The sequence below is a fragment of the Ovis canadensis genome, chromosome 4, assembly GCF_042477335.2.
Source record: "Ovis canadensis isolate MfBH-ARS-UI-01 breed Bighorn chromosome 4, ARS-UI_OviCan_v2, whole genome shotgun sequence".
In the NCBI taxonomy this organism is placed as follows: domain Eukaryota; kingdom Metazoa; phylum Chordata; class Mammalia; order Artiodactyla; family Bovidae; genus Ovis; species Ovis canadensis.
The window spans coordinates 121686407-121758495 of record NC_091248.1 but is presented as its reverse complement, the minus strand read 5'-3'; the positions used below and the strand labels follow the sequence as shown (position 1 = coordinate 121758495).

The following is a 72089-nucleotide window of genomic DNA, read 5'->3' as shown; positions in this document are numbered from 1 at the left end:
CTCATGGGCATGTCCGGGCCAGTTTCTTATGGGGTCACTGCTCCTTTCTCCTGGGTCTGGTGTACACAAGTTTCTGTTTGTGTCCTCCCAGAGTCTGTTTCCCCAGCCCTGTGTAAGTTCTGGTGGTTCTATGGTGGGGTTAATGGTGACCTCCTCCAAGAGGACTTATGCTACAGCCAGGTCTGCTGCACCCAGAGCCCCTGTGGCAGGCCACTGCTGACCCGTACCTCTATAAGAGACACTCATACACAGTTCTGGCTCAGTCTGTGTGTTGGGCGTGTGTTTCGTGCCCTTCCCAGGTCTGAGCAGCTCAGGTGACCAAATGCTTGGGGATTGACTGTCCCACGTGGGCCGTGCATCTTAATCACCTCCCCGGTCCTGAACATTCGGTTTCCTGGGCGCTCCACAAGAGAATCATTTCAGGTCCCCTGCATGTCTCCTCTGGAGAGCTGGCCTCAGGCTGTGACCCTCCTGGCAGATGTCAACCATCCAGGATCTCAGGAAGATGAGGTTAGCAGCTGGGAGTCTGCTCACAGTTTCGTGGAAGATGCCATTTCTGGGGCTGAGATTGCAGCAGCCCCTTGCCTTCTGGCTCTGGCTGTCACAAGCCTGCCTCTCTGCCTCTGGGTGAGAGGGGAGCTGGCCAGCTCTCCTTTGGTTTTGGCTCAATCTTTTGTTCTGTGAGCAGGCCAGGCTGCACCTTAGGTTGTTAGGTTAGAGCCTTTCATGGGGAAAGTTCCTTTCATGGGGAAAGTTCTCTTTTCTGCAGTTATGGTTAGGCGTGCAGTCTGTGGTTTTGTTTTTTTGTTTTTTGTTTTTGTATTCTGTTGCTTTCTGAGATTCCAAAACCCCATACACCCACCTGTGAGAGGGGTTTCTACTGTGTGAAATCTTCTCTTCCTTCATGACTCCCTCCCCACGACAGGTCTCCATCCCTAACCCTTTTGTCTCTTTATTTTTGTCTTTTATATTTTGTCCTGCCTTCTTTCAAAGAGAATGGGCTGCCTTTCTGGGTGCCTGGTGTCCTTCACCAGTGTTCAGAAGCTGTTTTGTGGAAGTTGTTCAGCATTCAAATGATCTTTTGACGAATTTGAGGGGGAGAAAGTTATCTCCCCATCCTATTCCTCCAGCATCTTGGCATGGAAGAGACACCTGGAGTAACAGGCAAATTTTGCCTTGGAGTACAAAATGAAGCAGGTCAAAAGATAACAGAGTTTTGCCAAGAGAATGTGCTTGTCATACCAAACACCCTCTTCCAATAACACAAGAGAAGACTCTACACATGGACATCACGAGATGGTCAATACCAAAATCAGATTAATTATATTCTTTGCAGCAAATGATGGAGAAGCTCTATACAGTTAGCAAAAATAAGACTGGGAGCTGACTGTGGCTCGGATCGTGAACTCATCATTGCTAAATTCAGACTTCAGTTGAAGAAAGTAGGGAAAACCACTGGACCATTCAGGTATGACCTAAATCAAATCCCTTACAATTATACAGTGGAAGTGACAAGTAGATTCAGGGGATTAGATCTGATAGAGTGCCTGAAGACTATGGATGGAGGTTCATGACATTGTACAGGAGGCAAGGATCAAGACTATCCCCAAGAGAAAGAAATGCAACAAGGCAAAATGATTGTCTGACAAGGCCTTACAAATACCTGAGAAAAGAGAAGTGAAAGGCAAAGGAGAAAAGGAAAGATATACCCATGTGAATGCAGAGTTCCAAAGAATAGCAAGAAGAGATAAGAAAGCCTTCCTCAGTGATTGTTGCAAAGACATAGAGGAAAACAATTGAATGGGAAAGGCTAGAGATCTCTTCAGGAAAGTTAGAGATACCAAGAGAACATTTCATGCAAAGATGAGCACAATAAAGGACAGAATTGCCAACATCCACTGGATCATCGAAAAAGCAAGAGTTCCAGGAAAACATCTACTTTTGCTTTATTGACTACGCCAAAGCCTTTGATTGTGTGGATCACAACAAACTGTTGAAAATTCTGAAACAGATAGGAATTCCAGACCACCTGACCTGCCTCCTGAGAAACCTGTATGCAGGTCAAGAAACAACAGTTAAAACTGGACATGCAACAATAGGATTTGTTCCAAATCAGGAAAGGAGCATGTCAAGGTTGTATATTGTCACCCTGCTAGCTTAACTTATATGCAGGGTACATCATGCAAAATGCTGGGCTGGATGAATCACAAGCTGGAATCAAGATTGCTGGGAGAAACATCAATCTCAGATATATAGATGACAGAAAGCATATATAGATGGCAGAAAGTAAAGAACTAAAGAGCCTCCTGATGAAAGTGAAAGAGGACAGCGAAAAAGTTGGCTTAAAACTCCACATTCAGAAAACTAAGATCATGGCATCTGGTCCCATCACTTCATGGCAAATAGATGGGGAAACAGCGGAAATAGTGTCAGACTTTATTTTGGGGGGCTCCAAAATCACTGCAGATGGTGACTGTAGCCATGATATTAAAAGATGCTTGCTCCTTGGAAGAAAACTTATAATCAACCTAGACAGCATATTCAAAAGCAGAGACATTACTTTACCAACAAAGGTCCATCTAGTCAAAGTTATGGTGTTTCCAGTAGTCATGTATGGATATGAGAGTTGGTTATAAAGAAAGCTGAGCACTGAAGAATTGATGCTTTTGAACTGCAGTGTTAGAGAAGACTCTTGAGAGTCCCTTGGACTGCAAGGAGATCCAACCAGTCCATCATAAAGGAGATCAGTCCTGAATATTCATTGGAAGGAGTGATGCTGAAGCTGAAGCTCCAATATTTTGGCAACCTGATATGAAGAACTGACTCACTGGAAAAGACCCTGATGCTGGGAAAGATTGAAGGTGAGAGGAGAAGGGGACGACAGAGGATGAGACGGTTGGATGGCATCACTGATGCAATGGACATGAGTTTGAGTAGGCTCTAGGAGTGATGGATAGGGAAGCCTGGCATGCTGCAGTCCATGGGGTCACAGAGTCAGACACGACTGAGCGACTGAATTGAACTGAAGAAGAAATAGGAGCAGGGGGCAAGGAGAAGGTTTTCAGGATCAAATAAGGCAGCGATGACAGTTAAATGAAGAACTGGAGGAGATAAAGAAGTGCATACCTGAGAAAGAGACATTCCATGCAAACAGTATGTTAAAAGAAAACCTGTGTTCATTGTTTTAAACCTGGGTTTTACCTGAATAAGTGCAAGGTTGAAAGAGGAAGGACATGATTTATGTTTTATTTATTTTTAATATACATTTATTTGTTTTAGTTGGAGGCTAATTACTTTACAATATTGTATTGGTTTTGCCATACATTGACATGAATCTGCCACAGGTGTACACGTGTTCCCCATCCTGAACCCTCCTCCCACCTCCCTCCCCATACCATTCCTCTGAGTCATCCCAGTGCACCAGCCCCAAGCATCCTGTATCATGCACTGAACCTGGACTGGTGATTCGTTTCACATATGATAATATACATATTTCAATGCCATTCTCCCAAATCATCCCACCCTCTCCCTCTCCCACAGAGTCCAAAAAACTGTTCTATACATTGTGTCTCTTTTGCTGTCTTGCATACAGGGTTATCGTTACTATCTTTCTAAACTTCATATATATGTGTTAGTATACTGTATTGGTGTTTTTCTTTCTGGCTTACTTCACTCTGTATAATAGGCTCCAGTTTCATCCACCTCATTAGAACTGATTCAAATGTATTCTTTTTAATGGCTGAGTAATATTCCTTTGTGTATATGTACCACAGCTTTCTTATCCATTCGTCTGCCAATGGACATCTAGGTTGCTTCCATGTCCTGGCTATTATAAACAGTGCTGCAATGAACATTGGGGTATATGTGTCTCTTTCAATTATGTTTTAAATGGATCACTCTGAATCCTGGGATATAAGAAGAGAAGGAGGAGAATTTGATATAAGCAACTGCAGTAACTTGTATGGGAGGAAGGGTGGCTCACACTGGGATGTGTGAGATGTGATGTTGAGATGTGATCATATTATGTATATATTTTGAGAACAGAAACAACAGGCTACGCTTGCCCATTTAAAGCAGATATGAGAAAAAGACAGAAATATCCTAATCACTGCAATGATGGAGTTATCATGAACTGAGTTGGGGAAGGCATGAATACAATGGGGTGGGGTGAAGGTAGATGAAATCAGAAGGTCAGCATGTGAAGACATGTTCATATTGATTAATTATAAGAATAATGCAAAATAAAACAAATTTATACCTTCTAGGCTAGAAAAACTTTAAAACAAGCAGGCTGTGGATAGATAAGAACCCTCACACACTGAAGTAACAGTGTAGATAAAGCCAATCTGGAGAGCATTATCCATTACCAAGCTATTTGGTTCCTGTGTATATTCCCTAAATAAATCCTCATAGATCTTTAAGTGCACATGTATTATGATGTAAATCATAGGGCCATATGTGGTGAGGGGGAGTTGGGTACCACAACAAAGAATGGTAGCTAAAATATGGTGGACACCATGGATTACTCTGTACAGTTTAAAGTAATAGACTAGCAATAGAGGGTTTGGTTAAAAAAAATAAATAAACTAAGACACTGTATTAGTTTCTTGAGTAGTTAATATATTTCTAAATATATAAACATACTCTCAAACATCATTGCATGCATTAAACATACCAGAATAGTTGTCCACACAGCAAGGAAGAACTAAGAATAAAGAATGGGATAAAATATAATTAATCTACTTCAGTTAATGAAAGAAGCCTTGTATGGGTGATAATATTTCATCTGCTGAGGAACAATACAAACCAGTTAACTCTGCACCTATTTTTTAAAGTCTTATTTACCACTGTACTAGATTCTAATATGAATTTTCTTTATATGTTTCATAAAAGGCAACCTCTAAAATTGTAAAGAAAGTTTCAATTAATAAGTTATTCAATCAGCAGGTATTTATTGGCACTGTTAAGGCACTGGGAAAAAATGAGATAAAACACATAGTCCCTACTCACATGAAGTTTAGCTTAACTGGTGAACATAACATTTTGCCCTTTCTAAGGCGAACACTTGAATTTTCTCTTCTTAAAAAGTGGGAGATCAAAACATCTTTACTTCTGAGATTTTACTCAGAAATTTGAGCCCAGTTATTCATGATATTAATTGACAGAATTGAGAATTTCCAGTGAAAGGTAGCATTTATTACTAAACTTATGAGTGCTTATTAGTAAATTATTAATACATTGGGTAAGTCTCAGATTTCACATAGAAAAATCTAACAGGTCTACAATTATTTTCTTCATGAATTTGTATGACTTGTAAAAAAAATAAATTTTCCTTTTATAGAGACAGTCCTTTTCTTCCAACCCTGATAGACAAACGGTGTGCCCTGAGAACAATCAGAGAGTGGAGGAGGGAATCAGGATGCAGATGAAGAAGCAGGCACACATAAGGCCGTATCAGGCCCTGCACATATGGAGTTTGGATTTTATTCTAAGCAGGAAAAAGATGTGACCTGATTTGTTTTCTAAGATAAAAAAGCTTTCTACAGGTCAAATGGCCCAGGTCACTCAAATAAACTGTAGGGAAAAGACAGAGTTAGAGGGGCCCTGTAGATTAAAGAGATTTCTAAGCATATCAAATTGAGAAAACTGGGCAAAATTCAACTACAGTGACTAGGGATGTTTGCTTGAGGAATAAAGCCATAAGTAAATACAATACAGTAATTACTACAAAGGTCAAGAGAACAGTTACTTTTGGGAAAAAGGAGTTGCCATTAGGATACATGGAGGGGCTGTTGCAGCAGCTAGCAGATCTTTTTTTGTTTGTTTTAACTTGAGTGGTGGTTACAAGACGGTTGGTCTTATAGTAATTCACTAAGTTATACATTCAGTATTGTGTTCTGCCTCTGTTTTTGCTTACAACATAAAGTAAAAAAGAAAACAATAATTTTAAAAATTAAAGTTGTTGTGTGAAGAACAGAATGTAAAAAGGAGAGGTGGAAACAGAGAGACCAGTTAATCACACATTTTGTTGGCAAGCAAATGAAATCTATTGCTGGGTAAAATGTAAAAGAAAGGAATCAGAAATTACTCTGATGTATGATGGTCACTTTTACTAATGCAGTGAAGGTGTTTGGTGGCAAGAGGAAAGGAATAGCTTGGGACAGAGGAAGCAAGCATAATAGCTCTATTTTAACTATGGTAAGAATGAGATTTATATAAGTGAAGGAGTCAATCAAACATTGATACATGTGTTTGGAGATCACAAGAAAGGTCTTGTCTGGCCTGGAGCTAAAAAAAAATACACAAGAGATAGATATGCAGGTAGGTAGTTAGATAGATAGATGCATGGATGGATGAATGAATAAATGCCATAGTTCTGGGTAAAGTAATTACTTGGAGCAGACATAGAACAGTGATCTACTAGAGCCAAAGCAAAAGGAAAAAAACTCATTTTGAGTAGTTGTATATAGAGAGAAGTTTGCATAACATGTAGCCCTACAATTGTGTAATCCTACTTTAAAAAAATAGTTGAATATCTACTCTATGCCACCACTCTACTAGGTATTTTACATAGATAATTTATAATCTTCAAAATAATCATATCACTGGTTATGATCACTTGTTGTTTTTTTTTTTTATCACTTGTTTTTATAATTGAGGAAACTAGAGGTTAGAGAGTTTTCAAAGCCACATGAAGTGTGGCTGTTCCCACCTGAAATTTTTTACTATTTACCTTGCATTTTCTGAGGGAACATGCAAAAAGAATTTGAAAGTAAAAAGGGGGATATGAAGTCTAGGAGGAGAGGTTATCCAGAAGACTGCAGCATAAGAATTAAAGGCTTTAAAAAATTATGTTGTTATTGTTGTTTTGCTCAATCATGTCTGACTCCTTTGTGACCCCATGGACTAGAGCCTGCCAGGCTCCTCTGTCCATGGGATTTCCCAGGCAAGGATACTGGAGTGGGTTGTCATTTCCTCCTCCAGGGGATTGTCTTGACCCAGGGATCAAACCTACATCCCCTGTGTTGCAGGCAGATTGTTTACTGCAGTAGTGATGCACATAGTCAAAATGTGGATGAACGTGGAAAGTCAGTCTAGAAAAGCTTGTTCACCATGATCTGCCTCATCAGCAAATCTGAGGAGAAAGGGCACATCCATCATTTTCTCTTTAATTAAAATGTCATTTTATGGGCTGTTGGAGGGAAGGAGAAATCCTTTTTTTTTTTTTTTTAATTTCTTCAACTGAAAATTTACTTTTAGGTCATTTGGGGTTTTTGTTTTGTTTTGTTTTTGTTTTTTAATTTTTATTTTTACTTTATTTTACTTTACAATACTGTATTGGTTTTGCCATACATTGACATGAATCCACCATGGGTGTATATGCATTCCCAAACATGAACCCCCCTCCCACCTCCCTCCCCATAACATCTCTCTGGGTCATCCCCGTGCACCAGCCCCAAGCATGCTGTATCCTGCAGCGGACATAGACTGGCAATTCGATTCTTACATGATAGTATACATGTTTCAATGCCATTCTCCCAAATCATCCCACCGTCTCCCTCTCCCTCTGAGTCCAAAAGTCCGCTATACACATCTGTGTCTTTTTTGCTGTCTTGCATACAGGGTCATCATTGCCATTTTTCTAAATTCCATATATATGTGTTAGTATAATGTATTGGTGTTTTTCTTTCTGGCTTACTTCACTCTGTACGGCTCCAGTTCCATCCATCTCATCAGAACTGATTCAAATGTATTCTTTTTAACGGCTGAGTAATGCTCCATTGTGTATATGTACCACAGCTTTCTTATCCATTCATCTGCTGATGGACATCTAGGTTGTTTCCATATCCTGGCTATTATAAACAGTGCTGCGATGAACATTGGGGTACACGTGTCTCTTTCAATTCTGGTTTCCTCAGTGTGTATGCCCAGCAGTGGGATTGCTGGGTCATAAGGCAGTTCTATTTGCAATTTTTTAAGGAATCTCCACACTGTTCTCCATAGTGGCTGTACTAGTTTGCATTCCCACCAACAGTGTAGGAGGGTTCCCTTTTCTCCACACCCTCTCCAGCATTTATTGCTTGCAGATTTTTGGATCACAGACATTCTGACTGGTGTGAAGTGGTACCTCATTGTGGTTTTGATTTGCATTTCTCTAATAATGAGTGATGTTGAGCATCTTTTCATGTGTTTGTTAGCCATTCGTATGTCTTCTTTGGAGAAATGTCTATTTAGTTCTTTGGCCCATTTTTTGATTGGGTCATTTATTTTTCTGGAATTGAGCAGCTTAAGTTGCTTGTATATTTTTGAGATTAGTTGTTTGTCAGTTGCTTCATTTGCTATTATTTTCTCCCATTCAGAAGGCTGTCTTTTCACCTTACTTATATTTTCCTTTGTTGTGCAGAAGCTTTTAATTTTAATTAGATCCCATTTGTTTATTTTTGTTTTTATTTCCAGAATTCTGGGAGGTGGATCATAGAGGATCCTGCTGTGAATTATGTTGGAGAGTGTTTTGCCTATGTTCTCCTCTAGGAGTTTTATAGTTTCTGGTCTTACATTTAGATCTTTAATCCATTTTGAGTTTATTTTTGTGTGCGGTGTTAGAAAGTGATCTAGTTTCATTCTTTTTTTTTTTTTTTTTTTTTTTTTTTAAATTTTTAGTTTTTTATTTTTTACATTTTAAAATCTTTAATTCTTACATGCATTCCCAAACATGAACCCCCCTCCCACCTCCCTCCCCATAACATCTTTCTGGGTCATCCCCATGCACCAGCCCCAAGCATGCTGCATCCTGCGTCAGACATAGACTGGCGATTCAATTCACATGATAGTATACATGTTAGAATGTCATTCTCCCAAATCATCCCACCCTCTCCCTCTCCCTCTGAGTCCAAAAGTCCGTTATACACATCTGTGTCTCTTTCCCTGTCTTGCATACAGGGTCGTCATTGCCATCTTCCTAAATTCCATATATATGTGTTAGTATACTGTATTGGTGTTTTTCTTTCTGGCTTACTTCACTCTGTATAATCGGCTCCAGGTTCATCCATCTCATCAGAACTGATTCAAATGAATTCTTTTTTACAGCTGAGTAATACTCCATTGTGTATATGTACCACAGCTTTCTTATCCATTCATCTGCTGATGGACATCTAGGTTGTTTCCATGTCCTGGCTATTATAAACAGTGCTGCGATGAACATTGGGGTACATGTGTCTCTTTCAATTCTGGTTTCCTCGGTGTGTATGCCCAGAAGTGGGATTGCTGGGTCATAAGGTAGTTCTATTTGCAATTTTTTAAGGAATCTCCACACTGTTCTCCATAGTGGCTGTACTAGTTTGCATTCCCACCAACAGTGTAGGAGGGTTCCCTTTTCTCCACACCCTCTCCAGCATTTATTGCTTGCAGATTTTTGGATCGCAGCCATTCTGACTGGTGTGAAGTGGTACCTCATTGTGGTTTTGATTTGCATTTCTCTAATAATGAGTGATGTTGAGCATGCATTCCTATACACTAATAATGAGAAAGTAGAAAAAGAAATTAAGGAAACAATTCCATTCACCATTGCAACAAAAAGAATAAAATACTTAGGAATATATCTACCTAAAGAAACTAAAGACCTATATATAGAAAACTATAAAACACTGATGAAAGAAATCAAAGAGGACACTAATAGATGGAGAAATATACCATGTTCATGGATTGGAAGAATCAATATAGTGAAAATGAGTATACTACCCAAAGCAATTTACAAATTCAATGCAATCCCTATCAAGCTACCAGCCACATTTTTCACAGAACTAGAACAAATAATTTCAAGATTTGTATGGAAATACAAAAAACCTCGAATAGCCAAAGCAATCTTGAGAAAGAAGAATGGAACTGGAGGAATCAACTTGCCTGACTTCAGGCTCTACTACAAAGCCACAGTCATCAAGACAGTATGGTACTGGCACAAAGACAGACATATAGATCAATGGAACAAAATAGAAAGCCCAGAGATAAATCCACACACATATGGACACCTTATCTTTGACAAAGGAGGCAAGAATATACAATGGAGTAAAGACAATCTCTTTAACAAGTGGTGCTGGGAAAACTGGTCAACCACTTGTAAAAGAATGAAACTAGATCACTTTCTAACACCGCACACAAAAATAAACTCAAAATGGATTAAAGATCTAAATGTAAGATCAGAAACTATAAAACTCCTAGAGGAGAACATAGGCAAAACACTCTCAGACATAAATCACAGCAGGATCCTCTATGATCCACCTCCCAGAATGCTGGAAATAAAAGCAAAAATAAACAAATGGGATCTAATTAAAATTAAAAGCTTCTGCACAACAAAGGAAAATATAAGCAAGGTGAAAAGACAGCCTTCTGAATGGGAGAAAATAATAGCTAATGAAGCAACTGACAAACAACTAATCTCAAAAATATACAAGCAACTTCTGCAGCTCAACTCCAGAAAAATAAACGACCCAATCAAAAAATGGGCCAAAGAACTAAATAGACATTTCTCCAAAGAAGACATACGGATGGCTAGTTTCATTCTTCTACAAGTGGTTGACTAGTTTTCCCAGCACCACTTGTTAAAGAGATTGTCTTTAATCCATTGTATATTCTCGCCTCCTTTGTCAAAGATAAGGTGTCCATATGTGTGTGGATTTATCTCTGGGCTTTCTATTTTGTTCCATTGATCTATATTTCTGTCTTTGTGCCAGTACCATACTGTCTTGATGACTGTGGCTTTGTAGTAGAGCCTGAAGTCAGGCAGGCTCCATTCTTCTTTCTCAAGATTGCTTTGGCTATTCGAGGTTTTTTGTATTTCCATACAAATCTTGAAATTATTTGTTCTAGGAGAAATTCTTTGAATTGTTATCTTTTTTCACTAAATTTCCTCAACACTCTTCTAACGGCGCTCATCACTTCCTTGTTTCTCAAGCTATAGATTAAGGGATTCAGCATTGGGGTCACCACAGCATAGAATAGAGCAACCCTCTTCTCCTGTTCTGCGGAGGAGCCAGCCGTGGGTCTCAAGTATGTGAAGAAGGCTGTGCCAAAGCACATGGCAACCACAGTGAGGTGAGAGGCGCACGTCCCAAATGCTTTGCGGCGTCCCTGGGCAGAGCGAATACGCAGAATGGTAGCGACTATCTGACCGTAGGAGAATAAAACAAGAAAACAGGGAAGCATGATGACCAGAAATCCTGAGACGGCCACCATGACCTTGTTGAAGGAGTTGTCCACACAGGTCAGCCTCAGCATAGCCAACATCTCACAGGCAAAGTGATTAACAACCTTACGGCAAAAAGATAGCCGAAAGGTGATGATCGTCTGCATCAGCGAATTCATGAAACCAGTCACCAAGCAGCCTGCAGCCAGCCCCAGGCACAGCTCTCCGTGCATGATGACCGTGTAGTGCAGGGGGCGGCACACTGCCACGTAGCGGTCATAGGCCATGGCCCCCAGCAGGAAGAACTCTGTGCTGCCCATTGCCAAGGAGATAAGCAGCTGGAGCACACAGCTGTAGAATGGAATGGACTTCCGGGCTGACAGGAAGTGAACGAGCATCTGGGGGACCGTGCTGTTGGTATAACAGATGTCCACAAACGACAGGACACTGAGGAAGAAGTACATGGGTGTGTTTAGCCGGCTGTCCAGTCTGATAAGGAGTATTATCAGGAAGTTCCCCAGCACGGTCACCAGATACATGGCCAGGAAAAGGACAAAGAGGGAGACCTGCGTCTCCCAGAGGCTGGACAGCCCCAGAAGAATGAACTCACTCATCCATGTCTGGTTTTCCCTGCCCATGGGCCTCTGAAGACCAAACCCAAGCTATAACTCGAAAAAGACTAGATATTTAAGGTGCCAGAGGATCTTATGAGGTCATTTAGACAAAACAGCCGTCCAATATTGAGTGGTGTGCGTTTTCAGATCATGTGTCTCCTTCTGGGTTTGGGACCACCGTAGAATGCCCGATATGGCTCAGATCCAAGGAGAATAGAAAACTCTTCTCATTCCTTAAGTGGGAAGATTTTCATTAAAATGCTTAGATAATTGAATTAAAAATGTTAACTGTAAAATGTGAATTTTTTTCTTTAAAGCCAACTCCTAACTATGGAGTTTATTTACTTCTTTGTTAAATACCAGTTTTTCCCTTCTTAAGATTTCAAAATCCATATTGAATGGTTTTCATCACTTTTCTTATTTCTAGATTCTTTGTGAAAATGAGATATTAAATTTCCACCCTTTTAAAATCACAAATTTGGGGTTATAAGTTAGAAGGTAGCAAATATAAAATAGTTTTTAGGAGCTAAAAATTGTCAAAAATTACATCTCCAATTCAGTGAGATGAAAAACGAAGACCTGAGTAATCAGACTCAGTTTTGAGAAACCTTCACCTATTTGTCTTTTATCTGGTTGAGAGACTAAGGGGGAAGAATCGTCTATATTGTATTTCTCCTCCCTTGAAAGAACCGCAGTGCATGGGGTCAACAACAGAGGATGACTGTCAAGAAACAAAGATGCATTAACCATCTTCCTTAGTGATAAAAGCTCAGATAGTTACACACGTGCTAGCCTATTAACTAAACGATAAGGGGAAACTGGTTGCACATTCGTTCCAATTCTATTTCTATATATTCTGGATAGGGATTGTTGTGGTTTGGAGACTACAAAATGTAATGGAAAAATTGAAGTTAACTCAGTGAAATGGCTGATGATTACCTCTTTCCTTTAACCCTCTCTACCTTTATCTCCATCTGAAATACGTGACTGTCCCCTGTGCCTTAGAAAATTCTGTCTGTTCTCATCCTAATGCTATGCTCCCTCTACTGTGCCTAACATGGCCAAAAAGTAATAGCCTACTCTGCTCAATACCATCCTCAAACTTTCTAACCCTGCTGATGTATTAGTACTTCAGAAAGCACAAGAGCTTGAGTACTATCTCTGGAACGCTTAGTAATCTTACTTGGGCCTTATTCAAATCACAAGTGATTTCCAGGAACCTCACAGACCGAACAAGGCCCACTCTAGATTTTCCACATGCTCTGCCCCTCAAATTATTCTCTCCTTTGGGTACAGAAAGTGAAGTGTAAGCACAGCTATCCCAAGAAAATGTTACCTGCTTGCTGCCTGTGATCAGAGAGGGTCATTGCATATATGATGAAAATCATACTTTGTTTTGAGGGTATTCATGACAGTCAGGGCAGATAACCGCAGATAAATAAGAAGTTAAAGGTGCCATCCAGCAGAGAAGGGTCTATGGAAATTTGCATTTGATAATCTTTCTATTATCTATGAGTGAATTAAGCTTGATAAACCATTCCCACTTCAAGAGATAATTTATGTAAGTTATAAGAGGAGGCAATAAAAGTACAAAATGTTTTTTAATTCTTTAGAATTTACTCTAGAGCTTCCAATTAGCAAGTCACTTTGTAATACTTCTATCAAAGAAAGAGGAAACCTACCTTTTAATCCCCGTAAAAAGGGAAAAGTTGGAATATGAAATTATCACTGGTGAAGACCTCAGGTACCAGAGAGAGGTAATGACTTCAAAGGGGAAAATCTGAGACCTGTCAGTGGAATGTGACCATGTACATATAACATTTTAATAGATGGTATTTCTAGAAAGGTATATGAGGTAGTCTTTAATCCTGCTATAACACACAAAACAATTCATGTAACACAAGTTCTCTGGGAGAGGGCTAAAAGAAAAACAAAACAATCCAGGAGGTAGCTGATGATTAAGGTATTCTCAGGAACCAAATAAGGAGACTTTGTTGAAAAATCTGATGATAAATCTCTTGTGGTTTTGAGGCTTTCACCTCTTAAAAACAAATAATAGTTAAGGGCTTGACAAAGAAAATATAGTAATCCCTGTTCTTGGGTCAGTAATTCCCCTTCAAGGCTCAGCAAGTTATTGATACAAATAGAAACACTCATTGTTAGCATGTCATGTTTCTGTATCATCTTCATGTTTTTAAAGTGCCATGCCCTGGGGTGAATGAGCTGCTTTGTCAATGAACTTGCATTTCCCAGTTCAATCATCATTACCAACTCTTGCCCCTCGGTATCCATGGGATTGGTTCCAGGACTCCAGTGAACACCAAAATCCATGAATGTTCAGCTCCCTTATATAAAGTGGTCTGTTATTGCATATAACCCACACACATGCTCCTGTATACTTTAAATCATCTCTAGATTACTTATAATATCTAATACAAAGTAAATGTGATGTAAATAGTTGCCAGTATGCAGCAAATTGAAGTTTTGCTTTTGATAACTTTCTAGAATTATTTTTAATATTTTCAATCCATGGTTAGTGAATCCACAGATGTGGAACCCGTGAATTTGCGAGTCTAGCTGTAGCTTCTTCATCCATCTAAACACAGCATACATTCAAATCTGTCCCAATTCATTGGAGTGAGGGAAGTAGGAAGAGTGATAGAATTAGATATGACATCAGTAGTAAAAAGAATAATTTTTAATCAAAAATAAAGATTCAACAGCAAAACAAGTAAAATGATTAAAACTTTTGAAAATATGATACATAAATAAAAGTTAAAAACAGACTTTCAAAAATAAAAGTGTTATTTTTGGCGGTGTTATAAGTGACAATAACAATAAAACAAACAGCATTCCTGAACCACCTTTCCTTCCTAGAACTGCGATTCAATCTCCCTAAAGAAATGTTCTTTTCAAAAAAGAAGCTGGCAGGAAAGCTTGAGATTTCTCCCAAATGTTAACTGGCTAAGTTGCTATCCCCACCTGATTCCTACTTCCTAATGCATACCTACACTGCTTGGAGCGACAGAAAGTTTAAAGCCAGTTATCCAGCTGAAGTCACCACCTTCTGACCATCATTGTTTAAGAATGGGCTGGTTAACACAAACCTGTCCTCTGGTCCAGATTTCCAGCAGTGTACAGGTGCTGGGGGTGCAATGTGACACAGGGAAAACAGCCTATAGTGACTTATGTTCAATGATTCCATGGATGCAGTGAAAGCCCTATGCTAGGTTCTTCATTTCTCAGAGGTCTTCAAGAGAAATTCCTCGCCAGTTTGGCTATTCAAATGTATTTTCTTATAACAAATTATTCAAATGTGACCTTTATCTCTATACTGACCAAACTCAACCCAACTGTCACATGAGCCTAGAAAGAAGCTGTGTGTTAAGGAAATCATTGCTTCTTGACCATAATCCCAAGAACCCAATGGAGAGCCTCTGATCACGACTGCCCTACCTCCAGGACAACAGGCCAGCATTGCCCCAGGAAGAGTTGAGCTGGGCAAGATGTGGGATCTTCTTTTCCCTCAGAGACAAATCTCCGCAGGCCAATTATCCTGTGCTTGTTAGGTTTCTGTTGTTTTTGCTCTTTCTCTATAGGTAATTCTCTCACCTTAAATTCTTACCTGTTTTAAAGAATTTACAAGTGAGAATAATTTTTTAATGAGCCAGAAGAGAGAGGAGAATCTGAAGCCCTGGTTCCCCCGGAGACATTCTCCTGTCTTTGGTGAAGTTTCACTTTAAGGAAGTTAAAATTTGACCATGACTTTCTGTCCATGTAATCATGATTGAGACTATTTGAACCAAAGTGTCCCATTATTCATGGATTGCTCAGATATCTTTGAGCAATATCTCCTGTAACAAGGTTCTAAATTATACATGGGCTATAATCATATACTATCTTCAGAACTGATGCAGCTATTTCATGGGACCTTTCCCCATTTTGCCTTACTATTGGGGGGGGGGTGGTTCCTTTTAACTGGGCATTGTCAAATTATGCATTTTTGTATCTAGAAGTCTGCCTTTATTCTGAAAATACTTCAAAAAGTTACTACCCACTGAAAGCATCTCAAATCTGATATCCATCCCATTGATAGACATTTAGTTTGTTTCTGCTTTGCTGCTATTAATAAGAACACTCCTATGAACATTCACATACAAACACACTCATCTTTTGTCCCACAAATGTCCTCATTTCTGTTTCCCAGTAGCAGAATTGCTATATCACAGATTATGTGTGTGTCCAGCTTTAGCTAATATTGTCAGTTTTGTGAAAATAGATGTTCCAATTATATGCCCACCAAATCTATATGAAATTTCTTTTCTCTAATCATTCTTTATCCTTAGTCATTTTACTAAGCATATAATATTTACTTTACATATAATATTTCATTGAATCCTCTCAAATTTCTCACAAGGAGCTTATTATTCTTTGCAACTTATGAAAAAGAGAGCTGATTCTTAGAGAGATTTTATAACTTGTCCAGGATCACACTTCTTGTTTTGTTGTCCTGCTATACTTTGATGAGGACTATGTAGAAGACTCAGAGAAGTCAGGCAATAGCATGCATACAGCGATAATTTCCATGAAAGGGGAAAAAAATCTCATGGTACCGAGGATCAGACTTCGCTAAAGGAAATGGCAACCCACTCCAGTATTCTTGCCTGGAGAATCCCAGGGATGGGGGAGCCTGGTGGGCTGCCGTCCATGGGGTCGCACAGTCGGACACCACTGTAGCGACTTAGCAGCAGCAGCAGCAGCAGCAGCTTAACTCAAATTTGATGCTAGAAGGACAACCAAACTGCATCACTCTGGCAAGACACCACTTGGTCGTGTATATTTTATAGGATCTATATTTTATACAGTAGGATTAGGCCTCAAAAGCCTGAATTTTAGTGGGAAGAATAGGGGAGAGCTTGATGGTCCCAGATATCACAATAACAGATAGTACAGAGTGAAAGTAGAAGCTTGTGTCCCCAGAAGTCCTATCACTGTGGTTAAATGTTTCTAGGGCTAAGAAGTAATATAAATCATTCAATTCATATTCAGCAGATATCTAAGAATGGTGCTAATATGTGATTTGTGTCCTGCATTCACCCATTAGTTTGGAGTCCTTAGATCTTGGGCAAATGAACCTAAATGATGATGAGAAATGAGATGCTTTCTGAAATGCAAGCTGAGGTGAGAACTACTTCATTTTCTCTTCACCATCATGACCTCAGTCTACATGCTGAAAGAATCCCTTTTTCCTTTTTATATCAGTGCTCTTTATGCATATACCTCGTGTTGCAATTTTGCAATTTTGTTCCATTTCCCTTATAATATTGTGACAAACTATTGCCCATAGGTCAAACTTGGCCTGCCACTGTTTTTGTATGGTCCATGGGAAAAGAATTTTTTTATATTTTTAAATGGTTTAAAAAAAGAAGATTTTATGATGTAAAAATTATATAAAATTCAAATTTCAGTGTCCCTATATTTAGATTTATTGGTACCAGCAACATTTATTCTTTATTTATACATTATCTATGGCTATTTAGTGCTATTATGGGAGAGCTGAATTAGCTGTAATGTAGAATGTATGACCCAGAAAACCTTGAAAATTTTCTATCTGGCCTAATACAGAAACAGTTTTCCAACCCCTGCCCTAGAAGACTACATTTCCTGAGGTAGTGGCCATATCTCATTGACTCAATCTTTGACTATGCTAAAGCCCTTCACTGTGTGGATCATAACAAACTGTGGAAAATTACTAAAGAGACGGAACTACTAGACCACCTTACCTGTCTCCTGAGAAGCTGTATGCAGGTCAAGAAGTGACAATTAGAACAGACATGCAACAAGGGACTGGTTCCAAACTGGGAAAGGAGTATGGCAAGGCTATCTATTGTCACCCTCTTATTTAACTTCTATACAGAGTACATCAAGTGAAATGCCCAGCTGAATGGATCAGAATCTGGAATCCTGATTTCTGGGAGAAATATAAACAACCTCAGATATGCAGATGATACCACTCTGATGGCAGAAAGTGAAGAGGAACTAAAAAGTCTTTAGATGAGGGTGAAAGAGGAAAGTGAAAAAGTTGGCTTGAAATTCAACATTCGAACGACTAATATTATGGCATCCAGTCCCATCACTTGTTGGCAAATAGATGAAACAGTAACAGATTTTATTTTCTTGGGCTCCAAAATCACTGTGAATGGTGACCGCAGTCTTGAAATTAAAAGATACTTGTTTCTTAGAAGGGAAGTTATGACAAACCTAGACAGAGTATTAAAAAGCAGAGACATCACTTTGCCAACAAAGGTGTTATGTATCCAAAGCTATGGTGCCAGGGTCCAGCCCCAGTGGATCCAGGGAATTCGAAGGTGGGGACGGCGTCGGTGTCCTTGGAAAAATACATATTTAATTACAGATATATAGAGAGATTAGAAACGGATAGTGTAGTAGGAAGATTAGTGTAGAAAAAGAGGCTGAATAACTTGGATTACGTGGAATAGCATCCATGCTCCAGATGGGAATTCAGCCAGAAAAACAAGGAGCAAGAAAGAAATGACATGGGGGAATCAGTCTTTCTGGAAACTGATCTGATTTCTTTATTTTGGGGTTTGCTTGTATACCTTTTGTTACATATAGGGATGAATACAGAGTCACGCGGGGGTCAGCAGTCCTGACTTTTATCAAAATCAGGTGCTTCACATAAAAAGGTCTTAGGGATTTTATGATCCTTTCTTTCTGATAACCAAAAACTTATTTTTTCCAAGGGTGTTTTTTCTTAAACCAGGCACCACCCCCCAAATAAAGTTACATTCCTATAGGGTGAGGGTGTAGTGAGTTACAATCAAGAAAGGAATTTATTTAACCCAAGGTTAACATGATTAATCTTAAAGGTTAATACTTATTTCTCCTATATGCTTAAAGGTTAATACTTATTTCTCCTATATGTTAGTTATATTCGTTATAAGGGCAGGGAACATGGAGATTTAGCAGCAAACATCAGCCCAACAAATGAAAATCCTTTCACCAATGTTCCCCTTAAGATCTATTTAGTCTTAAGATAGTGATAAAGTTACATTTTTACATAGCAAGGACACAGTGATTTATAACAAAGTACAGTGATCTATTACAAAAGAGAAAATCCATTAACTCAAAAAGTCTAGTATTGCTAACCTTAAAAACTACTATATTTCCTTTTCTATAGTCCAAATACATTGATTAATATATTCCCAGGTGCCTAAGGATATGGAGGCCTGGTGGCAATCATTGACTCAACAAGAAGAAAAAGCCCTATGCTAATTAAGACTCTCAAAATACTCCAAAACTCTCTGTGCTGTTTATGGTTAAGAGGTAGTAAACAATCATGTGCATAGTGGCAGGAGTATGGATAATCCTGTCACACAAGCTAGTCTGTCAGCAGAGAAGTTTGACCTGAGACATCCTTGTCCCACCCAGAGCAGGGAATTAGCAGCAATTATTGACACAACAAATGAAAAACCCTTCACCAATATAATTCCTAACCAACCCACTATACTAATAATTTCTAACTCCCCAAAAGAATTTGCCTTTAGTAAGTCTAAAACATCTCATGCCTCTCAGGTTGGGAGGCTGTAAACAATCACATGTGGCCGGACGAACCTATACAGGTGGGCTAGATAACCTTCAGAGGGGTCCGTAAGCTGAAACACTCTTGTCACGCCCAGGAATTTTTATTGCCTTGGAGCTGCACGTTTACTCCTTCTCTGAGAGAAACGGTTATGGGGGAGAGCCCCCCGTAAAGTCAGAGGTGTAGGTGAGAGCATAAAACAGACTCTGGTTTTGGGGTAGATGCTCAGGAAGAGGGGTTTCCTGAGGCTTGATCACGCCTTTGCGTATGCCAAGCCTCCTTCCTCATGACCTTTGCCATGGGCGGAGTGCCTCACACTGGCCTCCGGCACTATGGTTTTTCCAGTACTCATGTATGGATGTGAGAGGTGGACATAACAAAGGCTGACCACTGAAGAATTGATGCTTTTGAATTGTGGTGTTAGAGAAGACAAGAGAAAGTCCCTCAGACTACAAGGAGATCAAACCAGTCAATCCTAAAGGAAGTCAACTCTGAATATTCATTGGAAGGACTGATGCTAAAACTGAAGCTCCAATACTTTGGCCACCTGAAGAGTCAACTCATTTGAAAAGACCCTCATGTTGGGAATGCAAAAGAAGGGGACAACAGAGGATGAGATAGTTAGATAGCATCATCGACTCAATGGACATGAATTTGAGCAAACTTCAGGAGACTGTAAAGGACAGGGAAGCCTGGCTGCTGCGGTCCATGGGATTGCAAAGAGTTGGACACAATTTAGCCAGTGAACAACAACAAGTGGCCATATCTAGACACAACTTTGATACCACACAATGCCTATAGTATCGTCTTCAACAAAGTCAGTGTCCAAAAATGATATGTAACTTTGAGAGGGCTGAGAATAAAGTTGGTCAAATCAGAGGGAATATGTGACCTTTGTGACCTTGTAATTGAAGATACTGAGATGAAGTTTAAAGATACTTGAGGCAGAGAGTGGTGTCCACAAGTGAGAGAGGCACACTTGTCTGTCTCCCACTGTGGGCTGTTCGCCTTCACCATTCTCACATCTCACACCTTCGTCTCTTCCTCCCTCCTCCACACTCTCAGCCATGAGTGATCCGTCTTGTTTCACAGAGAAGAATAGGTGCCAAAGGAAATCCCTCAACTGATCACCACTGCCAAAATGCAAGTCAACCAAAAACTTATCAATTGACTTAATAATGAGACAAAAAAGAAAAGGAAAGTCTCTCTTTTAGACTCCTTGAAGAGAGTGAGAAGACCCACTATTATCATATTCTTTTTCTCCTCTCTTACCTATCCCCTGTTTAATCATTTCTTCCCCCTTTTACCTTATTTAGGTTTATCCTCAGAGACAAGCTGCACTCACAGGCAATGCCAGCTCACAAGATTTACAGAGGGGATTTAAGTAGGGGGTTAAGATTTAAGTAGGGGTTTATGCCTTTGTGTGTGAGGTGTGCGGAGGGGAGAACAAGAACACCTTTAATATGGAGACTTGAGAATAACATCTGCACAGCAGACTGACCTATCCTTACAGCACAAAATCCATATTAAAGTTGTATTATCTTTCACTGGTTTATTCAAGGAAACTACTTTCCTTCGATTAACTGTGTCTTAACATTGTATTCATTTATCTTCTTGTTTATTTGCTTATTTTTTTCCAAAAGTTCAAAGAAAGGTTTGCTGCATTTTCAGAAATTACAATTTCACCTTTTGAAAGGTACCCAATATATACAATTGTTTCCTTACCAAATTATTCATATGCTATTTAGCAGTAGCTGTCTCATATTTTTCTTAAATAATGTCAATCACAAACAACTCAATTATATCTTTATTGCAGTAAAAAAAGAACTTTATTTGATGTTTCTCCTCTCATTTATTTCCATTACTCAGACAGAGACTGTACGTCCACATGCAATAGGTTGTGCAAAAAACATTTCAATCAGAGTTGATAGCAACATGCTCCTTAAGATAGTGGCACACACAATTAATAAACGTGACTATGTATGGCACACAATGTTTCGAGTGTTCAAACATGAAAATTCATTTTGTTCCCAGTGGAAATGAAATGACCTCCTTAAAATGTGGTTGAATAATTCAGTATTCCAAGGTAAAATCCAAGAATGGTTCCATAGTTGCAACAATTTTTCATGTTGCTATCAAAACAATAAATATTTTCTTCAAATATTATAGGGTCATATGAATGGATACTGAGCGGATAACAGTGGAAAGTTCTGTTCCACCACTGCTTACTGTTTCTGAACATCCTGCTGTGCCATAAAAACACCCCCACATCCCACACCCAACCCAGTCACTCAGCCTCCTACCCAACATCACAAGCACATGTTTTGTCATCTCCTTCCTGGTTGCCAAGGCAATGCAGTTATAATCTGAGATGGGTAAGAGAACACACAGGCAAAGCTCCTTTCTCCAAGTGATGCTCATGATTCATCAAGTTGCCAGTTTCGACAATAATCCAAATAACTGTCCTAGTAGTTTCTGCCAAGCTCTCTTCACCTCCTTATTCCTTAGACTGTAAATCATGGGGTTCAGCATGGGAGTCAAAATGGCATAGAAGAGAGAGATCAGCTTCTCCTGAAGCACAGAAGGGCTGGAATTGGGCTGGATATAAGTGAAAATGGCCATACCATAGCACAGGACAACCACTGTGAGGTGAGAGGCACAGGTGTGGAAGGCTTTCTTTCTCCCCTCTGTGGACTGGATCTTTAGGATGGTGGAGATGATCCTGATGTAGGACAGGAGAACCAGGCAGAAAGGTGTCATCAGCAACCCAATACTAGACACCATGATGGCCACCTCGTTGGAGGAGGTGTCCACACAAGCCAGCCTGACCACAGCTAGGATTTCACAGGATATGTGATCAATATACTTGTTCGTGCACATGGGCAACTGAAAGGTGATGGCAGTATGAATGAGAGAGTTGACAGAGCCACTGACCCAGGATGCGACGGCCAGCCTAGCACAGAGCCCTCCGTGCATGATGACCGAGTACCTCAGGGGGTTGCACACAGCCACATAGCGGTCATAGGCCATCACGGCCAGGAGAACAAACTCAATCCCACCCAGGCCCAGGGAGAAGAATAACTGGGCTGCACAGCTCACGTACGGGATCCCTTTATGTCCTGCAAGAAAATGCACCAGCATCTGAGGAACGATGCTTGTGGCATAGGAGACATCAACAAGGGAGAGGCTGGTGAGAAAGAAATACATGGGAGTGTGGAGTCGGCTGTCCAGTCTGATCAGAAGAACAATGAGGACATTACCTAGCACAGTCAGCAGGTACATAACCAAGAACAGGATGAAGAGAGCGACCTGAATGTCCCAGTCACTGGACAGGCCGAGGAGAATGAATTCTCTCACCCAAGACTGGTTATCTGCTCCCATTAAAAGATGTGAGGTTATTAATCTGCAGAGACTCAGAAATAATAGAAGCTGTTGAATCAAAGAACCGTTTTTGTTGTTCAGTTGCTAAGTCATGTCTGATTTTTTGCAACCCCATGGACTGCAACACACCAGGCTTCCCTGCCTTCACTACCTCCCGGAGCTGCTCAAGGTGATGTCCATTGATCTGATGCTGCTGCTGCTAAGTCACTTCAGTCGTGTCCAACTCTGTGCGACCCCATAGACGGCAGCCCATCAGGCTCCCCCATCCCTGGGATTCTCCAGGCAAGAACACTGGAGTGGGTTGCCATTTCCTTCTCCAATGCATCAAAGTGAAAAGTGAAAGTGAAGCCCCTCAGTCATGTCTGGCTCTTAGCAACCCCATGGACTGCAGCCTACCAGACTCCTCCACCCATGGCATTTTCCAGGCAAGAGTACTGGAGTGGGATGCCATTGCCTTCTCTGTTTGGTGATGCTATCTAACCATATCATTCCTCAGATGCACCCTTATCCTTTTGCCTTCAATATTCAGTCAAAGAATCATAAAAATAATTTTTTATCAATACATACTGTATGAAATTAACCAGCCTTAGATGTTTCAGATCATTTATGGGTCAAGATGACAGGCTTTATACTGATACATATTATATCTACTCTGTATCAGAGACAGCCCAGTGCTTTTATAAGAATATGATGTGGTCTCTAGGAGATTCAGTTAAAGTCTGAAGATAACCACAGAGCAATTTTAAGAACTCCATATCTTAACCAGCTTACAACAGATTCTAGGGTATGGAAAGGATGGTAGGTGACAGTGATGGATAAAATGATAAAAAAAATGAAGAAAAATTTGGTTGGAATTTTTTTTTAAAGCCTGCATTAGACATGTCAGCTAGACCCATCATGATGAACTGGATAAATCTATTATAAAAGGAAATATTGGGCCTAGAGAGAGATTTACAGAAAGATCTGGAATCAGTGAACCTAGGTTTGAAATCTAATTTTATTTAGCAGCTATGTGATTTTTGGTTTAGTGTCAAACTTCTAGTTATGAAACAGACTTATGCAACTCACAATACGTTTAAGCTCAAATGAAAGAAACTTCTGGAGAAAGTACTTGTGAATTGTTACTGGTAGTAGTTCTATAGTAGTATGACAAGCAGTAGTAACATGACCTCCACCTGGGGGTAAGTAAAGTAATAGATGTGAATTTCCTCATATCTCCTCTATAGATTCAGACATAGATGTTTCAAAAAAATAAAACTGTAGGCAACATTTAATGAATCTTAGGGCTTAGTGAGATATTCTGAGGACTTTTTCTTCCTTTCGGTGTTTTTACTAGACTCTGGTCTCTTAGCCTTTAGTGGGATGAGACAGATAAGAGAATTGTAGTTGGGCCTTGTTTTATTGTTTCTCTTCAACTATTATTGATAATCTACCATTTTTATATTGGCTTAAAAGAAAACAAGGAAGGTTATGAATGTTTAGGCTTTCTCAATATAAAAAAGAAAGGAAAGCATATGGCTAAGGACCCTTTCTTACTATTCAAGGCAGAGAAGGTATGGATTCTTGTAGAAACACATTAGAATAGAGCTTCCACTTTGTTTCCTTTCCTTAGCAGCACTTTTTCAGTAGATCTATGTTTCAAGGTCAATTCTGAACAACAGAAATAGTTTTTTACCATGTCTGAAGCATTGACTCATTCTTACTCTTCCTCCATGCCTGCATATTTTTAATTTCCTTTCCTCTCAGTGGACAAAACAAGAGAAAACAGGAGACAAAGGCAGTGAGAGAGATTGAGAGGAGAGGCAGAGCTGCTTACCTCTTATCTGAACCCGCATAGATGTCAGGCCAGGGTCTCTGAGCAGAAAGGTGAAGAAAGGTGTTCATGCTTCCACTCTTAAAGGACAAAACAAGCAGTTCAATAAATGCCCTTCTTATTCATGATTTAGACACATAGATTTTTACAAACATCTTTCCTGATGTCCTTCTCACAACCTGATTGCCCCTTTAAACAATTCCTTCATTTCTGCTACATCAGGATACTTTCATTACTACCCCTCACTTTGCTTTCCTCAATCATGACCCGTCTGAGAAATATCTACTTCCTGGAAACCGGTGTTGAACAATGACCATAGCTGAGTGTCAGCTTTATTCAGCTCTTTCTCCTATATCAGTTGGTCTGTGTTCTCTTCTCAGTATTTGCTACAACTCTGGCTGCTTAAACAGTTTTGCCAGGTACCTTATGCTCCTTTGTTGTTGTATAGTCGCTAAATCATCTCTGACTTTTCTGGAGCCCCACAAACTATAGCCTGCCAGGGTCCTCTGTCCATGAGATTTCCCAGGCAAGAATACTGGAGTGGGCTGCCATTTCCTCCTCCATGGGATATTCCTGATCCAGGGATCAAACCTGCATCTCCCACGTCAGCAACAGATTCTTTACCCCTGAGCCACCAAGGAAGCCCCAGTGCTCCTTTAATAGACAATAGAACCAGAGAAAGGATGTCAACAAGATGGCAGAATAAGAGACTCCGAGCTTTCTCTCTTCCCATGGATACATTAAATAAACATCTACACACAGATCAATTCCCTTCAACAAAAATTCAGAAGCTAGTTGAGAGGCTCCTATACACTGAATGATTGAGAAAACATCCACATCAAAACAAGTGGAAGAATCTGAGACATGTTCGTGCCCATGAATGCCACCACTGACACACTGCCTTACAAATGGGAGGAATCCCACAACTCCCAGCATTCCCTGGATCACACATTACAAACACCAGCTTTGATGGCTGCCACCTGAAGGACAGGCTCCCAAATCACCTGACTCTGAGATCTGGGGCCTCAGCACTCAACAGTACCACATATGCTTAATTGCTCAGTTGTGTCTCACTTTTTGCAATCCCACGAACCATAGCCCTCCAGGCTCCTCTGTCCATGGAATTTCCCAGGTAAGAATACTGGAGTGGGTTTCCAAGCCCTCCTCCAGGGGATCTTGCTGACCCAGGGATCGAACCCACTTCTTCCACATTGCAGGCAAATTCTTTACCATCTGAGCTACCAGGGAAGCCCTCCATGGAAAGGACTAACTGTGTATTTTCCCAGTTGCTGTCTTAAGGTCAAGCTTCTAATTACCCTGCCTCTGTGAGCCTGTAAGGCAGGTAATTAGTAGTCCTCAGAGAGACTGAAGATGTGAGCACTTTCTGTGTCTTGTCTCTACAGAATACTTCCAAATTCATTTTATCAGGCTAGCACGATACTGATACCAAAGTCAAAGAATGATACCACGAGGTAAGACCAACATCTTTAAAGAACACAGATGCAAAAATTCTTAATAAACAGCAAACAAAAATTCAAAAATACATGAAACGGATTATATACAACAATCAAGTGGGATTTATCTATGAAATGCAAGGATAGCTCAACATATCCAAGTCAATCAACATGACACGTCACACCGGCCGAATGAAAAATGCAGAGAAAGCACCTGGCCAAGTTCAATAGCCATTCATGATTAAAACGCTCAACAAGACAGGTATAAAAGGAAACTTGCTGAACACAATAAAGGCCATTTATAAAAAGCCCACAATAATGTCATAAACAATGTGGAAAACTTAACATTTTTTCTCTAAGATTCAGAACAAGGCAAGGATGTCCATTCTCATCTCTATTCGATACTAGAAATATTAACAAGAGCAATCAGACAAGAAAAAGGAATACAAGGTATCCTAACCAGAAAGAAGTAAAATGATCTCTGTTTGAAATGACATAATCTTATGCAGAAAACCCTAGACTCTACCAAAACACTGCTATAAATAAAATGAGTTCAGTAAATTGCAGGATGCAAATCAACAAACAAAAATTACTGGCATTGTTGCAACATCACTGCATCCAAAAAAGAAATCAAACGGAAAAAAATCCCACATCAAAAAGAATACTTAGGAATAAATTTAACCAAGAAGAAAAATGATGTGTGTGCTAAAAATTATAAATATTGAAGAAAGAAGTTAAATAAGACATACCTAAATTGAAAGATATCTCATGTTCATGTCTCAGAAGAATTAATATTGTTAAAATGTCAATACCACCCAAAACAATATGAAGATCCAAGTCAATGCCTACAAAATTGGTAAACTATATACCTAATAAAGCATTGATATCCAAAATATACAAAGAAGTCTCACAAATAAATAGTAAGGACAGCAAACAGCCTGGTTTTTTAAAATGGCAGAAGTCGAGTAGAGATTTTTCCAAAGAAGACATATTTATGAGGATGAATAAGTCTAGAGATCTAACATATAAATAGCTGACAGATATATTCAAAGATATTTTAACATCACCAATTATCATGGAAATCAAAATCAAAATCACAATGAACTATAACCTCACACCTGTTAGGATAGCTATTACCAAAGGAAAAAAAAAAAGGTAAGTGTTAGCAATGATGTTAAGAAAAGAGAACTCTTTTACACCATTGATGGGTATGTAAATTGGTATGCCATTATGGAAACCAGTATGGAGAGTCTTCGAAAAACAGAACCATCATAAGATCCAGCAATTCCACTTTTGTACATAACCAAAGGAAATAAAATCAGTACCTCAAAGTTATCTGTACTCCCAAAATCACTGCACCATCATTCATGATAGATAAGAGATGGAAACAAATTTAGTATTTGTGGAAAGTTAAACAGATTAAAAAATCATGGTATATACACATACAAAAATGGAATATTTTTCAGCCTTAAAAGGAAAAAGATATTGTCATTTGTACCAACATAGGTGAACCTGGAACACATTCTGCTAAGTGAAATAAGCCAGGCACAGAAAGAGGAAAACTGCATGACCTCACTTACACGTGGAATCTCAGCATCAAAGACAGGAAGTAGAAAGGTGGTTGATTACCAAGAGCCGGGAGGTGGAGGAAACGGGGCAATGTTGGTCAAATATACAGAGGTGCATAATTTAGGGTGAAAAAGTCTAGAGATCTAAAGTAGACCATGATGACTACAGTTATTAACATAACATTTAATACTTGGAATTTGCTAAGAAATTCGATTTTAGGTGCTCATCACAAACAATGAGAACAATATGTTAATTATCTTGATCATGGTAATCATTTCACTGTGTGTGTGTGTGTGTGTGTGTATATAAATAATGATGTTGTATACATAAAATAATACAAATTTTATTTTTAAAATAAGACTAATAAATCTTATTTATATCCTTTGGGTAATATGTTCATATGTTCAAACTTCAATACCTCTCTCTGTTTTGACTTTGTTTACTCAAAAATAAGCAACCTCTGCTGCCTGCTCAGAACATTGTAGTGAGCAGTGACACACCTCTGTAGTTCCTCTCCTTAAACATGAGCACCGTAAGGGAAGGACTTGCTCATGCTTGTGTTTTATGAATTGAGGTGGATGTAGGGTAGTTACTGTGGCCGTAACTAATAGAATACACTATGTGATATTGCCCAATAGATGCCATTGAAATAATCGATGAAAATCCATCTCCTGAAAGCACTGCCACTAATGCCTGAGACCTATTACTTTTATGTTTGGCAGTTTCTTTTTCATGAAATGGTTAAAGATAAAACTAATTGGGAGTTTTAAAATACAAAGTATCTAATCTTAGCGTGAACTAGTATATCAGCTTAGGTGCATGCGTGCTCAGCCACTTAAGTTGTGTCCAACTCTTTGCAACCCCATGGAATGCATCCCACCAGGCTTCTCAGTCCATGGAATTCTCCAGGCAAGAATAGTGGAGTGAATAGCCATTCCCTTTTCCAGGGCATCTTCCCAACTCAGGGTTTGAACTTGGATCTCCCCCATTGCAGGTGAATTCTTTACCATCTGTGCCACCAGAGTAGCCCATTAAACAATTTTAATTGCATTTAGTTTCTATTACTACTATGTGGAACAATACTCCAAAATACTTGATTTTCCTTTGTAAGGAAGTATCCAGGGCTTGACACGTGGGTACTTTTTCCTCTACCATATTTATTGTCACATTTTATTAAACTGCCCTGATCAGTATATTACACATGTAAAACTATCTAACAATACTTTCTACTTATACTCGCTGACAACTTCATAAGTTATCTTGCTCTTTTTCCACTCATTAGAAAGAAGTATTAATTTGAAAAACTTAGCAGGTATATATACTACAGAAGAACTCCCCAGTGTAATACCTTTCAGAATTATATTTCAGAATAACTATCTCTTCCATTAGTCATGCCAATTCAAAGACTGTGTGGATAGATAAACCTCAAATATCCAATCTCCAACAGTGTGAAGCCTTATAGGTGAGCCCACAACCCATATGATCTCCACATTACCCATTCACTATAGAGATGATACCTTCAGCTAAGGGATGAAAAGCCAGCACCTTTTTTTCTATATATATGGAAGTGTTTGTTTATCATCTTTTGTAAGAATTCAAATAGAAGTCCTAAATGCAGAAGCAGAGCACATGAAGGTGGGGCCCACAACCTAAAGATATGTTTTCTTTCATGCTGGCCAGAATAAACGAGAATCATACCTTTCGGCAGTTGAGTTGTCAATAGAATGGCACTTCAATTTAAAGAAAGAGTCATCAGACCTGTAGGTGAATACTCGGATGTTGTATACACTAAGTTCATCTATCATGAGCAGAAATATCTGCATCAACCTATTGTTTGGAAACAAAAGATCCCAAGGTCACTTAGATGGATGAAGTTTCAACTATGGTTTAATACCCTGAGAAGGAAACTCATTTTTCTTCTTCATGGTTTTATTATCTATTTAACATCTGGATTTTTTTGTTGCCTGACTTTTCATGTAAGCTGAGTCCAACTATAGAGACACTGTCCAATATGTGAAAACCTGAAATTCACCTTTGATGATATATGTTACCATGATTTCATTTGTAAATGCTCACTTTCTTTGTATCTCTTGTCCCCTGTAGATAAGACTAGGGTATTCTTTTGTAGTATAATTCCCTAAGCCTGGCAGCTTTCCACAGTATAACCCCTACAGCTCATTCTGTAGTCAGGAGACCTTATTTCTAATGCCACTTCATAGTCTCGCTGTTTATGAACATAAGCAATCCATTTAATCATTTTACATGTCAAATTCCTATCACTGAAAGGAAAATCCAAAATACTATGAGAAAAGACACTTTAAAGCTATGTCCAGAGATGTAATATACTCCTCTTATTTGTTCAAGAATAACAATATCTAATAATCATTTACATCTGGGCTTCTTTAGTAAGTGTTTCCCTGAAAAATAAAAAGATGCAGAATGCATCCATAGGAATTCCAATCTTTAATTATTAATCATCTCCACTATTCCCCTCTGTTTCATATTTTCTTTCTCTCTGTCAGTACTAAAGTTTGGAATTCAGAAACTCTTACAACAAAAATATAATTAAGCCTCCAACATCTGGAAAGCAGTATTATTTAACCATCTTTGCTATTTTAAACAGAATGAGAAGATCCCAACATTCATGGTTTATATTTTCAACTCAGTCTTTGACAAATCACATCAGTTCTATTTCTACCTCTCTTAAAAAACCTCTGCTTACAACCATCCCCTCTGAGTACCTCTATTAACAAACACTCATTAGTGCCAGAAAAAATGGTCATGTGTTCTTCAGTCCAGGTTTATGTTGCTTTCTGAAGAGTGCTCTTCCTCAAAAAAGTGATGGACCACAGGGATTAAGTTTCTTGGTTTCTGGGCTAAGATCACCAGGGACTAGTTTAGTTTGTGAGGGAAATTGAGGAGAAGCAGCTCACAGGTGCCCCAGAATTGGCTCAGACACAAACCTAATGACGTGTGACAGTGGCTGAATTAGAAAGGTAGGCAGAGTGCCTTTGGGATCTGTAAGCATTAGAGTGTTAATTGTTGCCTCCACTCCCAACCCTCAAGAGCAAGGCCTTGATGCCACACTTCTTCTCTCTGTGGAAAAGGGTACTCCATCCTCCTCAGACTACAACAAACTACTGAAGACTTAGGTCATTCTAAGAAGCTGGAGATGGCAGCTTTCTGGGGATAGGATAATCTTGTACAGCCCAACATGATATTTAGCTCTCAATACACGCCAAAGAATGCTCAAACTACTCGACAATTGCACCCATCTCACATGCTAGTAAAGTAATGCTTAAAATTCTTCAAGCCAGGCTTCAGCAATACATGAACCATGAACTTCTAGATGTTCAAGCTGGTTTTAGAAAAGGCAGAGGAACCAGAGAGCAAATTGCCAACATCTGCTGGATCATGGAAAAAGGAAGAGAGTTCCAGAAAAACATCTATTTCTGCTTTATTGACTATGCCAAAGCCTTTGACTGTGTGGCTCACAATAAACTGTGGAAAATTCTGAAAGAGATGGGAATACCAGACCACCTGACCTGCCTCTTGAGAAACCTGTATGCAGGTCAGGAAGCAACAGTTAGAACTGGACATGGAACAATAGATTGGTTCCAAATAGGAAAAGGAGTACATCAAGGCTGTAAATTGTCACCCTGTTTATTTAACTTATATGCAGAGTACATCATGAGAAATGCTGGGCTGGATGAAACAAAGCTGGAATCAAGATTGCCAGGAGAAATATCAATAACCTCAGATATGCAGATGACACCACCCTTATGGCAGAAAGCAAAGAAGAACTAAAGAGCCTCTTGATGAAAGTGAAAGAGGAGAGTGAAAAAGTTGGCTTAAAGCTCAACATTCAAAAAACTAAGATCATGGCATCCGGTCCTATCACTTCACGGCAGATAGATGGGGAAACAGTAGAAACAGTGGCTGACTTTATTTTTGGGCTCCAAAATCACCGCAGATGGTGACTGTAGCAATGAAATTAAAAGATGCTTACTCCTTGGAAGAAAAGTTATGACCAACCTAGATAGTATATTCAAAAGCAGAGACATTACTTTGCCAACAAAGGTCCTAATGGTCAAGGCTATGGTTTTTCCTGTGGTCATGTATGGATGTGAGAGTTGGATTGTGAAGAAAGCTGAGCACCGAAGAATTGATGCTTTTGAACTGTGGTATTGGAGAAGATTCTTGAGAGTCCCCTGGACTGCAAGGAGATCCAACCAGTCCATCCTAAAGGAGATCAGTACTGGGTGTTCATTGGAAGGACTGATGTTGAAGCTGAACCTCCAATACTTTGGCCACCTGATGCAAAGAGCTGACTCGTTGGAAAAGACCCTAATGCTGGGAAAGATTGAGGGCAGGAGAAGAAGGGGATGACAGAGGATAAGATGGTTGGATGGCATCACTGACTCAATGGACATGTGTTTGGGCGGACTCCGAGAGTTGGTGATGGACAGGGAGGCCTGGCGTGCTGCAGTTCATGGGATCACAAAGAGTTGGGACACGACTGAGTGACTGAACCGAACTGAACTCCTTGGAAGGAAAGTTATGACCAACCTAGACAGCATATTAAAAAGCAGAGACATTACTTTGTCGACTAAGGTCCATCTAGTCAAGGCTATGGTTTTTCCAGTAGTCATGTATGGATGTGAGACTTGGACTATAAAGAAAGCTGAGCGCCAGAGAATTGATGCTTTTGAACTGTGGTGTTGGAGAAGACTCTTGAGAGCTCCTTGGACTGCAAGGAGACCCAACCAGTCCATCCTAGAGATTGGTCCTGGCTGTTCATTGAAGGACTGATGTTGAAGCTGAAACTCCAATACTATGGCCACCTGATGCAAACAGCTGATGCATTTATAAAGACCATGATGCTGGGAAAGATTGAAGGCAGGAGGAGAAGGGGACGACAGAGCATGAGATGGTTGCATGGCATCAATGACTCAATGGACATGAGTTTGAGTAGACTCCGGGAGTTGGTGATAGACAGGGAAGCCTGGCGTGCTGCAATCCATGGGGTCTCAAAGAGTCACACACCACTGAGTGACTGAACTGAACTAAACTGAACACCTTTCCTCGTGAACAATGACTAGACCTGCATCCAACCTTGGGCAAAATTTAAAAAGCTATTCCCTTTGGCTCCACGATGCCTTCATCTCTCCTTCTGAAAATAGAATTGTGCTTCGCTCCCCTGAGACATGTGCCAAGAATCTAATGGACTCCTGTGAGCAATGTAAGGGCAGAGGGACAGCCAAGTACATATTTTACATTGGTTTACCACTTTTAAAAACAGTAATGCCATACAGAAAGATTTAAGACTCAAAATAAGGTCCCAGAAAGGGAGTGAAGAAAACCTTATGCTTTATAGGGGGAAAAGGGGGAAAGGAAATAGGTCAATTGAAATTCTCCACCCAGAAGTATGAACTTCTATACCTCTTCAAATCTTTAATTTTTATGAAGAGAGTCAATGTAATTTTGACAGAATACAGTCACATTAACATTCTCTAATATATTCTGTATGCATTGCACATCTTTTAAGTGAATTATTTATTCATTTATCTCCAAAATAAAATTCTTAGCATCATTAACACATCTACTCATATACCTACTCATGTAACCATCTCAATATTCACTCATGTGCTCATCCAACCATCTATGCAACCCATCAGTCATCCACGTTATAACCCTTCTATAACCCTTGTTGTCATTTTTGTTGTTTAGTTGCTAAGTCTGACTCTTTTGTGACCCCATGGACTGTAGCCCATCCAGCTCCCCTATCCTTCACTATCTCCAAGAATTTGGTCAAATTCATGTCTGTTCAAATTCATTCATATGAGTCAGTGATGCTACCTAGCCATCTCATCCTCTGTTGCCCCCTTCTCCTCCTGCCTTCAGTCTTTCCCAGCATCAGGGTCTTTTCCAGTGAGTCAGATCTTCACATCAGGTGGCCAGAGCATTGGAGCTTCAGCTTCAGCATCAGTTCCTCCAATGAGCATTCAGGATTGATTTCCTTTAGGACTGGCTGGCTTGATCTCCTTGAAGTCCAAGGGACTTTCTCTTGTCTTCTCCAGCACCACAATTTTTTTATTCTTCAGTGCTCAGCCTTCTTTACAGTCCAACTCTCATATCCCTATATGACTACTGGAAAAATAGCTTTGACTATAGGTACCTTTGTCGACAAGGTGATGGCTCTGCTTTTTAATATGTTGTCTAGGTTTGTCATCCCGTTCCTTCCAAGGAGCAATTGTCTTTTAATTTCATGGCTTCAGTCACCATCCACAGTGTTTTTGGAGCCAAAGAAAATACGTCACTGCTTCCACTTTTTCCCCATCTATTTGGCATGAAGTGATGTAACAGGATGCTATGATCTTAGTTTTTCTAATGTTGGGTTTCAGTCCAGCTTTTTCACTCCCCTCTTTCACCCTTATCGACAGGCTCTTTAGTTTCTCTTCATTTTCTGCTGTTAGAGCAGTATATGCATATCTGAGCTTGTTGATATTTCTCCCAGCAATCTTGATTCCAGCTTGTGACTCATCCAGCCAGGCATTTCACATGATGCACTCTGCATAAAATTTAAATCAGAGGATAACAATATGTGGCCCTGTCATACTCCTTTCCCAATTTTAAAACAGTCAGTTGTTCCATGGCTGGTTTTAACTGTTGCTTCTTGACCTGCATACAGGTTTCTCAGGAGGCAGGTAAGGTGATCTGGTATTCCCATCTCTTTAGAATGTTCTAGTTTGTTATAATCCACACAGTCAAAGGCTTTCATGAAGTCAATGAAGCGGATGTTTTTCTGGAATTCCTTGGTCTTGTTTATGATCCAACAAATGTTGGCAGTTTGATCTCTGGTTCCTCTGCCTTTTCTAAATCCAACTTGTCCATGTGCAAGATCTCTGCATATCTTAACTTCAGAGCCCCCTAATGTTCCAGCAGTATCACTGGAGCAGCCTCTTAGCTGGTCTCCTTGGCTCTGATCTTTTCTTCCTCTGACTCATTTGCCACAGTGATAATTCAAAAATGTAAATTTTATCAACCCAAGCTCCCACTTCAAAATCTTTTCTTGCTTCCTGTTGCTTTTTTATCCTAAATAGTTTAGCATTTCATGGCCTCTAAGACCTGACTTCTCCCTGCTTCACCCTGACTACTTTTTCAGTCTGCTCTGCCCTGCAAGCCAGACTCCAGGATAGTTCTGAACACTCATGATCTCTTCCAGCTCAGCACTTTTTACAAGCTGCCCCTTTGCTCAGGTTGATCGTCACTTAGGTAACTTGTTCTCACTTTTCTGGTCTCCATCCAGACGTTTTCTGATCCTGTCATATAGAAGATTTCTACAATCACCCCTGAAGCCATATTCTTTCTGTGACACTCAGTGCATTTTATCTGTTTAATTATCTGTCATCCCAACTCTGTGGCCATATCCCTGTCAGGATTGTTCCGTATTAACTGTTGTCTCTCAAGAACCATTCATGCTACTGATACACAGTAGACTCTCCACTGATTATTTCTGAATTAACAAGAAGCCTGGTAACAATGACAACTTTCAGGAATGCCTGATTATATTCCAAAATGTGTGTTTCCCTGGTGGCTCAGACAGTAAAGAATATGCCTGCAATGCAGGAAAGCTGGGTTCAACCCCTGGGTCAGGAAGATCTCCTGGAGAAAGGATTAGCTACCCAATCCAGTGTTCTTGCTGGGAGAGTTCCATGGACATAGGGGTCTGGTGGGCTATACTTCATGGGGTTACAAAGAGTCAGATGAAATTAAAAGACACTTGCTCCTTGGAAGTAAAGCTATGACAAACCTAGACATCATATTAAAAAGCAGAGACATCACTTTGCTGACAAAGGACTATATAGTCAAATCTATGGCTCTTCCAGTAGTCAGGTATGGATGTGACAGTTGAACCACAAAGAAGGCTGAGCACTGAAGAATTGATGCTCTGGTGCTAGAGAAGACTTTTGAAAGCCCCTTGGACAGCAAGGAGATCAAACTAGTCCATCCTAAAGGAAATTAACCCTGAATATTCATTGAAAGGACTGATGCTGAAGCTGAAGCTCCAATAGTTTGACTACCTGATACCAAGAGCCAAGTCATTGGAAAGGACCCTGATACTGGGAAAGACTGAGGGCAGGAGGAGAAGGGGGCACACAGGATGAGATGGTTGGATGGCATCACTGACTAAACGGACATGAGTTTGAGCAAACTCAGGGAGATAGTGAAGACAGGGAAGCCTGGTGTGCTGCAGAGCATGGCCTCACAGAGAGGTGGACATGACTCAGTGACTGGACACCACTGTAAATTTTAGCATTGACAGTTTTTGGTAAATTTAATACACCAAATGGATTTTGGATTATATGAAACTTCAGTTTGTTTAAACAGAGAGACTGTGGGTCAACGTGTTCACAAATGGGAAAACTGCCCCTGAACTGATATGAAGAAAAGACAATGGAAGAAAGGACTTCGAGATGTCTTCAAGGGGGTGAAGCCATGAGCTTCCATCATCATCTTTCTCCCCATTTCCTTTTCATTATCCCAGGTACAATTACTTCTTCTGCCTCTTTTTCCTTATTTAGGCTGTCTCTCAGAGGTGAGGTCTATTCCAGACTATTCTAAGCTCTGCAAATTTACAAAGAACAACTAGGGCCCTGCCGTGTGTGAGGAGGAGGGATGGGAGAAGGGGTTTATAAGGAGACTGGAGGCTGACATGGGCACAGCTGGCTCAACTATCTTGATTCCCAAACTACATATTAACGTTGTCTTATCTTTCACTGCCTTTGCCTCAGGAATCTGTCCTTCCTCAGGTTAACTACACTTTTTATGTATATGATTTCGTATATTATATACTTGTTTCTAAAATCTCAATAAAAGAAATTATAGATGTTTCAGAAGTTGGACTGGTTAAACTTTTAAATGGTACCCCATATATACGCAGTAAAATTTCTCTCAAACTGTTTGCACGGTATCAAAAAAAGAGCTTGAAACATAGCTTTCCTTGAACAGTAATACCTTGGCGTAGAAACACCTTCATTTATATCAGTGTAAAACAAGACCTTTAGTTGATCCTTCCACTGAGTACCTCCAGCACTCAAAGGCTTTATGTCCACATGTCATAAGTCCAGCACGTAACATTTTAACCAGTCTTGAAAGCAATACTCTCCTAAGAACAATGTCTCACACAATTATTGGCACATACATTATTTTAAATAAGTCTAAAATGTGAAAATGGTTTTGCTCCTAATGGAAACAAAATAACCTTGTACAGTGTAAGAACCACTGGTCCAAAGTAAGATTTATGACTCATGATTACAAACAATATGACCAATCAAGATAGCAAATGACGTTTTAAAAAATATTATCAGTTCACATGAATGGAGACCAAGCAAGTAGTAGAAGTTCTATTACCGTAGTGCTTAATTTCTCTGAACATCCTGCTGTGACATAAAATGTTCCTGCATTAAATACCTTAACCTAATTCCTCAGCTGCCTACCCAGCATAACCAGTACACATTTTGTCATCACATTCCTGGTTGCCAGGGTAATGCAGTTAATGCTTCATAGCCGAGTTAAGTGGCAGAATTCACAGGCAAAGCTCTCTTCTCCAAGTGATGCTTATTATTCATCAAGCTGCTAGTTTCGATGTTAATCCAGATAACTGCCCTAGTAGTTTCTGCCAGGCCCCCATCACCTCCTTATTCCTTAGACTGTAAATCATGGGGTTCAGCATGGGTGTCAAAATGGCATAAAAGAGAGACATCAACTTCTCCTGAAGCACAGAAGGGCTGGGATTGGGCTGGATGTAAGTGAAAATGGCCATACCATAGCACAGGACAACCACTGTGAGGTGAGAGGCGCAGGTGCGGAAGGCTTTCTTTCTCCCCTCTGTGGACTGGATCTTTAGGATGGTGGAGATGATCCTGATGTAGGACAGGAGAACCAGGCAGAAAGGTGTCATCAGCAACCCAATACTAGACACCATGATGGCCACCTCGTTGGAGGAGGTGTCCACACAGGCCAGCCTGACCACAGCTAAGAGTCCACAGGATATGTGATCAATATATTTGTTCGTGCACATGGGCAACTGAAAGGTGATGCTGGTCTGCACGAGAGAGTTGACAGAGCCACTGACCCAGGATGTGATGGCCAGCCTAGCACAGAGCCCTCCGTGCATGATGACTGAGTATCTCAGGGGGTTGCACACAGCCACATAGCGGTCATAGGCCATCACGGCCAGGAGAACAAACTCAATCCCACCCAGGCCCAGGGAGAAGAATAACTGGGCTGCACAGCTCACGTACGGGATCCCTTTATATTCTGCAAGAAAATGCACCAGCATCTGAGGAACGATGCTTGTGGCATAGGAGACATCAACAAGGGAGAGGTTGGTGAGAAAGAAATACATGGGAGTGTGGAGTCGGCTGTCCAGTCTGATCAGAAGAACAATGAGGACGTTCCCCAGCAGGGTCAGCAGGTAAGTGACTGAGAACAGGACGAAGAGAGCGACCTGGGTGTCCCAGTCACTGGACAGGCCGAGGAGAATGAATTCTCTCACCCAAGTCTGGTTATCTGCTCCCATGAAAAAAAATGTAAGGATTAGTCTGCAGAGAGTCAGAAATAACAGAGTCTATTGAATTACAGAACGCTAAAAATCACTTTTATCAATACATACTGTATGAATTTGGGCACTCCTAGCCAGATGTTTCAGATCGCCCATGGGCCAAGATGACAGGCTTCCTCCTGACGTACATGGTACCCATTCTGCATCAGAGAGCAGGCCAGTACCTTCATAAGGACTTAATGTTGTTGTTGGGAGACCCAGTTAAAGCCTGAAGATGGTGTAGTACGATTTTAGGAGCTCCACATCTTTGCCAGCTTACCTCAGATTCTAGGACATGGGAAGGACAGTAGGTGACAATAATAAGTGAATTTTTAAACAGTGGAGAAAGGCTGGTGGGAAAGTGTCAAAACTTACCTTAAATATGTCAACTAGGCCCATCACGGTATAATAATAGATTTATACATTTCTGCTATTAAAGGAAATGTTGAAAAGAAGAAGATGCTTGTGAAAATATCTGAAATCAGAGAATCGAAGTTTGAAACCTGATTTTATGCACCGGCTCTGTGATTTCTGGTCCAGTGGCAAATTTTGCGTATGAGACTCACCAGTACATGTAAGTTCAAATGTAGGTAACTTATCAAGAAAGTACTTTGTAAACTGCTACTTGTAGTAGTACTTTATAGTAGCGTGAGTATTAGCTGTAGCATGATCTCTGCCTTGGAGTAAATAAAGTAGCAAGTATGATTTTCTCATGAACCCACCAGCCCTCCCCCCACAGCAATTTAGACACAAATAATACTAGAGACAATTTTTAATAGCACTGAGGGCTTAGGAATAGTTTGTCCCTTTGAGAACCTGGGGACCGTTTGTCTGACAGGCTTGTCTGTTTAGCCTCAGTGAGATACAATGGGATAGATGATTGTAATTGTATTTTGTTTTTTCATTTTTCTCCTTTCAACTTGCAGCTGGTAAAGGTCTACTGTTTTATATCGGCTCAAAATTAAGGAAATGAGAATATGGATGGTTTACTTTTTATTTATAAGAGAGAAAGGGAAGCAAATGCCTAGCAATCTTTCTTCATTGTCGAAGGCAGAGAAGGAGGTATGAACTCGTGTAAATGTACAGAGGAATGAAGCTGACTTTTTGCTTTCTTTCATCCAGAAAGTGCTTTTTTTCAGTAGAATTATATGCTATAATATCAATTTTGAATATTAATAAGAGGGCATTTGCATTTTTAAGAATATTTTTTATAGGACTGATTCATTCGTATTATTTCTCCACGGCTGCCCAATTCACTGACTTTCCTTTTCTTTCAGTGCACAAAATAAAGCAGGAGATAAGGCATTAAGAGGGCTTGAGGGCAGAAACAGAGCTGCCTGTGTTATCGGCAAACCCTTAGGGGTTGGGGTAAGGTCTCTGAGCAAAAAAACTGAATACTGTCTGAGCTTCAATACTGTCTGAGCTCTTACCTGTGCGAAAATTTAAAAAGGAAAACCCTAAGTAAGGAAGGGTAACTTCAGATAGGAAGTCTCAAGCAGACCAGCAACATAAATTAGAGGATGAATCATCAATTACTAGGCCCCAGAGAAGAATTATCAATAGGAAAGAATCATCCATTGCAAACCTCAACAGGAAAAGATATACAGTATACACATTGCATCTCCTTTTAGAAACCGACTACCTCAGCAACTCAGCCAGGGAGAAACTGTCATCACCCTGGATTCTCAATTCTCTCCAAAAGACTTTGGTTCAAAGCAACCCTTCCCAACACCCTCCTTCTTCTCTATAAGCTTCCTCTCCTTTGTTTGTGGTACGTGACAATGGCTTTTGCTACAGCTTGCATGCCCTGAATTCCAATTCCTCTTGCTATTCCCAAATAAACCCATTTTGCTGGTAAAATAACTCCTTTATTTTGAGACTGAAAAGCTGATTAAGGACAAAACAAAGCACGTAGGTCTAGAAATGGCCATGTTTCATGATCCAGATACATACATTTTCCATAATGTCCACACACCTGCTGTCCACTACCGCCGTCAAGATACTTCCCGCACCACCCCTTGCTTTGCTTCTCTTCAACATGGTCAGGCTGAAAAGAAACATCTACTTGCCTCGAAAAAGGCTATCAAATATAATTCTGAAACTGCAAGAAAATATTTAACTTAAAAAAAATTGTGAACCATTGTTGACTATATAGCAGGCCTTCAGCAGAAAGTAGACATTTCTTTTTCTGCTAATTTGGCAAATATCTATAAAGTCTCATCTTGGCTAGATGCTGGTGTTTCAAGATGAATATTACACTGATCTGTGTTCAAGACCTAAGCCATCTATAGAAGAAATGACACAAAACAGGTCATCCTCACATCATTTTCCCCTCTGGTGTCTGCACAAGCCGCCTGGAGAACAGGGCAGCCAGTGCCTCCCTGCATTCCTCTTACTCATCCAGCACATCTCTCTACTATAGCTGTGTCTCTACAAACACAACTGAGGGACTGGGTCACCTCTCAGTGCAGGTTTGAGCTTCAGAGTCTAATAGTTTCTGCTTTGAATTCATTCCCTTCCACTTCCTGAAGCAAGCCACTTGCCCTCTCTGAGTCTCATAATTCTCATCTATACAATGCGGGTAATATTGGCCTACTGAAAGGATCACTGGTGAAGTTAAGCAGCTGAAGATCCAGCATTGCTACACTAATGACCAAATAGGACAAATACCCACTACTTGTTTATGATCAGTGATATAAGCTTTGATTCCAGGCTTTCTCTCTCGCAGGATCTTATTCTGCCTTTCAGCCTCTCTTTTCATCATTCTGGGGTCTTTCCTACTCCTGATAAACTCCTTTTCCTTCATAATAAAAAATAAAGAAATCTCGCAACATGGAGAGAGGAATCTTCACTATTTTCCATTTTAATTCTTTCTTTCACATCCAGCTTTCACACCAAGTTCTCAAATGATTGGTGTCCACTTGCTGGGTTCATTTCCTCAAAACATTCATCCTTTAAGACATGGAAATGGAGTTTTCATCTCCATTAATTGGTGGAAACACTCACTGCCTTTTAGGCATCAAACCCAGAGACTTTCATTTCTTTCCATTGCTAACTTTGAAGAACGTTAACTAATTCCTCTTTCTGACTTTTAACTCTGTCCTTCACTTCTGATCTGATTTTCCTCTAATCTGTTATTTCTCATCTGCACTCTTGGGTAAATTTCCTAAATTCTCCTACCCCAGTACTGTAAGAACGTTTCAAGTTTCTTGCTTACGATTTATACTCTTCTTTCTAGTTTTCCTTTCTGGAAGAGTTTGTGATTTCTGGGGCTTCCCTGGTGACTCAGACATTAAAGAATTTACTACAATGCAGAAGACCCGGTCTGATCCCTGTGTTAATCAGATCCTCTGGAAGAGGGCATGCAGCCCACTCCAGTATTCTTGCCTAGAGAATCCCATGGACAGAGGAGCCTGGCGAGCTGCAGTCCATGGGGTTGCAAAGAGTCAGCTGAGTGGCTAACACTTTCACTTTCACGTGTAGCTCACCCTCAATTCTACATTTATCTCCTAGCCTGTGTGCTCAGTCACTTCAGTCGTGTCCAACTCTTTCTCATGGACCCCCTTGTCCACCCCGCAGGCTGGAGCCCACCAGGCTCCTCTGTCTGTGGGATCTCCCAGGCGAGAGTACTGGAGTGGGTTGCATGCCCTCCTCCAGAGGATCTTCCTGATCCAGGGATCAAACCCAGGTCTCCTGCATTGCAGGCAGATTCTTTACCACTGAGCCACTGGGGAAGCCTCTTTATCTTCTAGACTTCCCTCCAAAGCTCCAGATGCTTTTCCCAACAGCTTAGCAAATGTTTCATGAATATCTCACCAAAATCTCAATTCCTCTCCCCACATGCTATATTCATGTGCTTCCTGACTTCACGTCTGACAATGGAACTAAAGTGCAGCCACTCGTCCAACACATCCTGATTGATTTTTTTCTTCCTCCTCACTACTCTGTAGAATAAATCCTCCTTTATTTAATCCCCAAATAAATCTTTGTTTTAATTACACATCTTCCAGCCTTCACTTAGTGTTCATTCACTTATGTTTGCCCTCATCAATCTCACTTTATGAAGTGTAACAGCTTCTTTGTAAATTTCCCTGATGGAAACTCTACCCACTCTACACATTCTACACACTGCCTCCACATCAATGATGCAAATTACAAATTTATTCACATCATTTTCATGGACAAATAGATCTATGATGACTAAATGTGCACAAAATTAAGTTCATCCTGATCAGAATTCCCACCCAATCCACAATCTTATCCCATCTTATTTCTAAATTTCATTATCTTTTAATTATCATAGTTTATTAAAATAACTGAAATATCTTTCACTGATATGTTACCTGACTATTTTTAACCCAAAGTACTATTCATTTTTAAACACCATGTCTTATTTCAAACTTATGAATATCTAAATGCACCTTTTACCCACACTCAATGTAGCCCCTTCTGGGAATCATTGGAGGTAAAGAAAATGGAAATAGCATCAGCATTTGGAAGGCCAAATTAAGGAGGAAATGTGTTCACTGGATGCTTCTAACACTCCCTGAAGTGAACACTTTCTCCATACTGCTTTGTGGTTCAGCCCCGATGGATCAGAGCTGAGTGTCGACCCTGGCCCACAGTGGACAATGAAGTAGTACCTGAGAATGCCCTTCATCCCTCACCACTCCTATCAGGAAGCCAACGCTTGGTCTTCTCAGCCCAGACTAATTTGTGGAATATGTAGCTCTCTAAACACGTTTTTCATTGAGACCAAATAACTAAGAGAACAATCTGGGAATATTTGTCCATTTGCCTGTATACACAGAACAACAAAAACCTCATAGTGCAGGGCTGGGCACACAACTGATATTCAAAACCAGAGTTAAACAATGACCACAGTCAAGAGCCTGATCTATCTGGCTCTTCTCCTGTAAAAATCGTTTTCTTCTCAGTATTGTTTTAGTTTTGGCTAATTCACATCTGTTCCAGGTTCATAATGCCCCTTTAATAAAAACAAAATCATATTTTACATCTTTTGCGTCATATAATGCTCACACTCAACAAATCTCAAATCATCTCTCTCCCTTTGTTTTGAGTTCTGCCATACTTATTAGGGTGAAAAGACTTCAGCATCGTTCATATCGCCGATCCTCTAATCAGATCAGTTCTATTTCTGACCCCGTGGAAGCCTCTACCTACACGTGACCCACTGTGGATATGTTAGAACTCTCACTCATTGATTAGTGCCTGACAAAACAGGCACGTCTCCTTCCATCTAGGTTTCTGCTGCTCTCTGAAGAGTACTTCCCCCCAACAAGGTGATAGGCCAGAGATTGGAGGGGTCAGCACTCCTTGGCTCCTGTGCTAAGATCACCTGGGACAAGTTAGTTTATGGGCGAAACTGCTGGGAAGTTCACAGATGCACCAGAATTGGCCCAGACACAAACCTAATGAGGTATGCTGCTGCTGCTGCTAAGTTGCTTCAGTCGTATCCGACTCTGTGCGACCCCATAGACGGCAGCCCACCAGGCTCCCCCGACCCTGGGATTCTCCAGGCAAGAACGCTGGAGTGGGTTGCCATTTCCTTCTCCAATGCGTGAAAGTGAAGTTGCTCAGTCATGTCCGACTCTTCACGACCCCATGGACTATAGCCTACCAGGCTCCTCCACCCATGGGATTTTCCAGCCAAGAGTACTGGAGTGGGGTGCCATTGATAGCAGTGGCTAAATTAGCAACGTGGGCAGACAGATTCCCCTCAGGAGCCTTATGCTTTAAAGTGTTAATTGCTGCCTCCACTCCAAAACCTTAAGGGCAGGGCCTTGGGGCTATGCCTCTTCTCACTGTGCAATCCAGTCCTCCTCAGATTGCAAGCCGCTGACGGCTTAGGTCATCTAAAAACTCACTGAAGCCAGTATTCTGATATTTTAGGATATTCTCCTACAGCCCAAACTGACTTTCTGCACGCAATCTCCTATCCTGGTGAACAGTGCCTAGGCCTGCATCCACCTGGTGAAAAGCCAGTTAGCCTCTTCTACTCCATGATGACCTAACTTCTCCTTCCGGAGACAGGAGAGCTGTTTTCATTCCCCTGAGAGATGCGCTGAGTTGGCTAAGCTGCCGTGAACACTGCATTTTGAATGGAACTGAGTATACGGCTCATGATAACTGCAAAGTATAGAAAGACTTAAAACTCCAAATAAAATACACAACAACAATAGTTTTATGGTCTCCATGGGAAAAAAAAAAAAGGAAAAAGAGTATCTAAGTCCTTAAAACAGAGTTTACTTTCTAAACCTTTTCAAATTTTTGCTAATTTATGAAAAGACTCAATGTAATTCTTACAGAATGCATTCACATTATCATTCTCTGATATATTCTTTAGACATCATGCATCTGTTAAGCGAACCATTTATCCATGTATTTATTCATCTACCGAGTCATATACCCAGTAATTCTTAACACCACCATTAACATAGCCACTTGTTTACCCAGCTGTCTACAATCAGCTCAATATTCACTTGTCCATTTGCTTAACTGCTAGTCCAACCATTCATGCATTCCCTCCCTCACATGCCAATTCACCTCTTCACCTAATACACATAAACCATTCGCCAGACCTTTTACTCACTCGGTATATCATCCTTCTGCGCATCACAGAGGTCACAGTCATCCACGGCTGAGTACAACAGCAAAACTGTGGTTTAAGGAGCCTCCAGGTGCTTCTGATTGAGTGAAACACTTCTCAGGTGTTTCTCGGAGATTAAAATTTAAGAGCTACCAGATCAGTTCACTCTGTAGATCATGGTCACATTAATCTTTCACTGCAGCACTTTATATTCCACAACTACTCACCTCACAATATTTGATCTGAAGTTTCCAATGAATTTAATCCCAGATCTCAATCATCTGCGAGAAAAAAAAAATTTAAGTCAAATACAATCTAAGAGTTTTCCTGCTTCTTTCCCATGTGAGCCCCCATGATTCTAAAATTCTTGCTATTCCCCAAATGGGAAATGCTCTCTCTTCTAATTAGAAAGTTTATTTCCTAGGTATCTACCTAGAAGTTGAAATAGTTCCTTCAAGAAGCATTCGTGACAGACACACTAATATATTATCATTGTTTAGGCTTGGGTTTGTAAGAAAGGCATGAACATAAATTATTTGTTCCAAATAATTTGGTTAAGGTGTTTTGAGAAAACTGGTTTGTCTGATTTAAAATGCCTTAGTTCGAAAATCATCATTTACCATTGTTATATATTTCTGAGCTGTAAATTATCATCCACCTCCCCCACTTTTTACTTTATCTGTTAAAAATCCTGTTAAAAATTGAAAATATTAATACTCTGCTGCAGGATGTCCATAATAGGAAGGCTGTGTCTGTTGCAGGGAGGAGGGGGAGATATAATATATGAGAACTATCAGTACTTTCTACTCAACTTTGCTGTGCATTTAAAAATACTCTAAAGAAAGAGTCTACTTAGATAAAGTAAAGTAACTGAGCTTGTTCTAGCTTCCACTTAGGTTGTAGAAAGCTGGAAAGAACATCGACTCTTTCCTAAAACAAGAGAAGTTTCGATAATCTACAAAATCATATCTTTGAAATCATCAGTAAAATGAGATTGAAAGGCAAACAAACATCATGAAATCTTGGGAAAGATAGGTCCATCCAGAAAGAGATAGGATGTGAGCTCTTACTTACCTGATGAGCCCATGGAAGGAAAATAGGGCACCCCTCCCCCCAACTAGCCAGTGAAAATTGCTTTACCAGACTGCTAAAGTTCGTGTGGGGTACTATGAGTATAGAATGGCTGAGAATCGTGGCAAAAAGAGAAGTTCCCACAAATTCTCAGTATTTTCTCCATAGACTTAGAACTGTCCTCACAAGAATATTTGGGGAAAAGTGGAAACAAGAGAAAACTTTCTTCCTAGGGTAGGTCAAGGAGAAGGCAGCTGCAGCCTCTGCAGTGAGCAGAAAGAACTCTCCAACCACCAAATCATCTCCATTATGGAACAAAAGCCTGAAGCCACGGGGGGAATGACTACAATCCCTGTTTTCCTCAGAGAAATCTTCCTACAGCTGAAGATTCATTAAAGAGGAAAACAGAAAAATAAATAAATAAATTCCCATGTGGGGGTCCTTGGGACAGGAAGCTACTCTGTGTTCAGATCATGAGTCATCTATCTTCTTACTCTGTAGAAGTGGCAAGACCACTGATACCTAACAATGAACAATGTTGGATTTCATGATCTCTGAAGAAGATTTAGCTTTGGAACCAGGGACCAGGCTTGATCACTCAAGAGCTTTTGTGTAGCAGACTTTTATTAAAGTAAGAAGAGGGACAAAGTTTCTGACATAGACATCAGGAGGGGGACAGAGAATGCCCCCCTTGCTAGTGTTAGCAAGGGAGTTACATACTTTTTTTAATTGGTTATTACAGTTAATCAAAAGAATGTCTCAAGATTGTAAAAATTTTACCAGACCCACTCCCACAATTTACATTTTAGGATAACAGGATTAGAACTTAACAATAGAAAGATCCTAAAAGACCCACTTCCATAGTATCTCTCTTGAATCTTGAAGTTGCTCTGTCTTGTCCAGCTCTTTGCAATCCCATGGACTGTAGCCTATGAGGCTCCTCCATCCATGGAATTTTCCAGGCAAGAGTACTGGAGTGGGTTGCCATTTCCTTCTCCAGAGGATCTTCCCAACCCAGGGATCAAACCCAGGTTTCCCACATTGCAGGCAGATGCTTTACTGTCTGAGCCACCAGGGAAGCCCTCCCATAATGTACATTCTAAAATACCAGGATTAGTCAGAAGGTTCTTGTTAAGGAGAAACAAGTCCTCGAGCAAGACACATTGTTATACTGACACAAAGCAATTTCTTTTCTCCGTGAGAGCCCCAGATGCCTTTCGCCTTCTCTAGGGCTCCAGACCCCTTTCTCCTCTTTGGGAACCCTAGACTTCTTATCAAGCTACCTAGGAATTGACTTTCTCACCACTAAGAAAGCCCCAACCCTGAGACATGGGGACAAAGGATGTGCCTAAGTCTGAGACAGATCCTGGACAACAGAGAGTTGTCCCTCCATCACCAAACTAGCAACAACTAAGAAACAAGTAACAGCAGTTTACCATGGGTTAGACATGGGGAAGACATTCTGGACGTGCAATCTCACAGGGTAACTTAAGACAAAGGGAGGGACAGGGACACTGGGGAAAACCCTCCAATGACTGAATGTCCCACAAGCTTAAAACTCAGCATTCAAAAAACTAAGATCATGACATCTGATCCCATGACTTCACAGCAAATAGATGGAGAAACAATGGAAACAGTGACAGAATTTATCTTCTTGTGCTCTAAAATCACTGCGATGGTGACTGCAGCCATGAAATTAAAGATGCTTGCTCCTTGGAAGAAGAGCTATGACCAACCTAGACAGCATATTAAAAAGCAGAGATATTAGTTTGCCAACAAAGGTCCATCTAGTCAAAGCTATGGTTCTTTTCCAGTAGTCATGTATGGATGTGAGAATTGGATTATAAAGAAAGCTGAGTGCTGAAGAATTGATGCTTTTGAACTGTGGTGTTGGAGAAGACTCTTGAGAGTCCCTTGGACTGCAAGGAGATCCAACCAGTCCATTCTGAAGGAGATCAGCCCTGGGAGTTCTTTGGAAGGACTGATGCTGAAGCTGAAACTCCAATATTTTGGCCACCTGATGTGAAGAACTGACTCACTGGAAAAGACTCTGATGCCAGGAAAGGTTGAAGGCAGGAGGAGAAGGGAACAACAGAGGATGAGATGGCTGGATGGTATCACTGGCTAGATGGACATGAGTTTGAGCAAGCTGTGGGAGTTGGTGATGGACAGAGAAGCCTGGTGTGCTGCAGTCCATCAGGTCACAAAGAGTTGGACATGACTGAGTGACTAAACTGAACTGAATAATAGAAAAAATTGAATTTGTTGTTGAGCTAAGGATAACCTTAACAACACAAAACTCAAACTCAGCTCTACCCATGAATACATTGATTCCCACAGTTTTCACAACACATGACTACAGGATAAACAGTACAGATGTGTCCATTTAAAAGGATAGTACTATTTATCTCATTGTACACACAAAATGCCCAGGTGCCAATCAAAATTAAAGGTCAGAGAAAAAGAAGAGGAAAATTATACTGTACTGAACAAAGAAATTTAAAAACCAGAATTAGATATACTTGGATTATAGGAACTACCATGCAGGGGTTAAAGCAACTCTCATAAAGAAGTAAAGGGTCTAGTGGAACAGATGGATGTTTTCATAAACGCTTGAGTAATTTCAGTAGAGAATCGAAACCTATGTGGAGGAATTAAATGGAAATGTTAAACAGAAAAGACACAGTCACAGAAACAAAGATTCCTTATACGTAGCCTTAATAGAGCCAAGAAACAATCAGTAAGAGTAAAGATAAACCAGAAAAATCAGCAAAACTGAAGCACAAGGAGAAAACAATATACAATGATAAAAGAGTCAAGAGCCTCCCAGGGCTGTAAGACAAGAAAACACTCTAACATACGTGAAATTGGAAAACCCCAACAGAAAACAGAGACAGAAGTATAAGAAATACTAAAGAGATAATGGCTGGGGGGAAATGAATGAAATCAAAGCACAAATCCAAGAAACTCAGCCAAATAGGATAACTAAAAAAATAAAAACGTAAACACATGACATTTTAATTGTATACAAGCCAAAAATACAGTGAAATCACTGAAGGCAGCCAGAGATAAAAGATACCCCACATAGAGAAGACAAACATCCGAATTAAAATGGAATTCTTCTCAAAAACTGTGCAAGGCAGAAGATAAGTGAATGATATCTTCAGAGCCCTGGAGGGGTGGTACGGAGGATGTCAACAAAGAATTCTATATGAAGAACAAAGACATTTTGAATGAAGGAAAAAATATAGGTACCCTAAAACAAAATGAACGAGTACATTTCTAGCAGTCCTAGGTCACAAGGAATGTTGATGGAATTCTTCAGACTTTCTTGAAGAAATTATTCCCATTATAAACCAGGAAATGTAAAAAATGGGATTATATATTGCATCATATCAGAAAGTGTGGGAGCTACTGAAGATTACTAGGGTTATGTGGAAAAACTGTCCAATCTGAAAAGATTCTGTGATAGCCTGAGTATTGACCGACCCCCTGAAGATGTCTTTGTCCTGATTCTCAGAATGTGTGAATATGCTGCCTTTTATGTTAAAACTTACACGTATTTTAAATTAAGGATCTTAAAGTGGAGACTATCCCAGATAATCTTAGTGGTCCCATGTAGTAAGAAGGATCCTTAAGAGAGCACAGTGATGGATGCAGAGACAGAAGAAAAGGTGTAAAAATGGAGGCAGAGGGTCAGACTCAGAGAGGTTTTCTGGGCTGCTGACCTTGAAGCTGGGAAAAGGGGTAGCAAAGAAGTGGAGGCTGGTGAAGGCAAGGGGGGGATGGGATGAGGAGTGGAGAAGGCTCATAAGTATATCAACCAGACAAAGAAATGAGGAGCGGCATCTTCAGAAATTCTCCTTCTTGAACGGTCATGCGTATATTTGACACGTGTATACTTATATTTTTCACTGATTTTCTCCCTTCATCACACCCCCTACCATTTTATATAGTGTGTTTTCATGGTGGTAACTTTTATACTTTACTCCACAATTTATAGAACATTCATACATAGGATTATGACTTGTTAGAGGAGGTGGTGGATCCACAGAAAACTCTAATCGAAGAAAACAGGAAATAGTCCTCTGAAATCTCTTTTATCATGTGATTTTACTTTTCTCTTTGTCCATTGCCACAGCCTGAGTACAGATTCATTTTATGTCTCAATAGGGTCACTAGAGCAGGCCCCTAGATGGTCTCCTGGTCTCTCATCTTTTCTCCTTTGACTCTTTTGCAAAAAATGATGATTCAAAAATGTAAATTTTATCAAGCCATGCCCCTGCTTAAAAACCTCTACTAGCTGCCACTGCTCTCAATAAAGTTGAAAGACAGTGTGGCATCAGTGCCCTCCATACTCTGACCCCTCATGACCGGCCTGCTGCACCCTCCACAGCTTCAATCTTCTCTGCCCTGCAAGCGAGGCTTTGGGACATTTCTGAACTTCCATCCTCTCCCAGTTCTGAGACTCTCACAGGTTGTCTGCATCTTTGTATGGATTGCTGTCCTCTGAGTAACTATTTCTGACTTATCTGGTCTCCAATGGGACCTGTCCTGGTCCTTTCATACAGAAGACTCCTGAAATCACCCCTGGAGACTTGCTTTCTCTGTGACACTTACTATATCGTCTTTTGTTTCATCATTTGTCATCTTTGCTCTAGGACCATGTTACTGCCCAATGTATCATGTTGATTACTGTCTCTCAAACACAGTTCATGGTCATACACACAGTCTACACTCCGTTAGCATTCCCTAATTAACAGCAAGAGGGCTTTCGCCCACTAATATTGACATGTTTGGGGATGCTTGCCTAAAACACAAATTATAGGTCTAAATTACTTTATGTAAAATTCAATATTAAATGGGCCTTCAACTCTGCTCGAGCACTGAGCTTTGTCCATAAGTGGAAGAACTGCTTATCACCTGACTTAAAGAAGAGACAAGGGAAGAAAAGACTGAGATGTCTTCAAGGAAGTGTGAAGATGAGCTGCTACCATAGTCTTTCTCCCCTTCCCCTTCTTTATCTCTTATACCATTACTTCTTCCCCGCCTTTACTTTATTTAGGCTTTCTGTCAGGTGAGGTCTGCTCCAGACTATTCTAAACCCAGCAGATTTATAACTAGGGCCCTGCAGTGTGTGAGGAGGAGCGATGGGAGAAAGGGTTTATATGGAGACTGGAGGCTGACATGGGCACAGCTGACTCAACTATCTTGATTCCCAAACTGAATGTGTCTTATTTTATATTAGTTGTGTTTGAGGAATCTGTCTTTTCATAGATAGACTACATCTTTGGTATCTTATACAATATTTCAAATATTACATGCTAATTTTATATCTAAACCTAGAGAAAGAATTAAATCATTTGTTCAGAGATTGGACAGTTTTAATATATGAATGGTACCCTTTAGGCTTCCCTGGTGGCTCAGACAGTAAAGCGTCTGCCTATAATGCGGGAGACCCGGGTTCAATCCCTGGTTTGGGAAGATCCTCTGGAGAAGGAAATGGCAACCCACTCCAGTACTCATGCCTGGAAAATCCCATGGACAGAGGAACCTGGTGGGCTACAGTCCATGCGGTCACAAAGAGTCGGACAGACTTCACATGACTTCACTTTCACCCCTTAGGTATGCATTAAAATTCCTCTTAAATTGTTTGTATAATATCAAGGAGAGGTTAAAATTTAGCATCTCCTTGGTCAGTAATAGCCATGTGTACAAACACCTTTAGTTACATCCTTTCTGTGTAAAAGACCTTTAGTTGATTCTTCCACTCAGTTACCTCCAGCACTCAGACAAGGCTTTATGTCCACATGTCAGAGGCTCTGCATAAAACATTTGAATCAGCCTTGATAACAATATTCACCTCAGAATAGTGATTTACAAAATTTCTAGATGTGGACACATACTAGAAATTATTGTTATTGTTATTGTATATTGTTATTTTCAATAAGTCTAAAATGTGAAAATGCTTTTGTTCCCAATGGAAACATAATAACCTTCTACAAATTTCAGATGAATAAGAACAAGTGGTCCAAAGTAAGATCTATTAATAGATCCATGATTACAAAAATACGGTATTTCACAATAACAAATTAATTTTTCCATTAATTTTGGGTTAAGTGAATGGAGATTAAGTGTGGGAAGTTCTGTCACAGCAGTGCTTAATTTCTCTGAACATCCTGCCGTGACATAAACACACCCTTACCTCCCACACCTCAGCCGAACCACTCAGCCTCCTACCCAGCATCACCAGTACATGTCCTTCATCACCTTCCTGGTTGCCAGGGCAAGGCAGTTAATTCTTCATAGCAGAATTAAGTGACAGGCAAAGCTCTTTTCTCTAAGTAATGCTCATAATTCAAGTTGCCAATTTCGACGTTAATCCAGATAATTGTCCTAGAAGCTTCTGCCAGGCCCCCTTCACCTCCTTATTCCTTAGACTGTAAATCATAGGGTTCAGTACAGGCATCAAAATGGCATAGAAGACAGAGATCAGCTTCTCCTGAAGTACAGAAGGGCTGGAATTGGGCTGGATGTAAGTGAAAATGGTCATGCCATAGCACAGGACAACCACTGTGAGGTGAGAGGCACAGGTGTGGAAGGCTTTCTTTCTCCCCTCTGTGGACTGGATCTTTAGGATGGTGGAGATGATTCTGATGTAGGACAGGAGAACCAGGCAGAAAGGTGTCATCAGCAACACAATACTAGACACCATGATGGCCACCTCGTTGGAGGAGGTGTCCACACAGGCCAGCCTGACCACAGCTAGGATTTCACAAGATATGTGATCAATATACTTGTTCGTGCACATGGGCAACTGAAAGGTGATGGTGGTCTGCACGAGAGAGTTGACAGACCCACTGACCCAGGATGTGACGGCCAGCCTAGCACAGAGCCCTCCGTGCATGATGACCGAGTATCTCAGGGGGTTGCACACAGCCACATAGCGGTCATAGGCCATCACGGCCAGGAGAACAAATTCAATCCCACCCAGGCCCAGGGAGAAGAATAACTGGGCTGCGCAGCTCACGTACGGGATCCCTTTATGTCCCGCAAGAAAATGCACCAGCATCTGAGGAACGATGCTTGTGGCATAGGAGACATCAACAAGGGAGAGGTTGGTGAGAAAGAAATACATGGGAGTGTGGAGTCGGCTGTCCAGTCTGATCAGAAGAACAATGAGGACGTTCCCCAGCAGGGTCAGCAGGTAAGTGACTGAGAACAGGACGAAGAGAGCGACCTGGGTGTCCCAGTCACTGGACAGGCCGAGGAGAATGAATTCTCTCACCCAAGTCTGGTTATTTGCTCCCATTAAAAAAATGTGAGGTTATTAATCTGCAGAGAGAGACAAAAATTGTAGAAGCTGTTGAAGTAACTGTAAGAATAACTTCTTAAAAGAATGCACACTGTATTCAACCTTCCAGCCTTAACCAGATGTTTTAGAGTGTTTTCGGCCAAGATGTCAGGCCTGATTCTGGTACGCATTATATCTACTCCACACAAGTAATTCAAGCCATTGCCTTCTAAAGTATAGAATGGTCTGAGGGAGTTCTTCATAGCCTGGCAATAATGCAGTACAATTTTATATCCTTTCAATTTACACTAGTTTCCAGGACAAGAGGGGATGGTAGGTGACAATGAGAGGTAAGTTGATAAACAATGCTGATAAACATGTTTCGAAGTCAAGGATAACCCTACATAAATCTGCTACACCAAACATGAGGAAATGAATAAATAATCTACCAAAAAAAAGGTTCAGAAGCGGCACACAGATAGTACAAACAAGGCTAGTGTCTCATGGAGAGATCTGAAGTTAAATCTTGTTTTCATGAACTTACCAGACATATGACTGGGTTAGAGATTTAAACTTTTATGTAGAGAATGTGATGATATTTTATAACTATGGTGTGTATTTAAGGTCAAATGTAAACAATTTATGAAGAAGTTACTTTTTGAACTATTACTGGTGGCAGGACTTTAACAGAATAGGTACTGGTTGTAACCTAAGCTCCTCCCTTGGAGAGAAACAAACATACTTCCCTCACTGTACTTCACCTTACACTCATCATTAGCTGGTTGTCCTAAAATACAAATATACCTCTTTCATGCACAAACAAATCTTATGATGTATAAGTGCTTACAGAATTAAGAACATCATAGGCATGGAGTGTCTGAATACTCGTTCATTAGAACCTGACATGTTTTTTATTTATTAATTTTAGCATTCATTATCATGCATGCTTTCTAGGGCAAAGCATTTTACTAAAATAACCTGTTAATACTTAAATACCTTTCATGGACATGTCAGCTATTTATTTTTAACCCATCAATGTGTGTGTGTGTCTATCTATATAGGCAATTTCCTTGATTTTAAAATAATTTAAATTCAAAATAATTGATAGCAAAATATTTCTATTTTCTACAGTCATAAAACCCTTTTAAGACACCTGGCAGACTAAGAATATAGAAATAACATCTGTAAATGTATAGCTGAATAGAGGAGGGAAATGGACTTGTCTGATGGTTTTCACCTACCTGCAATGAACACTGTCTCCAATGTTAGTGGTACCTTGGATCAACTTTCAGTTAAATAGAGCTAGATTCCTAGTAGGTCTCAGGATGCACAACTAAATAACTGGTAGGTAGTGTGTGTATATCTAAATGCTTGATGTCAGAAAGCTAAAGCTTGGTATTTTCAACTCTAAACAGATTCTAGGGATTTGATGCTATCTGTAAACATGTGTTGTTCATTGATGTCAACAGGTAAAATGGACTTTTGTGGGTATTTATTCCCACAAAATAATTGTTTCTTTTCTCAATAGAAACAACAGAGCAAAACCTTCCTCACATGGAACCAGGAACACAGCTCTTGTTCAAAAGCCAGCTTTGAAGATAAACACAGTTAAGAGTTGGTCTTATTAATGCTTCCTTCCCCGCAAGACAGTCTGTGTTTTTTTTTCAGTATTTGTCCCAACTCTAGCTGATTTATCTCCCTGCAGGTACCTAATAGTCCTTTAGGGCTATTAGCATACACACACGCAATGCTTCTTTAATGATAAGGAGCTATTTTACATGCTTTAGGCCATATCTTCCTCATACTACACAAACTACACCTCTCAAAATGTTTTGAGTTTTCTTCATCTAGTCAAAAATAAATAATCCAATAAACCTGCTCAAGACAGTATTGATGAATGAACCCTGTGGTTCATCTTAGACATGAGCATCACAAAGGAAGGGCTTCTTCATGCCTCTGCTTTATGGTCTGTGGTGGAGGTAGGGAAATTATTGTGAAACAGTAAGTGATATAATATGAGGGTGCCAGTGAAATATTCTGTTACAAATTATCTCCCACTTGCCCAATCATGAATGCTTGAAACTCAGATATTAGTAATTTATTCCTTTTCTGTTGATATTATCCTGAATTTTTAAGATATAATTAGCATAAAGTGGGGGTTTTAAAATGTGAATTACTTGATCTTGTAACTCTTTAAAACAGATGATGCAAGAAGGAAAACTGAAACCCTTACACATGGAGAAGGGATGAGGAATGACACAGAAGCTAAAGGAAAATCAGCTATGAGGTCTGGAGAGCAAAGACCAATTACTCATTGTTAAAATATACCCTTTGGTGACCCTAGGTAAAAGTATCTCCATGTGCCTTGTCCCATTAGTCCAGTTATTAATACTGACAGCAAATACAACCAAAATGCCTTCTCTCTATGACAGAGAAATAAAAAGAAAATTAGTTTTCAGATGCCCAGTGCAACTCATTTTACATGACTTAACAACAAATTAAAAAGTTCAACTTAATTCAGTTGCGATTCACTTAAGTAAAGAAATGTGTTTATTTAAGCTTAAAGCTATTTGATCTTCAGTGTTGGCATTCTTGACAAACTAGGCTGGGACAAGTGAGAATCCTGAATACAAAAACACATGAAGGTAGCTCTCACAACCTGCAGACGTGTTTCTTTCATGTTGATCAAAATGACTCAGCGCCCATACCTCTATAAAGCTGAAGTGTCCATAGACACTTTCATAGACACTGCCCATACTTTCATTTAGAGAAATTTTCTCTGACTCATGACTGAAGAGTTGCTTGATGTAGACAGCGAGCAGATCATACCTGAGAAGGAATATTTGCATCATCTTACTCTATAGAAACAGAGAGTCCACAGTCTTCAGGGTGGCTGATATCTCAAAGATGGGTTTGACACACTGAAAGAACAATTAATTTATTCTTGTTCAAGTCCTGTGATCTCCTTCCAATCTGATTTGGTGACCTGACTTCACACAATCTTAGACCAATTATGAGACCCCGTTTCTCAAACATGTGCAATCCTGACATTCACCTTTGGTGGTATATTTCATTACGGCCTCAATGGATAAATCCTCACCTTATTTTTGTCTCTTGTCTTTGCCCCTGTTGCTAACACTAAGATTTTCTTTTGAAGGGTAATTCCAGCTGTCTCCAAATCTCCACAGTGCAGTCTCTACAGACAATTCTTGAGGAACCAAGCCTGGGATGAGTTGGGAGACCTAGATCCTAACTCCAGTTTACTGTCTTGAGTTCCTAAGGTCTCTGCATAAGCCATTAATTGTCTTAAATCTTAATTTATTTGTTATTAAAAAGGAAAATTATATCTTGGGTACAAAAGCCTTCAGAAAAATTGAAACATGAGGTTTTAAGCAATTGACAGTTATATTTTCTGGAAATATAATATAATATTACTACTATCTGCTAGTTAATATCAATACCTAACTAAACATTTTATACTTTTGGGCTTCCCTGACTTCATCTTTATGTCAGTACTAAACCTCAGAGTTGAGAAGCCTGCAGAAAAAAATGTACATGTCTAAAACTTAAGCAAAGCAATTATTTTAATACATTTGCAGCAATACTTAGGGTGAACAATTTCACCAGTCATGTTACATATCCTTGACCCAAAGTTTCTTACAAGTCACATCACTTTTGTTTCTATATCTTCTAAACCCACACTCCCACATGCTGCTGATGACTCTCAAACATTAATCAGTATCTGACAAGATACACACTTATGCTACCATCTGTGTCTACGTTGATGTAAAGAGTTTTCTCCTCCAACAAAGGGAAGGACCATATAGAATAGATACACCCAAATTCCTTGGGTTCCAGTAAGTCACCTGGGACTAATTGTGACTGTGAGGGACACTACTGGGAGGAAGTTGATGAGAGCTCCAAAAACAGCTCCAACACAGACCTAATGAGCTTTGGCACCAGCTTCACTGGCAACATAGGGCCAACGGATTCCCCTCAGGGGCCCCGTGCATTAGAGTGGTAATTGCTGCCCCACTTCCAATTCACAAGGGCAGGGCCTCCACGCTGCCCTTCCCCCTGTGGAAGGCTGTTCTCCATCCTTCTCCCACCAACATCTTCATTACAGCCCTAGGTCATTCTAAAGAGTCACAGAAGCCAGCTCACTGAGGTTTTACGATATTCTCCTATAACCCAAAACAAACTTTAGCCTTCAGTGCCCCAATCTAGGAAGCACTGACTGGGGCTGCATCTAAATCTAGTGTAAATACCAGTTCTCCCCCTTTGGACTCCAGATGCCCTTATTTCTTCTTCTAGAAATGGGAGAGATATGCTTCAGTCCCCTGATGTATGTGCAGTCTAACTGCTTCTGTGAGCATGACCAGTATGATAGACAGTCTAGTACATGTCTCATGATACCACTTAAGCTCCAAAAGTGATAGCATCACATAGGCAGATTTAAAAATCCAAGATATGGAAGCAATCTAAGTGTCTATCCACAGACAAATGGATAAAGACAATGTGGTATATATGTATATATACACAATGGAATACTACTAAGCCATTAAAAAAAAATTTGCCATTGCAGCAACATGGATGGTCTTGGAGAGAATTATGCTAAGTTGTCAGACAGCAAAAAACAATACTGCATCATGTGACTTATATGCAAAATCTAAAAAGTACAAAAACTAGTGAATGTACCAAAAAATAAGCAGTCTCGTGGATATCGAGAATAGCCCAGTGATTACCAATGGGGAGGGGCAATATAAGGGTGGAAGAAAAGGAGGTATAAATTACTGGGTGTAAGATAGGCTTAAGGATATACTGCACAACATGAGGATATAGCCAATACTTTGTAACAACTGTAAATGGAAAGTAACCTTTAAACTGTATAAAAATTAAGATAATCACCTATAAACCATTAAATTATATTTATAATAAAAAAATCTAAATCAACAATAAATTGACAAAGGGAGTTTTAGCAATTAATAAAAAAAAAAACGGAAAAGCAATAAGGTCATCCAAAAATCTTGACAAAGAAGGATGAAACTTCTACACTTCTTCAATTTTATTTTAATTAAAGTTTATATTTATAGAGACTATAGATTAATGTGTCATAAAAAATAATACAGAAGTACTGCTTATACTGCTTTACCAGTTTCTCACAATGGAAGCATCTTGCAAAGTACAATATCATAAGATAGTATGATAAACAAGGTAATTATGTAATTATAGTCATATGGTATGAATAATGTAGTAATACAATATCACAATATATTGGCATTGATACAGTCAAGATACAGAACATTTCCATCACCACAAGAATCGTTCATGTTGTCCTCTTATAGCCACATTTATTTCTGTCCAGCCTTTCAGTTCAGTTCAGTTCAGTCGCTCAGTCGTGTCTGACTCTTTGCAACCCCAAGAACCGTGGCATGCCAGGCCTCCCTGTCCATCACTAACTCCTGGAGTTCACCCAAACTCATGTCCATCGAGTCGGTGATGCATCCAACCATCTCATCCTCTGTCGTCCCCTTGTCCTCCTGCCCTCAATCTTTCCCAGCATCAGGGTCTTTTCAAATGAGTCAGCTCTTCACATCAGGTGGCCAAAGTATTGGAGTTTCAGCTTCAACATCAGTCCTTCCAATGAACACCCAGGACTGATCTCCTTTAGGATGGACTGACTGGATCTCCTTGCAGTCCAAGGGACTCTCAAGAGTCTTCTCCAACACCACAGTTCAAAAGCATCAATTCTTCTGCGCTCTGCTTTCTTTATAGTCCAACTCTCACATCCATACATGACCACTGGAAAAACCATAGCCTTGACTAGACGGACCTTTGTTGGCAAAGTAATGTCTCTGCTTTTTAATATGCTATCTAGATTGGTCATAACCTTCCTTCCAAGGAGTAAGCGTCTTTTAATTTCATTGCTGCAATCGCCATCTGCAGTGATTTTGGAGCCCAAAAAAATAAAGTCTGACACTGTTTCCACTGTTTCCCCATCTATTTCCCATGAAGTGATGGGACCAAATGCTGTGATCTTAGTTTTCTGAATGTTGAGCTTTAAGCCAACTTTTTCACTCTCCTCTTTCACTTTCATCAAGAGGCTCTTTAGTTCTTCTTCACTTTCTGCCATAACGGTGGTGTCATCTGCATATCTGAGGTTATGGATATTTCTCCTGGCAATCTTGATTCCAGCTTGTGTTTCTTCCAGTCCAGCGTTTCTCATGATGTACTCTGCATAGAAGTTAAATAAGCAGGGTGACAATATACAGCCTTGACGTCCTCCTTTTCCTATTTGGAACCAGTCTGTTGTTCCATGTCCAGTTTTAACTGTTGCTTCCTGACCTGTATACAAATTTCTCAAGAGGCAGGTCAGGTGGTCTGGTATTCCTGTCTGTTTCAGAATTTTTCACAGTTGATTGTGATCCACACAGTCAAAGGCTTTGGCATAGTCAATAAAGCAGAAATAGATGTTTTTCTGGAACTCTCTTGCTTTTTTGATGATTCAGCTGATGTTGACAATTTGATCTCTGGTTCCTCTGCCTTTTCTAAAACCAGCTTGAACATCTGGAAGTTCATGGTCCACATATTGCTGGAGCCTGGCTTGGAGAATTTTAAGCATTACTTTACTAGTGTGTTTCCTTTTAACCTCTAGTTATTACCATCTGTTCTCTCAATCTATAATTTTAACATTTCAAGAATTATATATAAGTAAAATCATACAGTATATTCCTTTAGGACTGTCTTCTTCATTGGTAACTTGGAATCACACACTGGCACATAGTGATCATAGGCCATCAGTGCCGAGGGAAAATCCCCAACTTACCCAAACCTAGCGAGGAAAATAACTGGGCTGCACAGCTCCTATGTGGAATCACTTGATGTTCCTCAAGAAAATGTACCAGCATCTGAGGAAACTAATATAATGTTGTATGTCAATTATGCCTCAGTTTTAAAGATAATTAAATTACCACAAATTTTTAAGTAATAAAGTAAAATAAAAATATACCATTCTGATGCAAATTGGTTATACTAGGAAGGTTGTGTGTGTATTGAGGGGTGGAGAGAGTAGGAGGGCATATGTGGGAATTTCTCGTACTTTCTGCCTAACTTTGCTGTGAATTTAAAACTGCTCTAAAAAAACAAGTTAATTAGTTGGGATTGTTCTAGCTTCCACTTAGGTTGCAGAAAGCTAGAAAGAGCATTGTTGGTTCCATCTTAAAACAAGAATGTTTCAGTGAACTACAAAATCATAACTCCCGTGAAATCATTGGTTAACTGACATTGCAGGGCAACCAAATAGCACAAATCTCAAGAAGGCTAAGTCCATCCAGGAAAAGAGAGGATGTGAGCTCTGACTTACATGGGTCACAATATGGAAGGACAATAGGCCCCCAAACTAGTGAGTGAAAATTGATTCAACAAATTGCTAAAGTTCAAGTGTGGGATGTGGTGAGCATAGAATGGCTGAGAGCCATGGCAAAAAGAGGAGTTCCACCAATTCTCAATGTTTTCTCCACAGATTTAGGACAGTCCTTGCAAGAATGTTTGCAGGAAAGTGGAAAACCAGAGAAAGCCTTCTTCCTGGTGCAGGTCTAAGAGAAGGCAACCACAGCCACTGCAGTGAGAAGAAGCAACTCTCCAACCACCAGTCACCACAGAAACACAAACTCAAACCCAGCTCATCCCATGACTGTGCTGATTCCCATACCATCTATAAAACACGTGTCAAACTGAAGAAATGTGTCCGTTTCAAGGCATTATACTATTTATGTTAGAGTCTATTATACTATGTGAAAAATATAAGCTGTAAATCTAAATTAAAGGTCAGAGGAAAAGGCAAAAAAATGTAAATGTCACTGAATAAAGGTTTAACAGAAGAAAATCAGATATTTTTGGATTACAGGAACTATCGCACAGGGGTTTAAAATAAGACTCATAAATAAGTTAAAAGGTCTAAAAGAAAAGATAAACATTGTCATAAATTCTTGAGAAATTTCAATATTGAACTGAAAACTACACAGAGAAATTAAGTTGAAATGCTAGGTGTGAAGGACATAGTCAAAGAACTAACGATTGCTTACGAGTAGACTCAACAGAATCAAAAAATGATCAGTAAGAAAAAAGATGAACCGATAGAAATTAGCAAAACTGAAGCACAAAGAGGAAAAAATTATAATGATAAAAAGAGAAAAGACTCTTCCAAGGGCTGTGGGACAATAGCAAACAAGCTAACATATGTGAAATTGGAAAATCCCAACAGAAAAACAGAGATAGAAGGAATACAAGAAATACTTGAAGATAGAGTGACTGAAAAAAAAAATAGTGAAAGAAATTGACAGCACAAAACCAAGAAATTCAGCAAAATAAGGAAAAACAAAAATGTGGACATATGATATTCTATCTAAAAGGTGAAAATAAAGTGGAGATCTAGAAGGGAGCCCGAAATAAAGTTACATCACATACGGAAGCAGAACTGAAAGTAGAATGCTTCTCAGAAACTATACAAAACAGAAGACACGGAGGGATAAAGGTAGAGTCCGAGGCAGTGGTGGTGAGTGGGGGGGCTGTCATCAAAGAATTCTTTGTGTAGAGAAAATGTCTTTTGAGAATGAAGGAGAAATAAAGGCCTTTTCAAATAAACAAACCTGAATGAATATTTTCCAGCAGACCTAGATTTCAAGAAATGATAATGGAATTCTTCAGGGGTTCTTGAAGAAATAATTCCCATTATAAGGCAGGAAATCTAAAAGATAGATTGTATATTGTATCACATCAAAAAGTAAGAGAGCTATTGAAGATTACTGGGGTCATGGGGAAAAACCAAGTGTCCAATCTGAATAGGTTCTGTGATAAGCTAAGTAATGACCTACCTCCTGAAGATGTCTTTGCCCTGATTCTCAGAATGTGTGAATATGCTGCCTTTTATGTTAAAAGTTACTTGCACATGTTTTAAATTAAGGATCTTAACATGGAGGCTATTCTGGATAATCTTAGGGGTCCCACGTAGTAAGATGGATCTTTAAGAGAGCACAATGATGGGAAGAGAGACAATAGAAAGAGATGTGAGATGGAGGCAGAACCTAGAAGGGTGGGATGGGGTGGGAAAGGGGTCCATGGGGGAGGGGACACATGTATACCTATGGTTGATTCATGCTGATGTATGGCAGAAACCAAAACAATATTGTAAAGCAATTATCCTCCAATTGAAAATAAATAATTAAAAAATAAAAAGTTTCTAAAATAAATACATACAAATAAAAATACGGTAAACTGTGCTAAAAAATTAAAATATGGTAAACTGTGTTTGAGCCCTGGGTTGGGAAGATCCCCTGGAAGAGGGCATGGCAACCCACTCCAGTATTCTTGCCTGGAGAATCCCCGTGGGCAGAGGAGCCTGGCGGGCAGTAGCCCTTGAGGTTGCAAAGAGCTGGACACGACTAAGCACAGCACACAAACTGTGCTTAAGGCATATGGGGTGGGGGGGAGAAAATGGAGGCAGAGGATCAGACTCAGAGAAAGGTTTCCTGTGCTGCTGACCTTGAAGCTGGGAGAAAGGGTGACAAGCAAAGTGGAGGCTGGTGAAGGCAAAGTGGTCATGAGATGAAGACCACAGAAGAGTCACAGATATCTCAACCAGGCATAGAAATTCCCCTTCTTAAAGTATCGTGTGTATAATTGATGTGCGTATACTTGTATTTTTCACTAATTTTCTTCTACTAGCTCCCCACTGGTCTCAGATGAAGTTGAAAGAATATCTTGCATCAGTGCCCTCTGTACCCTGACACTTCTACCTGCCTGCTTCACCCTCATTATGCCTCGATCTTCTATCTTCTCTGCGCTGCAAGTGAGGCTTTGGGACATTTCTGAACTGCCATGCTCTTCCAGCTCTGCCCCTCTCCCAGGTTGTCTGCACTGTGGTTTGGACTGTTGTCATCTGGGTAACTTTCCCTTGCTTTTCTGGTCTCCACTTGGACCCTTTCTCTTTTTAAGGTACAATTAAATATCAACTCTGTTTGAACACCGAGATTGTGTGTTCACAAGCAGAAGAACTGCCCATCAACTGACTCTAAGAGACAATGGAAGAAAAAACTTTGAGAAGTCTTCAAGGGAGCATGAAGATGAGCTGCTATCATATTCTTTCTCCCCCTTTCCCTGTATTTCTTGTACAATTACCACTTTGCCTTCTTTTATTTAGGCTTTCTCTCAGAGGTGAGGTCTACTCTAAACTAATTCAGCTCAGTAGATTTACAAAGATGAGCTAGGGCCCTGTTGTGTGGAGGAGGAAGGATGGAAGAAGGTGTTTCTATGGAGACGGGAAGCTGACATCTGCACAGCTGAATCGACCATCCTGGTTCACCAAATTAAGTCTGTCTTATTTTACATCAGTATTGGATGAGGAAGCTTTCTTAATTAGATTAAATACATCTTAAAAATTTTATACATTATTTCTAATTTTATGTGCCTATTTTGTGTCTAAAGTCTAGGAAAAGAGCTAATATATTTTTCAGAGGTTGCAGAGTTTTAACATTTAAATGGTACCCTGTCAAATTCTTCATAAACTGTGAGGTTAAATTAATGAGAGTAATTACATTAGTAATTCATACTACTATCAGAAAGAGTTTGAAATGTAGCTGTTCCTGGGCCAATCCCAGCCATATGTATATTCACCTTTAGTCCTATTCTATCCAGGTAAAACAAGACCTTTACTTGACTGTTCTTCTGAGTCACCTCTGGGACCCAAAGGTTGAGTTTTATCTCCAGATCTCAAAGGTCAAGCTCAAAAACATTTTTAATCAGCTTGATAGCAACACTCTCCTCAGAACAGTAATTCATACAATTACTGGATATGGATATATATCCCACACATTATTTTTAGTGACTCTAAAAGGTAAAAATGCTTTTGTTCCCAATGAAAACACAATAAAGCCGGAAAAAAATTTTTTTGATTAATAAGGACCAGTGATATTATGAGAAAAATACTATGAATATTTATACACAAGTCATTTTGTAGACAATTTTCATTTCTCTTGGGAAGATTCCTAAGAGGAAAACTGCTGGGTCATGTGGCAAGCATATGGTTAATTTTATTAAAAAATTGCCACTTTATACTCTTAACAGCAATGAGTTCATATTGCTCCATATCTGTACCAGAACTCAGCACTACCAGTATTCTTAATTTTAGTCATTTGAGTGGGTCACTTGGTTTTTAAAAAAGAGTTATACATTTGGAAGTCAAAGTACATATTTCTAAATTTAAAAAAAGAACAAATAGTCCAAAGAAAGATCCATGAATAGGCCGATGATTACAAACAAAATTATAAAGCAAAACATGGTATTTTTTTCATTATTCTAGGGTCATATGAATGGAGACTGAGCAGTTCTATTACAGTAGTGCTTTATTTTTTAAACATGCTGCCATGACATAGAGATATGCCCATGTCCCACACTCTAACCCAGCTAATTATAGTCTCCTACCCAGCATCACCAATTCCCGGTTGCCAGGGTAATGAATTTGAAGCTTCATATCAGAGTTAAGTGGGAGAACACACAGGCAAAGCTCTTTTGCCTAAGTGATGCTCATGATTTATCAAGTCGCCAATTTTGACATTAATCCAGATAATTGTCCTAGAAGCTTCTGCCAGGCCCCCTTCACCTCCTTATTCCTTAGATTGTAGATCATGGGGTTCAGTACAGGCATCAAAATGGCATAGAAGACAGAGATCAGCTTCTCCTGAAGCACAGAAGGGCTGGGATTGGGCTGGATATAAGTGAAAATGGTCATGCCATAGCACAGGACAACCACTGTGAGGTGAGAGGCACAGGTGTGGAAGGCTTTCTTTCTCCCCTCTGTGGACTGGATCTTTAGGATGGTGGAGACGATCCTGATGTAGGACAGGAGAACCAGGCAGAAAGGTGTCATCAGCAACCCAATGCTAGACACCATGATGGCCACCTCGTTGGAGGAGGTGTCCACACAGGCCAGCCTGACCACAGCTAAGAGTTTACAGGATATGTGATCAATATATTTGTTTGTGCACATGGGCAACTGAAAGGTGATGCTGGTCTGCACGAGAGAGTTGACAGAGCCACTGACCCAGGATGTGACGGCCAGCCTAGCACAGAGCCCTCCGTGCATGATGACCGAGTATCTCAGGGGGTCGCACACAGCCACATAGCGGTCATAGGCCATCACGGCCAGGAGAACAAATTCAATCCCACCCAGGCCCAGGGAGAAGAATAACTGGGCTGCACAGCTCACGTACGGGATCCCTTTATGTTCTGCAAGAAAATGCACCAGCATCTGAGGAACGATGCTTGTGGCATAGGAGACATCAACAAGGGAGAGGCTGGTGAGAAAGAAATACATGGGAGTGTGGAGTCGGCTGTCCAGTCTCATCAGAAGAACAATGAGGACGTTCCCCAGCAGTGTCAGCAGGTAAGTGACTGAGAACAGGACGAAGAGAGTGACCTGGGTGTCCCAGTTACTGGACAGGCCGAGGAGAATGAATTCTCTCACCCAAGTCTGGTTATCTGTTCCCATATAAAATAGAGAATTATTAATCTGCAGAGAGAGTCAGAAATAACAGATGCTACTGAATTAAAGAATCATAAGAGTAACTTCTTAGAAGAATGCTTAACATAATGATCGGCCAACCTTGACCAGATATTCTAGACCACTTATGGACCAAGAAGACAGGCCTGATTCTACTATGTATTATATCTACTCTACATAAGAGAGAGGCTAGCACTTTCCTCTGGACATGATGTGATCTCATAGAGTCAGTTAAAGCTTGGAAATAATGCCAAGCAATTTTTGGAAGCTCTGTTTCTTTCTAAGTTACTGCAATTTCCAGAGAGGGGAGAAGTGCAGATGACAACGGGAAGTAAAATGATTAACCATGAAGGTAAACATGGTCTGAAGTTCGCAGACTTCCCTCTATGTACCTACTACACAAAATATGGTAAAATGTAAAAACTAAATATTTTTAAAGGATTGTAAGAGGCAGATATATAACAAGTAAAACTGGCCAATGATGGAAAAATCTAGAATTTGGGAACCTGAATGTAAATCTTTCTTTATGACTTAGTAGATGCTTGATTGGGTTAGAAATTTAAACTTTTGCATACCAAATTTGATAATGCTGAATAACTTAAAAGTGTATGTATGCTCAAGTGTAGATAACATGGGGAAAGTATTTTATAAACTTACTGGTCATCATACTTCAGTAGTAGCATACTACCAGGTATAACAGGAGCTGTGCCCTGTCAGAGACGGAGTAACGAATGTGCTTTCCTCATATTCCCTCCAGTTTCAGACATTAAAACAAATGAAGCAAAACCCTGAATAGATCTGAAGTCTAAGAAGTTGGCTTGGATGCTTTGAAACTCCAGGAAATTATGAGTCTCTTTAAGATTTGGTGTCTTCCATCTTTGGAAGGGGAAGAGGGCAATTTTATCTTGTTCTTTTTATTTTTCTACCCTATTTTTTACTCATTCTGACTTGCTCTTTTTATTTTCCTATACATATGTATAGGAATATACATAGCCTGTATATATGAACTCAGTAAAACTAATAGTATGAAAATAATAGCTTAAGCTTCCTAGTATTAGAGAGGAAAACAAATCTTGACTTTTGTTAACTATTTAGCAGATCTGCATAATAAGTAGATATTTTGTTTTTGAATGATTTTGCAAACATGGGTGAAGTGCCATCTTCCCTGGATGTTGGAATTTCAATTGTGAATATTACCCTTCCCCTCTGCTCAAACTGTAGTGCTGGAGAAGACTCTTGAGCAAGGAAATCAAACCAGTCAGTTCTAAAGGAAATCAACCCTGAATATTCACTGGAAGAATGAGGTCGAAGCTGAAGCTCCAATACTTTGGTCACCTGATGTGAAGCGCTGATTCACTGAAAAAGACCCTGATACTGGGAAGGACTTAAGGCAATAGGGGAAGGGACTGGCAGAGGATGAGATGGTTAGATAGCATCACCGACTCAATGACATGAGTTTGAACACACTCTGGGAGGTAGCAGACATTCCCCTTTGCGCTGTACAAGCTGCCTGGAGAGCAAGCAGCCCAAGTCTCCCGTGCTCCTCTTACTCACCAGCACACCTCTCTGCTACAGCCCTCACGTGACTACAAATGACGGGCAGCATCACATCTGAGGGGAAGTGTGACTTTTAAAGCCTAACAGCTCCTGCTTTGAAGCTACAATTGACCCCTGAAGAATGAGGAGGTTAGGGGTGACCAGCCTCGGTGCAGTTGAATATCCAAGTGTAATTTACAGACAGCCCTCTGCATTCCCATCTCCTCCACTTCAGCAGACTCAACCATACTTTCGTGGTGCAAGGCTGTACCATTTACTGTACTGTAGTATTTACGCTGAAAAAGTCTGCATAAAAGGAGACCTGCACAATGCAAAATTGTGTTGCTCAAGGGTCAACAAGTTCCTTTTGGACCTCTCTGATTCAGCCTGTGCCTACTGGAAAGCAGCCGATACTTTCACTAGACCGATCATTCTAAATTGCAAATTTAATTATAGCCTTAAATAGCTAACAAATCTTCTGATATGTAATTGCTTACAGAATTAAAACATCCTGAGTAGGAGACTCATTATATTTTACATTAATTGTAGCATTCAATATCCTGTGCATGTTTCAGAGCAAAGCATTCTATTATTAAAACTCTACTAATACTTAAACACTTATTATGGATAAATTGGCAAATTACATTTAACCCATCAAAGAGTGTGTTTATTTTCAAAATACATTGTTTTGGTTTTAAGATTACTTAAATTTTAATACATTGGTATCCAAATATTCCTGGTTCCTATAGTCATAAAGTCCTTCCTTAGACACCTAGTAAATTAAGAAAATAGATACAGCATCTGTATTTATTCCTTTTATATTGAGTGTTTTCTTTGTGAACTGTTTGGACATAATTATTCTAAATAGGATTTTAAAATATGAATTCACTGAATTTATTGTGCTCCTTTAAAATACGTCATGAAAGAGTAGAAAACTGAGACCCTTAGAAATGGGCGAGAGGGCGATGAGGGACACAGAAATTATAGGAAAAATCAAATATGATGTTTGGAGAGCAAAGACCAATTATTCATTGTTAAAATATACCCTTTGGTGACCTTAATTAAAAGTATCCCCCTGTGCCTTCTCCCATTAGTCCAGTTACTAATATAACAAATAGAACCAAAATGCCTTTGCTCTATGACAAAAAAGTGGAAACAGAAAATGAGTTTTCAGATTCCTAATACAACATATTTTATGTAACTTAATACAACTAACTAGTTCAATTTAGTCAGTTATTATTTTTTGTTTAAATTTTTAAAAAGTGTCCATTTAAGCTTAAACCTATCTGATTCTAAATAGCATCTATGGGATTCTAAACAGTCCTGGACAGGACAAGTGAAAGTCCTGAGGACAGAAGCAGAATTCTCAACTGTGGGTCCTACATATTTATATACCTGCAGGTATTTCCTTTCATATCTGCGTCATCTCCATGTAGGGAAAGAGAGCCCAGGGCCCTTTGGGTGGTTGATATCTCAAGAATGGGTTTGACATGCTAAAAGACCACTTAATTGTTTTTTCTCTTTGGGTTAACCTCTTAAGCCTGATATGGTTACCTGAGTTTTCACTTAATCAAGCCCAATGTCTTAAATTCAGCCTCTCAAACATGTGCAACCTCGCATTCACTTTTGGTGAAATATCTTTATGGTTTCATCATGAGAATTCCATATGTCTTGTCCCCTGTTGCTAAGACTAGAGTTCTCTTGAAGTCAAGTTCCCTCTGTCGGGCAAGTCACCACAGTGCAGTCTCTGCAGCCAATTCTAGAGAAATCAACCCTAGGGTGAGAGTTAGGAGACCAACCTAGACCTAACTCCAGTTCACTCCCTACATGCTAAAGGTCTTTGCATAAACCATTAATTGCTTTACATTTTAATTTGCCTGTTATCAAAAGGAAAAGCACAGTATCATGAGTATCAAACCCTTCACAAATAATTCAGACAGGAGGCTTTAAAGCAATTTATGTTTTCTTGTTTAAAAATGTAATGCGCTAATATTCCCACCATCTGTTGTCAATACTAATATCTAACTAAAGGTTTCATAATTCTAGGTTTCCTCCTTAAGTGTCTTCATCTCTTTGTATCAGTTCCAAACCTGGGAGAAGTCTGTTGAAAAATATCGTATCTAAGCCTCTTGCCTTTCCAAAACAGAATTATTTTACTATATACTTTAGCTATGATACTTAGAATAAGAAGAGTTCGCCAGCCATGTTTCATATCCCTTGCATCCCTAATCCAAAATCTTTAACAAATCACATCAATTCTGTTTCTATATCTTCTAAACCCACACTTCCACATGCTGTTGATGCCTATCAAACATTAATCAGTGTCTGACAAAATAAACATCTCTGCTACTGTTTATGTCTAAGTTGATCTAAATAGTTTTCTTTTCCAATAAAAGGATGGACCATATTGAATAGATACTCCCAAATTCCTTGGGCTCCAGTAAGTCACCTGGGACTAATTGTGACTGGGAGGGACACTACTGGGAGGAAGTTGACAAGAGCTCCAAAAACAGCTCCAACGCAGACCTAATGAGCTTTGGCAGCCGCTTCACTGGCAATGCAGGACCAATGGATTCCCCTCAGGGGCCCCGTGCATCAGAATGGTAATTGCTATTCCCACTCCCAGTTTAAAAGGGCGGGGCCTCCAGGCTGCCATTCTCCCCGTGGAAGGCTGTTCTCCAACCTTCTCCTACCAACATCTACGTTGTAGCCCTAGGTCATTCTAAAAAGTCAAAGAAGCCAGCTCACAGAAATTTTAGGATGCTCTCCTGTTACCCAAACCAAACTTTAACCTTCAGTGTCCCAATCTAGGAAGAACTGACAGGGGCTGCCTCTAAATCTAGTGTAAACACCAATTCTCTCCCTGAGCTCCAGACGCCCTTATTTCTTCTCCTAGAGACAGGAGAGATGTGCTTTAGTCCCCTAATGTATGCACATGGTTTCGTGGGTTCTGTGAGCATGGCCAGTATGACAGACATTCTAGTACATGTCTCATGACACTGCTGCTGCCGCTAAGTCGCTTCAGTCATGTCCGACTCTGTGCGACCCCACAGATGGCAGCCCACCAGGCTCCCCCATCCCTGGGATTCTCCAGGCAAGAATACTGGAGTGGGTTGCAATTTCCTTCTCCAGTGCATGAAAGTGAAAAGTGAAAGTGAAATCGCTCAGTCCTGTCTGACTCTTAGCGACCCCATGGACTGCAGCCTACCAGGCTCCTCTGTCCATGGGATTTTCCACGCAAGAGTACTGGAGTGGGGTGCCACTGAGCTCTAAAAGCAACAGCATCACATAGATTTAAAAATCTAAGATACGGAAGCAATCTAAGTGTCCATCTACAGATGAATGGATAAAGAAGATGTGATATATATGTGTATGTATATATACACAATAAACTACTACTCGGCACAAATAAAACCAAAATTTTGCCATTTGTAGCAATATGGATGGTCTAGAAGAGCATTTATACTAAGTCAAGTCAGACAGCAAAGGACAAATATTGCATCATGTTACTTACATGTGAAATCTAAAAAAATACAACAAACTAGTGAATATACCAAAAAGTAAGCAGACTCACAGATATACAGAACCAACCAGTGGTTACCAGTGGGGAGAAGTGGGGAGGGGCAGTACATGGGTGCAGGAAGAGGAGGTGCAAATTATTGGGTGTAAGATAGGCTTTTCCAGTGAGTCAGTTCTTCGCATCAGGTGGCCAAAGTTTTGGATCTTCAGCTTCAGCATCGGTCCTTCCATGAAGATTCAGGATTGATTTCCTTTAAGATTAACTGGTTGGATCTCCTTGCAGTCCAAAGGACTTTCAAGAGTCTTCTCCAACACCATAGTTCAAAAGCATCAATTCTTTGGTGCTTAGCTTTCTTTATAGTCCAACTCTCACATCCATACATGACTACTGGAAAAACACAGCTTTGACTAGATGAACCTTTGCTGGCAAAGCAATGTCTCTGCTTTTTAATATGCTGTCTAGGTTGTTCATAGCTTTTCTTCCAAGGAGCAAGAGTCTTTTAATTTCATGGTTGCACTCACCATCTACATTGATTTTGGAGCCCCCCAAAATAAATCCTGTCACTGTCTCCATTGTTTCCCCATCTATTTGCCATGAAGTGATGGGACAGATGCCATGATTCATACTTTTCTGAATCTTGAGCTTTAAGCCAGGTTTTTCACTCTCCTCTGTCACTTTCATCAAGAAGCTCTTTAGTTCTTCTTTGCTTTCTGTCATAAGGGTGGTGTCATTTGTGTATCTGAGGTTATTGATATTTCTCCTGGCAATCTTGATTCCAGCTTGTGCTTCATCCAGCCCAGCATTTCGCATGATGTACTCTATATATAAGTTAAATAAGCAGGGTGACAATATACAGCCTTGACATACTCCTTTGCTGATTTGGAACCAGTCTATTGTTCCATGTCTAGTTCTAACTGTTGCTTCTTGACCTGCATACAGCAGGCAGGTCAGGTGGTCTGGTATTCCCATCTCTTGAAGAATTTTCCATAGTTTGTGATCCACACAGTCAAAGGCTTTGGCGTAGTCAATAAAGCAATAGTAGATTTTTGGGGGAACTTTCTTGCTTTTTCGATGATCTAGCGGATGTTGGCAATTTGATCTCTGATTCCTCTACCTTTTCTAAATTCAGCTTGAACATCTGGAAATTCATGGTTCATGTACTGTTGAAGCCTGGCTTGGAGAATTTTGAGCATTATTTTGCTAACGTGTGAGATGAGTGCAATTGTGTGGTAGTTTGAACCTTCTTTGGCATTGCCTTTCTTTGGGGTTGGAATGAAAACTGA

General features: G+C 40.0%; 5 protein-coding genes across 5 annotated transcripts; all 5 read right to left on the bottom strand.

Annotated features, from left to right (window-relative positions):
* Positions 1-10881: 10881 nt before the first annotated feature.
* Positions 10882-11817, bottom strand: LOC138439761 (olfactory receptor 2F1-like). Its single transcript, XM_069588855.1, has one exon. The coding sequence runs from the start codon at positions 11815-11817 to the stop codon at positions 10882-10884; it is 936 nt and encodes a 311-aa protein (XP_069444956.1).
* A 10006-nt stretch (positions 11818-21823) lies between these two features.
* On the bottom strand, positions 21824-22777 carry LOC138439760 (olfactory receptor-like protein OLF3). Its single transcript, XM_069588854.1, has one exon. The coding sequence runs from the start codon at positions 22775-22777 to the stop codon at positions 21824-21826; it is 954 nt and encodes a 317-aa protein (XP_069444955.1).
* Positions 22778-37244: 14467 nt separating this feature from the next.
* LOC138439759 (olfactory receptor-like protein OLF3) lies at positions 37245-38198 on the bottom strand. Its single transcript, XM_069588853.1, has one exon. It carries the CDS (start codon positions 38196-38198, stop codon positions 37245-37247), a length of 954 nt encoding a protein of 317 aa, XP_069444954.1.
* Positions 38199-52258: 14060 nt separating this feature from the next.
* LOC138439758 (olfactory receptor-like protein OLF3) lies at positions 52259-53212 on the bottom strand. Its single transcript, XM_069588852.1, has one exon. It carries the CDS (start codon positions 53210-53212, stop codon positions 52259-52261), a length of 954 nt encoding a protein of 317 aa, XP_069444953.1.
* An 11572-nt stretch (positions 53213-64784) lies between these two features.
* LOC138439757 (olfactory receptor-like protein OLF3) lies at positions 64785-65738 on the bottom strand. Its single transcript, XM_069588851.1, has one exon. The coding sequence runs from the start codon at positions 65736-65738 to the stop codon at positions 64785-64787; it is 954 nt and encodes a 317-aa protein (XP_069444952.1).
* Between the last annotated feature and the right edge of the window lie 6351 nt (positions 65739-72089).

Excerpts from the sequence above, each read along its gene's own strand:
- LOC138439760 (XM_069588854.1), bottom strand. The coding sequence starts at position 22,777 with ATGGGAGCAGATAACCAGTCTTGGGTGAGAGAATTCATTCTCCTCGGC.
- LOC138439757 (XM_069588851.1), bottom strand. The coding sequence starts at position 65,738 with ATGGGAACAGATAACCAGACTTGGGTGAGAGAATTCATTCTCCTCGGC.
- LOC138439758 (XM_069588852.1), bottom strand. The coding sequence starts at position 53,212 with ATGGGAGCAAATAACCAGACTTGGGTGAGAGAATTCATTCTCCTCGGC.
- LOC138439759 (XM_069588853.1), bottom strand. The coding sequence starts at position 38,198 with ATGGGAGCAGATAACCAGACTTGGGTGAGAGAATTCATTCTCCTCGGC.
- LOC138439761 (XM_069588855.1), bottom strand. The coding sequence starts at position 11,817 with ATGGGCAGGGAAAACCAGACATGGATGAGTGAGTTCATTCTTCTGGGG.